Below are 72,089 nucleotides of genomic sequence, written 5' to 3' on the forward strand. Positions count from 1 at the left end.
CAGGTTTTAGAAGGGATCTTTCGTTGTTTATATCATTTTTTGGTTTACTTCCGCTTATTCTTTCTGCTTATCTTTACAATTTGTTACTCTTATTTAGTTTCTGCCCTCAAACCTATTACTTGAAGTTCCGGGTTGACGCGGGTTATAGTAGGTGTCATCATGATCTAAGGAATTGGGTCGTGACAGATGGATCCCTTTTAGTGGGTTGCAAGGAAATATAGAGCTCAAAGTTTGAGCTCCAAGCCCCCATTTCAAGCCTCCATCCCAAGACGTATTAAAATATACGCTTCACGCCAAATTCAATTTTGAGAGTTTTACTCACCCAAATGCAATTTCGCGAAGTTATAAATGTTTTGTATCTCCTTGGCTATCAGCTTATCCAAATAAATTAGATATTCGATCTTTTACCATTTACGTGTCACCCTAGACCTCACTTAACTCATAATTCGTCCAAGTTTGGCTTGGCTAAAATTTTTTCGAAGTTATTATCCAAGTTTTCTAGCCTGAAATCTTTCTCTATTGGCCTATTCCTAATGACGGGGACAGATTATTATTTTAATCAACTATAATAACCCCCAAAGACTAGTTGTCGCATGTACAAACCTCTAATATAACAAAAATAAAAATAAGTACAAGTTTCAATGCCCTTGTTTCTTAAATAGAATAAAGCATAATAAAAAGGGACAAGGGAGATTGCCGACATCGAACAGCTACCTCTCAGTCTCCTCTGATAATGGAAAGAAAGTAGAATTACTGTCCGGGCTCAGAACCTACACAAGTGTAGATAGAAAGGAGTGAGTACCAAATAACACGATACTCAGCAAGCCAACTAACAAAACAAAGTAAATCTAATAGACATTGGAACTCCTTTCATCCAAACTGGACCTCCTTAACTACAACCTGTAAAGAAATCAGCCCAATCTATACTACACAATTCACATAGCACATAGATAATAAATAGCTCATTAGTATCACCGAATAAGTCACATCAGTATTAAATATATCAATCAAAGAAACACAAGGGGCATATACACAACTTCACGATAACATATAAGATGTAATGCAATGCATAGTGATGTCGTTAAGTGATGTATGTCTATCCTAATGATACATAACCGTTGTATAACATACCGAATCCCATGGGGGTAGCACAAGGACCATGTATTCGCCAGAACTATTTTTCATCGGCATAATCATCACTCGCCGAGACTATTTTCCATTGGCATAAACATCACTTTTTTGAAACTATTTCCCACCGTCATAAGTATCAATCGGATCTCATCACAGTGTTCCAGAACCAATTCAAATAAACATGTTCAAACAAACAATGAGAGAATGATAGTATCCACAGTCACAATGCAATTCATATCAATGCAATTCACGCCATACTATCAATAATATATCAACATCAACAAGTACATCATTCACATCATTATAAGTCATCAAATCTCTATTTAATTACCTTTTTTATCATAATTAAGATCAGTCGGTAAGCAAATATGTCCAAGTCAATTCCCATAATCAACAATGAGCGAATGACAATTTCATCAAGTTTCATAATCACATTAAGGCTACCATAGCTTTTCATCAAGTTCAAGTCAAGGAATTCGAGTTTTCAAATACAATAATAGCACACATTGCCTCTTTATCAATCCTGATCTTTCATTAAGCACAATTCATATGATTATCATCCCCAAACCTTGTTCACATCACTCTCCAATACACATACAAAAGCAAGTTCAAGTAATCTATAAGTTTTATTGAGTTTTCGAAGTTCACTTGCCTTAGTCAATAACTGATCAATAAAGTATTTGAGTCTTTCCCTTCCGAATAGCCTCCAAATCACCATAATCTAATCAAATAATGATTCACAATCAAAATCTAACGACACTAAAAACAAGAAATTTGGAAAAAAGGTCACAACGACTCAAAAATTCAATTTCAAAAAGGGGTGTAAATCTGAAAATTTTTATACGAACATATTCTTTGAAGTATTTGGAACTCATTAGCGAAAACCATTTTAAAAACCGGAGTTGAAACTAATTTAAAATCACCATTTCCTCAAATCCAAGTTCTTGAACAAAACCCCAATTTCTTAAATTCAAAAAACACAAATTCGAAGTCAAAATCCATATATAATCAATGGGTAATGAAGGTTTTGCTTAAAAATAGCTTACCTAATCACTTTATCTCAAAATTCCACTTGAAATCGCCCCTTTCCAAGCTCCCAAGGTCCAACAATGGAGAAAATGGCCTATTTCCTAACTTTTGGAAAAGTCTACTGCTCAAGCCAAGTTTACTCTCTGCGAAAGCAGACAACTAACTTCGCGAACGTAGAGACAAGCAGGGAGAACCTCGAAAAATGAGGTACAATCTCCGCAAACACAGAGAAAGGTCAGTGAACCCTCAGCAAACGTGGCCTTGTCCCTGTGAAAGCGTAGAAGGGAATTCTCATCCCTCCGCGATCGTTGCCAAGACTCCGCTAATGTGGAGAAAGATTCCATGCACTAGTTGACAGCATTACATACAGAGCACAAGTTCACGGATTAGACCCTCGAAATTCATTTGGAAACTCGTGCACAAAAACCTTATATGCTATCTTACTAAAATCGACATTCTGGACTAAATAAACCCGTTGGAATTCGAATTCTGGGTCTCTTTGACCTGAAACCCGATAATTCACAATCAAACTAACTTTTAGCCTCAACATACCAAATCAAGTTCGGGACCAAAATTCAACCAAGAACGCTACTACGACTAAAATTATCCCACGAATCCAACAAAGTCGTTGGAATTCCATTCCGAGCACCCGAACTCCGAATGTTGATTAAAGTCAACTCTAAACTCAAAAACTCAACCAATTCAAACTTAGCACCGCAAATCCACGATATTACTCCAAAATTGATACTGTCAATTCTCCTAGACCAAATTCTAAATTTTGGAGCTGATAAAATCGATGAAATTCTATTTCGAGGCTCGAAACTCTGAATTACATTGAATACTACTACTTGAAAACTTAAGCCTTCAAAAATCAAATATTTTCATAAACCTTAACTTTTCAAAGAATTTCTCAAAACCAACTTTGAATACTAATTAAACATGACCTAGGACAACTATTGGGTAGCGCAAAATGGTCATTTTATAAAAAGTACCAAAAATAACCTTCAGGGTCATTATATTTCATATGTGAAATTACAACTCTAAAGCATCGATTGTGGTATAGTGATCTCAATTAAATTCTTCTTATTGATTAAAAATTTTATTTGTGCAATTGTAAAATTTTATTTGTGCAATTACAATTTTGTATTTGTATTGTGTTTAAATATGGTTGAAGAATCTTTAATTTTTTTCTTTCCATTTTTGTTAATTACAATATTTAAATTTGTTGAGTACCAAATACTTACTAGCTTCAATTTTTAATAGGAGCAAGTTCAAATACTTTTGTCCCGTTTAAAAATTCATGATCGTTAGAATAGAGTTGGAAAATGCACCACTTTATTAAAAAAAACTAAACTATTTATGCTCTACTTGGAAAAATTACGATTGTTTTGAATCTAAATTTAGATAGTGTTTGATTATAGATTTTTAAATATTTTTGGTAAGTTATTTTTGAATGAAATTTCAACATTTGTTTGGCCATAATATTTGGGGAAAATATGTGATTTTTTAGGATAAATCTCATAGAATCTGTTCAAATATTTAATTGCCTTAACCTTGAATAGTTTTTAGGGAAGGGAGAAAGGATAAATGGAAAAAGGCCTAAAATGCCCCTGAACTATTAGAAATGGTACAAAAATGCTCCTCACCCATCTATTGGCTAAAATGTCATTGACATCCAGCTTTAGGTCCAAAAAAATGACCTTTTCGTTTAAAAAAAAGGGAATGAAGGGTATTTTTGTGCCATTTCTAATAGTTTGAAGGCATTTTAGGTCGTTTTCCGTAATTAAAATTTTGTTAAATAAATTTGATTTATAATTAATATTAAGTAATTAAATTGTAACCAATAGATGACTACCACGTGTTTAAACAATTATTCAAATTATTTAATTAAAATTCTGTTAAATAAATTTTGATTTATAATTAGTTTTAAATAATTAAATTGTAACCAATAGATAGCAACCACGTATTTTAAAAAATTATTCAAATTATTGAAATAAAATTATGTTAAAGAAATTTTGATTTATAATTAATTTTAAATAATTAAATTATAACCAATAGATGGCCGCCACGTGTTTAAAAAATTATTTAATTAAAATTATGTTAAAGAAAAGGTCATTTTGGAACTAAAGGTGGATGATTATCATATAAAATTCTGAAAATTAATGTCTTTGTCATCCACTTTTAGATCAAAAATGACCCTTTCTTTAACATAATTTTAATTAAATAATTTGAATAATTTTTTTAAACATGTGGCGGCCATCTATTGGTTATAATTTAATTACTTAAAATTAATTATAAATCAAAATTTATTTAATAAAATTTTAATGCCCTCGAACTATTGGAAATGATACAAAAATACCAATCGTACCTTTTTTCCATTAAAGAGAAGGTCATTTTTGGATCTAAAGGTGGATGTTAAAGACATTTTAGGCTCAATAGATGGATGAAGGACATTTTTGCACAATTTCTAATACTTCAAGGACATTTTAAACCTTTTTCCAAAGAATAAATATATCCAAACAATTATAAATGATATATCAATAAAGTCATTCATACCCTAACCATCAATTTTTTAGATTCTATATGGGTCATATGGCAAACAGAGGGACACGTGACAGTATCTAAAAAGCCTATTCAAAATTAATTAAATTTTTATCCATGTTAAAGAAAAGTAAGTGAATGTCATTGTAGTGGGACCCACCACCAAATTGATGAGATGTGGCCCACTAGACAATTTGCACAACTTGCCCTTCTTCTTTGGTTATAAATTGCCATCTTCTGGCAATTTATTTCGACGCACAGAAATATAGCAATACCACGATAATATTTTTCTCTACTCTATTTCTCCTTCTTCTCTCTTATTCTCTCCGCCTTATTTTGCTAAATTTAGTTTATTTTCATAACATGCTATCAGCACGAAGTTTTAATTTTCTTCAGATATATTAACTCCTATATCAGGTATATCTACTGAAAATTTTTATTTTTAGTTGTCTTTATTATTTTTAAATTAATTTCTATCTCAGTTTTATCATGTCAAATTTATCAAAACTTGAATTTGTGGCACTTGACATTTCTGAAAAAAATTATTTATCATGAATCCTTGATACTGAAATTCACCTTGACGCTAAAGGTCTTGGTGATATTATTAAACAAGATAATAATGCATCAAGTCAAGATAAAGTAAAGGCCATGATTTTTGTTCGTCATCATATTCATAAAGGATTAAAAACTGAATATTTAACTGTTAAAGACCCTCTTGAATTATGGACTAATTTGAAGGATCGGTATCACCACCTAAAACTTACGGTGTTACCAAAAGCCCAATATGACTTGATACACCTTCGATTTCAAGATTTTAAAATTGTGACAGAGTATAATTCTGTTATCCACAAGCTAAGTTCCATGTTAAAATTATATGGAGATTCTATCACTGATGATGACTTACTTGAGAAAACTCTTTCCACTTTTCACGCTTCAAATGTGTTGCTACAACAACAATATCGTGAAAAAGGATTTAAAAAGTATTCTGAATTAATAACATGTCTATTTGTGGCTGAGCAAAATAATACTTTGCTGATGAAAAATCATGAAGTCCGTCCCACTGGGTCTGCTCCATTTCCTGAAGCGAATGTTGTAGCAGCACATAATCAATTTGAATCGAGATAAAATAATTGTCACGGCCGTGGCCATGGTCGTGGACGTGGTAGAGGAAGAAATAATTATCGTCATCATGATGAAAATAAATATGAGAACAATAAAGTTCCTCAAAATAATTCTTCCAGAGGTAAATCCAATATTTGCCACCGGTGTGGTATGAAGGATCATTGGGCACGTGAATGTCGTACACTCGATTATTTTGTGAAACTTTATCAAGCCTCTCTCAAAAGAAGAGATAATAATGTGGAGGCACACTTGAATTTTTAAAATGATGGTGAAGCAACCCTCTCAAATAAACATGAAAATATTGAGGCAAATCTTGGTTATAAAGATGATGATTTTGGAGATCTACCAAATATTACTCATTTGAAAGCTGAAGACTTTATGAATATAAATTGAGAAATTAATCATCTAACTGGGATAAATCTTAAAAAATAGTTACTATTTTCTGATTATGTTGATATTATGGTGTACTTCGTAAAAATATTTTTTAAGACAGTACAATTTTTTAAAGTTTTTATGTTGATAGTATTTCGCGTTCTTACAATGTATCTTTTACTTATGAAGAATATAGAAATTTCTCAGTGATCAGTTGGATCCAAAATCAACTATGATGATATATTGATAGTGCCACAACACACACTATTTTAAGAGATAAGAAATATTTCTTTTATTTGATTATAAAATATGCTACTATTAATACAATATCTGATAGTACAAGATTAATTGAAGGATCCGAAAAAAGCTAAAGTTGTACTTATCAGAGGAACAAATTTAACAATTAATGAAGCATTATATTGTAGTAAGTCTCAAAGAAATTTATTAAGTTTCAAAGACATTCATCAAAATGGTTATCATATTGAGACTACAAATGATGAAAAATATGAATATCTTTACATTACTACAATGATGTCGGGCAAAAAATTTATACTTGAAAAGTTATCCGCTTTTTCATCCGACTTATATTTCACAAGTATCAGCATAGTTGAAACACATGCCATAGTAAACTAAAAATTTACTAACTTAAATGATTTTATTATTTGGCATGACCGGTTGGCCATTCCGGTTCTAATATGATGCGCAAAATAATTGAGAGTTCTCATGGACACTCTTTGAAGAATCAAAAGATTCTTCAATTTAAAAAATTCTCTCGTGCTACATGTTCTCAAGGGAAATTGATTACTAGACCATCGGTAATCAAAGTGGGCATTGAATCCCCAACATTTCTGGAATGTATACAGGGTGATATATGTGGACCATTCATCCATTATGTGGACCATTCAAATATTATATGATTTTAATAGATGCATCTACAAGATGGTCACATGTGTGCTTATTATCAACTCGTAATATGACATTTGCGAGATTACTTGCTCAAATAATTAAGTTAAGAGCACAATTTTTAGATTATGCAATAAAAACAATTCGTCTTGATAATGCTGGTGAATTCACATCTCAGGCATTTAATGATTATTGTTTGTCTATTGGGATAACAGTTGAGCATCTGATTGCTCATGTTCATACTCAAAATGAGTTAGCGAAATCATTAATTAAATGTCTCTAATTAATTGTCAGACCAATGCTTATGAGAAAAAAACTTCCCATTTCATTATGGGGTCATGCTATTTTGCATGCAGCAAGTCTTGTGCGGATCAGACCCACAAGTTATCATAAAGTCTCCCTATTACAATTGACTTTTGGTCAGGAGCCGAACATTTCTTATCTTAGAATATTTGGGTGTGCAGTATATGTTTCAATTGCTCCACCACAACGCACAAAGATGGGACCCCAAAGAAGATTGGGGATATATGTTGGGTATGAATCTCCTTCTATCATAAAATATTTGAAACCTATGACTGGAGATTTATTCACTGCAAGATTTTCTGATTATCATTTTGATTTACTCTTTCATTTAGATCCTCGTATAAATAAATGTGAACTAGAAGTTCAAAAGATAATTCATTTGCAAAATATTGCAAATTAACTGCCAGATGTATTCACTGACCTATCAAGAGTTACTAAATCTCATATCTCAACTGCTAATGCTCCAATTCGAGTTGATATCCCAGTAGGATAATTAATTAATGCAAATGAGTCTAAACCACATTTAAAACATGGTAGACCGATCGGTTCCAAAGATAAAAATCCTTGAAAAAGAAAAGAAACAAACAATCAAGATGGTCATGATATGACGAAACCTGCTCAAGAAGAGCGAGGAGACATAACAATTGATAAAACCTTGGAAGAGGTTAAAGCGTCTGAAAATGATAAAGAAATTTCAATAAATTATGTCTCATCGGAAAAAATATGAAACCAAAATAATGTAATTATCGACAATAGTTTTGATTATAATATTGTTATGGAAATAATGCAACAAAATGAGGATCTTGAATCAAAATCTGTCGATGAATGTAGACAAAGAAATGATTGGCTAAAATGGAAAGATTCAATTCAAGTTGAATTAGCTTCACTTGAAAAAAGCAAAGTTTTCGGACCAATAATCCGAATACCTAAAGGTATTAAACCAGTGGGGTACAAATGGGTCTTTGTGCGAAAAAGAAATGAGAAAAATGAAGTCGTAAGATATAAAGCACGACTTGTGGCACAAGAATTTTTGCAAAGACCTGACATTGATTATATGGAAACATATTCTCCTGTGGTGGATGCAATGACTTTCAGATATCTTATAAATCTGGCAGTTCATGAAAAATTTGGCATGTATCTGATGGATGTCGTTATAGCCTATTTATATGGTTCTCTGGATAACAATATCTGTATGAAAATTCTTGAAGGATTTAAAATGCCTGAAATATATAAAGATTCCCGAAAAACTTATTCAATAAAACTTTAATTTTTTTTATATGGGCTGAAACAATCAGGACGAATGTGGTACAATCGTCTTAGCGAATATTTGTTAAAAGAAGGATATAAAAATGGTCCAATTTGCCCTTGTGTGTTTATGAAAAGGTCTGGATCTGAATTTTTCATAATAACAGTATATGTTGATGATTTGAATATTATCGGAACTCTTGAAGAACTTTCAAAGGCAGTAAAATGTCTGAAAAAAGAATTTGAAATGAAAGACCTCGAAAAGATAAAACTTTGTCTTGGTCTATAAATTGAACATTTTGCAAATGAGATATTTGTCCATCAATCAACATATATAGAAAATATTTTAAGGAGATTTTACATGGATAAAGCACACCCATTGAGTACCCCAATGATTATGAGATCTCTTAATATTAATAAAGATCCATTTCGACCTCATGAAAATGATGAATAGCTTGTTGATGCTGAAATACCATACCTTAGTGTAATTGGTGCATTAATGTATCTTGCCAATAATTCTAGACTAGATATAGCTTTCTCAGTAAAATTGTTAGCAAGATTTAGTTCTTCCCCAATGTGAAGACACTGGAATGGAGTTAAGCATATATTCAGATACCTCCGAGGACCACAGATATGAGATTGTTTTACTCAAATGAATCTACGTCACAGTTGATTGGTTACACAAATGAGGGATATTTGTCTGATCTCCATAAAGGTCGATTGCAAATAGGTTATTTATTTACATGTGGTGGTACAACTATATCATAACGTTCAACAAAGCAAACTATGGTTGCCACTTCCTCAAATCATGCAGAGATAATAGGCATCCATAAAGCAAGTCGAGAATGCGTTTGGTTAAGATCAATAATTCAACACATTCAAGAAACATGTGGCCTTTCTTTGACAATAGACGCTCCAACAATATTGTATGAAGACAATGTTACATGTATAGCTCAATTAAATGGAGGATACATCAAAGGAGACCGAACTAAACATATTTTACCAAAATTCTTCTTTACCCATGATCTTCAAAAAAAAGGTGAAATAGATGTTCAACAAATTCGTTCAAGTGATAATTTAGCAGATATGTTTACCAATGCATTGACAACTTCAACCTTTGAGAAATTGAGATACAAGATTGAAATGCGTTATCTTCGAGATGTTAAATGATGTCTTCATCAGAGAGAGTAAAATACGCGCTGCACTCTTTTTTTCTTAACTAAGATTTTATCCCACTGAGTTTTCCTGATAGGATTTTTAATGAGGCAACAATCAAGGCGTATTACCAGATGCGTATATATATTTTTTTTCTTCACTAGGCTTTTTTCCACTGAATTTTTTCTAGTAAAGTTTTTAATGAGACACATTACACATAGACATTCAAGAAGGAGTGTTAAAAAAAGTAGGTGGATGTCATCGTAGTGGGACCCACCACCAAATTGATGAGATGTGGCCCACTAGACAATTTGCACAACTTGCCCTTTTCTTTGGTTATAAATTGCCATCTTCTTGCAATTTATTTGGACGCACAGAAATATAGCAATACATACACGGCAATATTTTTCTCTATTTTGTTTCTCCTTCTTCTCGCTTATTCTCTCCGCCTTATTTTACTAAATTTAGTTTATTTTCGTAACAACCCACGAATTAAAACCCACCCATGACCGGAGAACTTAAACCCTCCATTGTCAGTTCTCCCCCAAATCAATTTTTCAATTCTTCCAGCAACAATACTCAGGTGTCACTCAGCAGTCGTCGTCAATTCGTTTTTTTTTTTTTTTAAAAAGTAGAACACAATAGGTAACAAATAAGATTTCATCGACACTCAGGAGCCCACGCCATCACGAGCTCCTTCGCTGTCATCATCTGTCCCCTCCGTCTTCTCCATCAATTCATCTCCATTGCCGAACCTGACCCGCATTTAGCCCCAATTTTGTATCTACTTCTGGTAAATTTAACGACACAATCTCTCTTCATCTCTATCTGCGGAGAATTCCATCTTTTCCGGTGAAATCGAGTTGTAAGTTTCCCTAAATTCATGAGAACAAATAATAATAATTTTCTTCTCGATCCCGCTTTGACAAAAAAACTATTTTTCTTTTCATGAAATTGATGTTAGGATTTTGACAGTGTTTAGGAGTTATAACACAAATTGTTGATGAAAGTAATTTATGGAATGGTCGCTGAATTGAATTAGTTTATGGACTTACATTTTGCAATAATTAAAAAATGTGAGTAATTGCAGAGCTAAACAGGCTTATCTTTCATGATTCTGTCCTATTTTGTATCCTAGGATTACTATTTCAGGAGTGAAATAGTATTTCGTCTTTGACTATGATTTCTTCAATGATATTTTTTAAATGTTCACAATTGTAAAGATTATGATCTATAATGCTTTTCATGTAGTTCTAAATACACAGCAACAACAACAACTACATACCTAGTGTAATTACCCCTACCTTGAGAGACTGTTTCCGATACACCCTCGACTCAAGGAAAAACATTTCAAAGCAGGTCGAGCAGTTCTAAATGTGCAAAAAGAAAAATAAAAAATAAAAAATATCTATGAATCCATGTCCCAACTCATCCATCAAGTTAGGTTATTGGTGTCATGCTCCAGACTCCGCCATTATTTTTTTTCTCTTTGGTTACAGTGGTCTTCTGAATGATAATTTTGTTCTAAGCATACTTGCACCTTTTGACATAAGACTGTGAATGAAGACTACTAAAGTATGATTGGACAAGTAAGAGATTGCAGTTATACTTAATAAACCATACTCCAACATGTAGAGTTTTTTTTGCAATACTCATGCGCCTGTAGCTCCCTCTCATTAGTTTCAAATTGCAAAACAAGGTCTTCTGCATGTTCAATGGGGTTGTTGATTTATCATCTTGATATTCCTTGTTTTTTGTTTTTGTTTTTTTGATGACGTGGTGTTCGCTCCAGTTTTCACGCGCCTTGATTAATTTCACGGGATACCTATCACCTCTCACATACCAAGTAACTCTGTCCTTTTAAGGCTAGGGTAGATGGAAAGAATCAACTGGTGTTTTTATCTCCGTTGGGATTCAAATCTGAGACTTCATAGCTCCCAACCACTTCATTGGCCACTATACTACTACAAATAAGACATTTAGTGGCAATAGACTAATTGCTGATAATGTATTCACAAAATAAAAAATTTAGCAGCCAGGAGGTCACGGGTTCAAGCCTTGGAAACAGCCTCTGGCAGAAATGCAAGGTAAGGCTGCGTACAACAGACCCTTGTGGTCGGGCCCTTCCCCGGACCCTGCGCATAACAGGAGCTTAAGTGCACCGGGCTGCCCATTGAATATTTGCCGAGAATAGACACATTTTTACTGGCAATTGAAAACCATGGGCACTAAAGGTTATATTTTGGTACATAATTTTATTATCTTACATCAAATCATTTTTAAGCCTGCCAAGTTCCCCCAAAAGAAAATTTTATCCCAGATCAATTTACTTAATTGGTCCTTTCAGCCAAACAAAATTATGCCCTAATAAATCTAGTTAATCCCTTTCAACATATGACCGATGCGAACCAGATCTCTCCTTTCTCATGCTTGCTATTCGGCATCTCTTTCTCCCATAAGCTTTTCGTCATCTCTTCTCTGATGAGCTTCTTGTTTTTTCTCCTGTGTAAATAACTGGTAAATTTTCTTTATTTTCTATTATCTCGATCTCTCCAAGTTGCAAAAGTTGCAGACAATATTCTTGATATGTCATCTTAATTGTCTTATTTACATATTTTTGATGTTTTTTTTATGGCTGAATAGTTATTCTAATTTGCTCATTCTCCTGGTTGCTGATGCGTTGTTGCAACTAACATTCATCTCTTGATCAGTTATCGCCTTGGAGTAAGTAACCACTCTTCTTTTCTTATCTTGTTAAAATTTATAATGATATATTTTCTACTCTTATTAGTATCATAGGACAATGGTTATCACTTTAGTTCTTCTATTTTTTCTACATTGATTGTGATTTGGTTTTATTCTAATTCTTTATTTATAATATATTGCTTTGGTGTTTGCATCTAGAGTATAGATTTAGCAGCCTATTTGGTATTTGATAAAATGTCACAAAGAGATATTTTTACTTGAACTATAATGATTAATGGGCTTGATGTTTCAAGAACTTCTTTAAATCTTTGAAAGATGAGGTATCATGTATCCATGTTTTTAGTTTTATTTATGACCAGCTCTGTATGTCTCAAACTATCTGAACACTCCAAATTTAAAGCTGGATACATAACAAGATTTTAAAAGTATGTAAAGCCATGGCTCAGAACTACAGAGCAGTAAGACTTGTAGCACAAACAGATGGAGTAACGTTTTAGGGAAATTTTGGATGTGAAAATTGGAGAAAATGAGAAGAGAGGAAACTGGTTGGAGCAATGGAAATGCAATTTCTTATGAAGTTTTCTATTTTCTTGGTTGATGAGAGTGACCTTAAACAACTCTATATTTTTCAGGATGAACAAGAGATCATTGCTAGATAAATATAAGTGGTTAGTGTATAAACTAGGTGCAAATCAGCTCTTAATGGTGAAATCTTATCGAGAGTTTGAGTTTCTTTATCTAGTATTTTTCGAGAATTAAAGGGCAAAGACAATGATGGATGAAGATAGTTTATAGGCTAGAAAGTCATCAATCACAAAAAACTATTGTGAAGATATTATATGGTAGCCTCCAGCTATTGATTTAGTTAAGTTAAGCTCAAAAGTGCTTCTCTTAGGAGTCCAGGTGTGCCTAAAAGAGGGATGTTGTTTGATGTGAAAATGAAGAAATTAATCTTAGGTTGTGGGACATATTTTGGTTAATATATTAATATGGAAGCAGCGACTTCAACTTTAATGTATGGAATGGAATGATGTTTGCAAGCTAAGTTGGTTTCTGTGGTGTTCATTGAAACTATGAATCAAATAGTTTGGTTAATATGGTTTGAGTTTTTTCCTTCAATAGTAACTACTTGATGTATATTGAAACTTAAGTGTAGATTTGTTATAAGATTGTAAAAATTCATGTTTATATGACTGATACAAGAAATGACACCACTACGGACAAACATCCTTACAATGATTAAAATTAGATGCATCCCCATTTTTGTTGATATTAACTAGATTTTAGCAAGTTCACCTGTCATAAATGAAACTTTGTTAATTTGGCTGATTGCTAGCGTGCTCCTCCAAGAATCAACAAAGTTTAGCGTTTATAAGTTTTCATAACTGAAGATTGGGAATACTTTGGCCTGACTCAACTTTTATTTGGTTTGCTTATGTCATCTCATCCGTAGAATGGAAAGAAGACACCACGTTTTCTCTGTAGATCTTCTTGAAAGATATGCCACAAAAGGCCGTGGAGCCATTACATGCATGGCGACTGGCAATGATGTCATCGTTCTTGGAACCAATAAAGGCTGGGTGATCAGACATGACTTTGGAGTGGGTGATTCTTACGGTACATCTGCATAAAAGACTCGACTCTAATGGAAATTTGTAACAAAGACACCATGCTCTTACCTTGTATCTTAAAGATTTGTGACGTGCGTATCCGTAATTGGTCTTTTAATGCCCTTTTGAGCTTAAACCTACCTGGAAAAGTACTCCATTACTCGACAACTTTGTCCGTGGTCTCATATCCCTGATGCTTGTATGTCTTTAGCATAATGTTTCTTTCTTTGTTTCATTCTTTCTTTTTCTGGATGAAGGTTTAGCATAATGTTTGTTATGCTATACTTGATTTGCTGGAACAGGGTAGATTGGTAACATCCACAACCAATATTGTTGTCTTATTAAGGAGTTCAAGTAGCAGTCATAGAATAAAACCCATTAAGTAAAATGTGATGAACTTGCTTGGAATTGCGTGCATGTGTGTGTGTGTGTGTGTGGGACATTTATTTATTCTTTTCCTGATAAAGAACATGCATGGAATTGGTTTTAAGAGAATGCTTATGTAGCCGAATGATTCTCAGTTCTCATGCAAATAGTGCCTCAGTGTCACATTCAAACTTCGGTGCTTACATTTGGATGCTGACGGTGTCAAAGCTCATTTTCTACCACTTTCAGAATTTGATGTGACAGTCTGTTTATCTTTTTTCATTCAATTTCATGCCTCTCATTCTATGTCTTTTAGTTCTACTTTTTTTTCTTCCTTTTTACATTATGAAAGTGTTGAAGCCTTTCTCACAAACAAATTTAAAGTGTTGAAGCTTTCAAGTGAGCTTTATGAGGCAGATGATTGTCACAGAGTTTGATGTTGGCTGGGGTGATGGTCGATGTCTTCTGATGGTGTTCATTACGAACTATAATTTTACATAGGAAGGGGGAGAGAGATATAGGGAGACGGTGTTCTTCTCTTCCTATAATTTATAGGCTAGGGAGACCTTCTGACTTGCCCTTTTAGCTCCTATGCCTTTTTCAAAACAACTACTAGTTAGATCTTGTGACAAAAAAGATTGACCGTGTATGAAGCTCTTATGAAAGTGAAAGCCTTCAGTTTTTCTTAGAACACTTAATGATAGTGACTAAAAATAAAGAGTATACTAAGTACTTCCTTGCAGATGTGATGCTTATTTGGTTTTAAGTTGCTTTTGGCAACACAGACCTTTTGCTATTTTCTTATACAACTTCTTTCTCCTTCTTTTGTGGAACATGTGCTCTGTGTTAGGTTGTTGTGTTTAAGGGAGAATTCACTATTTTAACCTATCAAGAAAAAAAGGAGGAAGAATCCACTGTTTTAGCTTTTTTGCATTTGGCAAGAGTTGATGCAAGAAAGTTCAACAAGTAGCTTTGAAGCATTTTTGTGTGGAATGGAGAGTGATTAGAATATAATTGCAGCCTAAGGCTGAAGGAACATTTGAGACCTATTGATGTGACCTAATGATCAAGAAAGTGGGATGAAAATCATGAGAAACAAGACCTTTCTCAAAAAAATAAAATTAAATCATGAGAAACAAGGGTTCAAATCCCCCTCTAGTGGTGGGGCATACACTAGGTGATTTTTCCCCATTTATCTAAGTGTTGATGGACATAGTCACCCGGTACTTGTGATGGTGGATGGTAGCCAGTACCTGGTAAGATAGTGAAGGGACGCACATTGTGGCCCATACACTACCTTTGTGCCCAAGAAAAAAAAGATGAAGAAAAAATAGGCAATACCATCCAAAACCTTGAATATACACTTCAAAGAGCTATTGCCTATTTTTTCTTCAAAAAAAAATAAGATGAAAAAATAGGCAATAGCTCATGTTAACTTTCTCAAAAAATAGGCAATAGCTCTTTGAAGTGTATATTCAAAGGTTTTGGATGGTATGTTTAAAGTTTTCCTATTATGCTTCCTTGTAATTTAAACATCTTGTGTGGTATTGTGTCTTAATCTTTTATTCCTTCGCAAATATGATCTTTCTTTTTTTGAACTTTTCCTTGAACTAAGAAAGATCATTGGGATGCATTGCATAATGTGAACTTGGTTCTACTTTTCTTTTGTGTGGAGAGAAATGAAACTTCCCTTTTCTCGATGTTATTTGCTTATGTAGCAACTTAAAAAGAGCTTCAATTGAAATTTATAATTGTTGTGCTATGTGACCTCTGGGGAATGCTTCCTTGAATCCAGTGTTGACTGTGCTTAAGTTTTAGACCTCTACATAACGAGGCATATCTTGGTGGCGCTTATTTTTCACTACTTGTGTCAGATTTATAAGGGAAATAGGTTAATTTTATTGGATTATTTTTGCAGATATAGATCTTTCTGTTGGCAGGCCTGGGGAACAATCAATTCATAAGGTTTTTGTTGACCCTGGAGGGAGCCACTGTATTGCCACTGTTATTGGCAGTAGTGGTGCCGATACATATTATACTCATGCTAAATGGACAAAGCCTCGTATTTTGAGCAAACTAAAAGGTCTTGTTGTCAATGCTGTTGCCTGGAACAGACAACATATAACAGAAGGTAGGTCAGTGCTTTCTAATTTCTTGTGTTCTAGTACAAGATTTTGACAATTTACGGACAGTCAGAATAGTTATGCTTTCTTTTTCTTCATTTTAATTGTGGATAATGGTTTCAGCTTCAACTAGAGAAATCATTTTGGGTACGGACAATGGTCAACTTTACGAGATGGCTGTAGATGTAAAGGATAAAATGGAGAAGTACATTAAGTTACTATTTGAACTTAAAGAACTACCTGAGGCATTCACTGGTTTGCAGGTTCAGTGCTTTCTAGTTTCTTTCTTCCTTATTTTCCTTCTTTTAACCTCTTTCCCCCAAAAGGAGAAAGCAATCAAATGGCTTACCTGTTTCCTTTCCACTCCCTTCTCAATTTAATCAAGTAGCTCATGTCATTTCATACCGAGATGATGTTAATGAAAGCCTTCCTTTCTTTCATCTTCTTGTAGATGGAAACAGCAAGTGTGCACAATGGTACCAGATTTTATGTGATGGCTGTTACACCTACTCGACTTTATTCTTTCACAGGGATTGGATCACTTGATGTAAGTTTTTATTTAGTAGTCATCATTTCTGCAGTTTGACTGGCTCCTTCCCCTCAATATCTTCGTTCTTTTTCTTATGGATTATTAGGGTTTTCTGATTTCACTTTCATCTTCAGTTTACTAGCACATGGTGCTGCCAAATACTATAAATAGCTTCTTTCTTAATTAGGTTCCGGGTTTGTCTATGTTTTCCTTCGTGCGATTTTCATTGTTATTATGTTGAATATCTTTATATGTGTGATTGGAATTTGACTGGTATGAAATCATCTTTGAAATCTATATCAAGAATTTTTAGCTTTTCATATTGACGAACTGTGCTTCTTTAGTTTGGAAACTTGAAATTGTTGGGTACGTCTTGGTCCACTTTTCTACTCCTGCTGCCTTGACTTCTTTTGGCTTCGTTGAACATTTCAACTTGGTACACTTACTTTCTTGTGGTCTTTCTTTTCCTTATTAACTAAGTACACAGAATCTTGAGTGTTGTTGTTGAAGAGGTTTTGAACAGAGTTAGGACTTAATTTTTATTTGTTCCCAACAGCTCTGCTGGATCAAGTTGTACAAAGCTGTTGATCTATTCATTTGGAAGCTGTTCCTGTAGATTTTATGTGCTGTAATATCTTTGCCTGGCATCTTTCATTCTCTACTTAATTATCTCCATCACTTGCCCATGAATTAAAAAATTGTTAATATTCCTCAAAGTCCTTGTGCCTTAATTCTCCATTGAGATTCTGTTTGTTGGACATCAATTCCTGTTATTATTGTAATAAAGTTTTGCTAGTTCATTGACATATCGTGATCTGATGGTCAATACATTTCATTGAATTGATGCATTTTGGTTTGTGTAGGCGATTTTTGCAAGCTACGTGGACCGCACAGTTCATTTCATGGAGCTTCCTGGTGAAATACCTAACAGGCAAGTTCCTTATTTTTGAGATTGTCAAAACAATTGGAAGGAAGTCAGTCTTTTACTTAAGTTTTTAGATGACCTAGAACCACATAATTCAACATTACAGTAGAAAATATATTAGAAGAAAGATAATAAACACTTCCACGCGCTTGGCTATGTGACGAATCGGTCACCACCTGAGGGGCCTGCCAAAGACATAATATAAATGAATAAATTTAGGGAGCACAAATTGTGAGGAATTATTTTCATTAACTACATGAAAAATGGATAACAATTTCAGACTTCCATGTGTCACAAAGCTCCATCATCTCCTTACTGCAGGATGTGTTACTGTGGCAGAAGCATTCGTATGCTGTTTCAATCCACTATCCTGGAAGATGGATAATGTAATTCATTTTTGTTGTAATGTCCTGCTCTGACAAATCCAAAATCTCTCTAACAGTGATTTTGAAACTACAGCTAGTGTAACTCATATCCTGATAGTGTCCTGATAACCTCCACCACCTGAACAAATTAATATATTAGAATATTGAAGGGAAACTAGCCTTTGGAAGAGAGAGAAAGACTTTCTTTTCTCTAGGTTATCTTCAATGGAATAATCTCCTGCAAAAATTAGAGAAAGCTTGATAATGAACATGATAAATACATTGGTAGGAGATAAACTGAGAAGCTCACTTCCTCCCACACGCTCATACTCACCTCCTCTCAGAAGGGAGATTCACGGGGGGACTCAAGCGTGAGCCATACTTCCAGAAGCTTCCCAAGGAAGAACTAACTATTATAGGAGTTAACTTCTCCCGAATCTCCCCACCCATGTTTCTTCTCATTCTGGTCAACAGAACCATTGCAAACTGATCATTCAAATTTTCGTTCATTTGTGTCCTCCAGTGAGCTTTCCTGAATACTATAATAATCAAATATCAATTAAAATTACTAATTTGAATATCATTATACAATGATGTCGGTATTAATCTAACATGTCAAAGTTACAATAGAGCTTGTAACTCCCAAACTATTTTGTAGAAACAGAAGGTCTGCCTTATCTTTGCCCCCCTGACTATGGAAAATCTTTCTGCCCATCTCACTCATCCTCTCTTTTACTTGTTACCCTTTCACCTCTTTCCTTTCTGATCTTTTCTAGATCATTCTTGATATCCTAGAAATTGCAAATATGGTGAGGAATCTGCTTTTCATCACAGGTCTCAAAACTTTTGAAGTCAGAATGATCCAAACTGAAAAATAACTATTCGTTTGAATGAGTTGATAGAAAACAAAGATTTGTTAGTAGGAGACACATGAGTGTAAAGAGAATGAAAATGCTCAAAGGCTAACTCAATTATTGGAATATCTACAGTTTTGGGCACAAGATTTTGGAGCAGTTGGACAACGTTTGCATATATACCGTCAGATTTTCCATCTCGGTGAATGGTCTGAACCATAAGACTGAATTACCTGGGATGCCTGTGCCCATAGAAATCACGGAGCCACCCATTAATAGTAATAGAACTCCCAAAGGGTGTTCTTCCTTCCAAACATCGATTTAGACAAGGGGATCCCTGTCACGATCCAAATCCCCTTGGTTGTGATGGCACCCGATTATCCCAAGCCAGGCAAACCACGGCATTCCTCGATTCAAATCAAATAAGCGGAAGTAAATCACTTAGGTCTAACAGTCGATACTCGATAATGACTCTTTTCTAGTTCTCTTTCCCTCAGACATCAATCCCTGTGCTGCAGTTGCTGCACGTAAGTCTGATCAGCCCTGGAATATGTTAGTTAGAAGGAATTGCAATTGGCAGGAACTCGAAAGAGTCCTCCAATCACTCCAGCGCTGGAAATTAATGATTGAAAGTTCAGTGTAAAATCATGCTACTCCCTAATAACTTCTCCTCTTAATGTGCCACTGCCGTTGACCACAAAAATTATAAATTCAACTATTATCATATAAAAGTCTTTTAAAGTGTTTTTCTTATCCTTATGTAAGTATTAAGGAGCATAGAGAAAAAGGAAGCCTAGTGCACTAAGCTCCCACTATTCGGGGGGTCCGGGGACCTGCATTTCTGCAAGAGGTTGTTTCCACAGCTTGAACCCATGACCTCCTGGTCACATGACAACAACTTTACCCGTTACGCCAAGGCTCTTTTTCAAAGTAGTAAGGTGCATGACTAACAAAAATTTCATCAAACAACAAAATGGTTGTATATATAGATGCAAGTATGCTTTACATCTCCTGCGAACTCTATGTGAGTTCTGTAATTTGCATGTATATGCATCCAAAAACACATATTTGGAGGTAATAGTGCTTATAACTGTATTTTTGTTTGACAAGGTTAGTAATTTGTTGAAATGATTGAGAAAACTCTTCATACAAGACATATACCCTTGTAGAGAATCTTACTGAAAGATTTGGTTCTCCACAAACAACACTAAGTCATCAGTATTAACATTTTACCGAAATGTCAAAGATGCTCTAAAATGTGCATAAAAAAATCAAACAGAAATATTTCTTCAATATGCTTAAATGAATTTTCCGTCCCTTAAAAAGCCCTCCTATTTGTGCCTCTGTATTTTCCACATGATTGCTAGTGGAACAACTTGTCACTCTTTCCTTTGTCCAATTTTCTTCTAAATTTGCATCCCAGTACTCGTAACTTAATAACTCAAACTTAAAATCAAATGTCATTTCTGATGCGTAAAATTTGGTTTTCTTGTGCTAATTTTCTTGTTAGTCTTGTTGGAATAGCTAATTGTTAGAAGTGATTTCCTGCATTGAAAGTATCTGGACGTTATTTGGCAAAGCACACTGTTTAGGAAGAGACATTTGTGGCTTCTCAACATGTGCAAAGTGTTACATTTTTCCAATCAGTTGAGCAAATTGTGGCGAAGTTTAGGAGGAAAATGAAAAAGAGGCACATTTCAGTCGTGGAATATAGAGCCTTTCAAAAACTTCATTTGCTGTTCATACTAGGACTGACTTATTATGTTTACCAAAGCCACTTTGGTGAACAATCATGTTTTAATGAAATACTTTTCCTTTGCATTCAATTATGCCACTTCAAGGGAATGATAGACTGAACCTTGCAAGTGATTTATGGAGTTTGGATTTGGTTGATCAGACATATGTCAAGAGCTTGGTTATTTATTGTGGCATGTGCACTGACAGACAAATACACCCTCCTGTGTTCCACCTAGCCTTACTCCAGTTCACAGCAAGTGATGTTTTTTTTTCATCATTGGATATAGCTTTCACAACTTTCATCGTCGAAGACACTTTTGAGCTTGCACCATATTAGACTAACTATCATTTTATATAATTGTCAATTTTTTTTGAGAACTGGTAATCGTATTCCTCAGCATTAAGGGTTAGGCGGGCCACCTCCAAAAAGATATCAACAGTGAAATGTTAAAAAACTAAAGAGCAGAAAAAAGTAATTACAGAAATCCTAAAAAATCTACCAACTGGACAACCTCCTCTATGTTTTCTTCTTTACTCAAGAAATGGAGATTAGCAATACAGTTCCCCTTAATTTTCTGTAGAGAGCTAAATCCATCCTCAAAGCACCATCCATTCCTTTCTTTCCACACTGTCCACCAAATACATGCAGGGATCTCTTTTGTGACTTGCTACAATCTCTCCTAATCCAACAACTAAGGAGGTCTGCAGTGTGTTCTGGCATAGTCCACTTGATACCAGAGACTCAAAAAAAGTGACCACTGTGGCCAGTCACCTTGCAGTGCATAGATAAGTGGCTATTTGTCTCTGCATACTCATTACAAAGAAAACATCTTATTCGTCTCTTCTGAAGGGCTTCATGTGTTAGGCAAGCTTTTCTGACTACCAGCCAAGCGAAGCATTTGATTTTACGAGGTGCCAGACAATCCCACACATTTGACCATGGACCTATACTGCCTCCAGGTTGCCCCAAGATTTCCATCTTATACAATATGTTCACGGTGAACACCCCATCAGTAGTATGTCTCCACCTAATAGTATCTGGATCTGGAGAGGTACCTCTGAACTTGTTGATTTCCTTCAACAGACTAACTTGTTAAATTTCCAAGTGCATTCAAAACATACTGTGTTTGTTCATTTGCAAATGATGTTAGGAGTTATTGGATTCTCTTCTTTCAGTGAACTGCACTTCTTTATCCAGCAAAGGAGGGCTGTACACTTCGCATGGCTTTCTGGAGCAGGTATCTACCATGGTGACCTAAAATTTGGAGCACAACACAGGTAGATTTACCACCTGTTGCTTATTTCTTTACTTCTTTGGTTTGTTTCAATTCCGAGTACTTTCATCTCATGGCCTTAATATTCAAATTTTATTTAAACTTTAGAGTTCTATACTTTTTTTTTGATATTTCCTACAATTGTTGAAAACCTCACTGTAGTTCGCCAAATGGGGATGAAAACTTTGTGGAAAACAAAGCTCTTCTGGACTACTCTAAATTCTCTGAAGGAGTTGAAGGTGTCAAACCTAGCTCTCTGGCTATATCCGAGTTTCATTTCCTACTTCTCATCGGGAACAAGGTTAAGGTGTGTTAGTGGTACTTCCATGACTTTGTTTCTGTGTCTACTTATAAATCAATTAGTTGTAGCAGTTTCTAAAGTTGGAATTATTGTTCATGCATGCCTATGTCTATATGCAATATATGGCTTGGGGTTTTGGTATGCTCAAACCTAAGACTGGAATTCTGTGAAATTTTTTGTTTGGTTGTATATTGTATAATTACATACCAAAAAATGAACTTGTAACTTAGATGGTATGGAAGTAATAATTATGAGGTATACATATATTCTTCCATTTTTGAGTTTTTATCACTTTGGAAATTGTTTAGCGTGTCTACCAAATTCCAATCATATATATGTTAGCCATAATGTTCTAACGTAAATTTTAGCTGCTTTTTCACTAAGCTTCATGATTTCATGATATTAAACAAATATTGGTTTGTTGCACATGAAGAAACTAGGATGTAATTTCCATTTTCTCTCAACAGAAAAGGATAGCTGATGCAAATTCTTAGCTTTATACATGATTGTGTGGAAGTCTTAGACCTAATAAGACCAGCTATGATATCCTCAAATTTCTCATCTGCACACCTCTATTTTGTCAGTGCTGATATTGACGACTAAGTTTGCTTTAACTTTTAGGTTCATTTAGTGTACACCAACTTAGTATTTTCGATACCAGTATCTGTATTCTAAAAAAATAAATAGTGTACATCAAACCTAAGTAGACATAAAAGACTCCATTTGCTTTTTTTTTTTTGATGAAGTAAGACAATATCATTGATAAGGCATCAGGAAGATTCCAAAATTACAACAGACAAAAAGTCTGTTAGGTCCAAAACAGAAGACCAAAAACAATGTTAGCCCCAATATATGAGTGCCTATGCTAGAACCAGGGAACTAACTAAGTCCAAAAAATTGTCAACACTATTAACAGGGATAAGAAAACTTCCAATTGAATGAACTAACTAGACATCTAGCCTTCAGTGAGTGTGCTAGAGTTGATATTCCATCAAAACAGAAAAACTCCATTTGTCATATATCTTCTTTCGTCTGCCATTATCCACTTAAATTTTATATATCTTAGGAAATAACATTTCATGGTTGATTTGTTCTGCAAGACCACTGAGTATGTTGTTTTCCTATTGGGTGAAGTTAGTCTATAACAATATTTCTTTGCAGCATTAATCCAATCTCTTGCAATATTAATCTTGTTCTACATTGTTAAATATATGGATGCTAGAGGTCCTCCCTTAACCACATGACAGATCACAGAAGACAGTTAGAAGAACAACAATTTAGGGCAAGGGCAACCTGAACGCCCAATTATTGAGCAAATCACTTGATTCTGAAGAATGGACATTTCACCTTTGAATACCTTGTATAGTTATGCTATAGTTTACGTCTTGTAGGTGGTGAACAGGATAAGTGAACAAATAGTGGAAGAACTTTATTTTGATCAGACACCCGATGCAGTTTCAAGAGGTATTATTGGCTTATGTAGTGATGCCTCAGCTGGGTTGTTTTATGCATATGACCAAAATTCTATCTTCCAGGTGCGGTAACAGTCATTGTCCTAAATCTTATGTGATGTGGTGGTACCATTATATTTCTGCTGCAGTTTCTGAATCTACAATCTGAATTTAGGTGTCTGTAAATGATGAAGGTCGCGATATGTGGAAAGTGTACTTGGACTTAAAAGAATATGCTGCAGCTTTGGCTAGTTGTCGTGATGCCCTGCAGAGAGACCAAGTTTATCTGGTTCAGGTGGTGGCTGATTTGAACTTATTCTTTTCTGCTGGGATATATGATGCTTTTTCTTTTTTGAATATTTGCCTCATTTATAACTGTCCCCTAATCAGAAACAGAAGAAACTCTTATTGCTTGTAAGGCTGAATATTTTCTTTTGAGTTTTTATCATAGACCTCATGTTATGCAGGCTGAAGCTGCTTTTGTTGCCAAAGAGTTCCTCAGAGCTGCATCATTCTATGCAAAAGTATTTAATCAACTTATTCATTTATTTACTTCCATTTCTCTGTTAGTTGTTGTTTCTTTGTACTTTCGTAAACTTGATCCTTGTGAACCAGCCACATGCCCTTCAAAAAATCTGATCCTTGTTTGCTAATTTCAAATTTCATTGCGACCAGCAAAAGGGAAATTTCTGTGAACTTCTGTAGCAATCAATGTCTATGTCTACTCTATTCTACAAAAACCATTAGAATTTTGTTTCCTGATAAATGAAAATACTTTTATCTATCATACCCCAAGGGAAACCCCTGATAAATCCCTTGTTAAAAGGTCAGCTTCAGATCATCCCTCACATTTTCAATAGTATCAAATTGATTACTGTCTTGAATATTTCCTGTAAAAACTACGTCTCTGCATTAAAATTCTGTCCCTTGGGCCTAGATATTGCTTGAGGATGAATTGACATACAAGGTGTAAGTTCAACTTTTCATTCATGTCCCTTTTGTTTTCTTTTATGTTTGACATAGGAGGCCTACCAAGTAATCCATATTTATTCCTGGAACTGGAGACCTTTCTAATGCAAGGAAATGAATATTGCAGATTAACTATGTATTATCTTTTGAAGAGATCTCATTGAAGTTCATTAGCATAGGCGAACAGGTATGACCTTTTCAATTCTAGAACACTGATTTATGATTATGCAAGAAAATATTTCTTTTTTCACTTACTGAAAAAACAAAAAGGTCAAATTCATCTAAGTTCAATCCATCTTGCTGTTAAAAAAAATCCATCTTGCTCATTCGAGGCAATGATCGGTAGTAGTAACTACACTCATATCTAAAAAGGAATACTACTGTTCCCGTTGTTCCGTTTTTAAGAGACAAGGTTTATTATTCTGTAAGAACTAAGAAGCTTGTTAGAATTTAGATATTTCACATTTGGAGTCCGTTGCAGGCGACTCATTATGGGTTATTGTATTTAGTCTTGAGTTACTTATATGAAATTACTGCTTATGAAACCCAGATATATCATACTGAGGATTTATAATACTAAATATCATTGGTAAACATGTTTATTTGGTTGATCCTGACTGCAAATTTTGATAATTTAATATCTCTTCATAGTTACAAAACAAATGTTATTGGATTCCAATTTTCTTTACAGTTTAGTATCTGTTTCCATTTTTAGTACAGAGTCCTCACCAGGGCTTGAGGGATGCTGCTGCTTTTGTTTGCTGATGTAGTATAGATATTCCAGTGTTGTTCTTAGAACTTCATTGTACTGCTGTGCAGTGCCATCTTAGTGCTGGTTATTATTGAAGTTCTTTTATTGCTTATTGATTTAAAAAATTCTAATAGTTCAGAACCACGGGAAGTTTAATTTCTCGTGATTGTCTTCTTGCTTAGTAGTCCTATCATTGTCATAGTCTGAAGCAATTATTCTTCAGGAAGATAATGAACCTATCTTTGCGTAGAGATCCCATCCCTTTTTACAACAGATCTCTAGTGTTATCTTAGTTCTGATCCTTATTGTTGCCTTTGCACATGTTATAATGAGAGGTATTCCTTGGTCTGCTATTGAAAGTTAATTTTGTTAGTCTTCTGACTTGTGACATCTGGAAACTTCAAATAGAAAAACAGCCACAAATAATAGAATTAGTAGAAAAAAAGAATTAGTTGAAAATTTCTTCCTGGATATAACCCCTCTTTGCTTGCAGGATGCATTGAGAACATTTCTCCTGCGGAAGCTTGATAATCTTTCAAAGGATGAAAAGTGTCAAATAACAATGATTTCAACATGGGCAACTGAATTATATCTTGATAAGGTTCATCTCTTTTTGAACTGAGCTTTTTTGATTAAAAGTTTGGTTACTTTTCTTTTTCCCTGGTTTCATAAACTGTAAATTTGTTCTGATGCCATTGTTGGAAATATCTCTGTTTCCAGTTCCTATTATGTATAGGTCGAACTTGAATCATCCGCCTTACCACATGTCTTTGTCACCTGTACTGGTGTCTAGCACAGAGGTTGGGAAAACTACTAAGCAATATTCTATAGGATAGGGGATGGTGAAAAAGTACCATCTCATTAATTGGGAAACAATGACATTCCTAGTAAGGGAGGTGTAGTGGTTAGGAACTTGAGGGTATTTAGTAGAGCCATACTAACAACATGGCTTTAGAAGTTATTTGTGAAGGATCATGGGTTGTGGTCATTATCTAAAAGATAGAGTTCATATTGGGGATAGAAAACCAATCAAATTATGCAACCATATGGAGATCTATGAAGGAGTATGATGAAAGGAAATGGTGTTGGAATCTGCTCCTGGAAGCAGAAATGGTCCTATGCGGCCTTCTCTTCCCCAAACCCCATGTATATTGGAGTTTAGCATACAGTGCTGTCCTTTTTAGCCTTAGTAGGACCCACCACATTCAAGTTCTGGATTTGCCCTTGCTAATCCACTTGCTAGCTTCCGACTCATTTTAATAAGTTGTCACTTTTTTTATGAAGTAACGGATTTCATTAAAGAGCATCAGTGTACAAAGAAAGAGAGCTACTGAGTTAGTTCCCTTACATGAGTACTAAGCCAGGATCAAAGAGCTAACAAAGACCAAAAAACTGTCACCATTATTAACAGGACACAAAAAGTTCCAACTAAACAGATTGACTAGGCATCTAGCTTTTAGTGTATGGCTTGGAGTTGAGATTCCATCAAAGCATCTGTGATTTCTTTGATTCCAGATGTACCAAAAAATTACTGCTGGAATCAGTCTCTAGATCTTCTTGATGCTTTTATCAACTTTCCAAAAAATCCAACTAGAGTAGGCTTCCTCGATGTTCTGGGGAAGACCCAGTGTAGACCAAACATAGTGAGGAAGCAGTTCCAGATGTCTTCTACAAAAGGAAGCCTACTCTAGTTGGATTATCACTTAACCAATCTTTTAGATTGAATAGAGTACAACTAGTTACTAGAGAGTTTTTTTTTGAGAAGAATGATTAAGAATGGAAAAGTAACGGGGGTGATGATGGATCACCATTGACAAAGTCAAAAGAGAATAGGGGGTCGTTTGGTAGGATTTATTAGAAAAAAATAATGCATGCATTAACTTTGTGTATTATTAATACATTATTTGATACATCTTTTCAACCTATGTATGCAAGCATAAGTTATACACTCTATTTGGTATTATGCTATGTATAACTATACATGCCAAATTATGGTATTAGCAATGCAAAGATTTTTAATGCATGCATTAGCATGGTTAAAGACACATTCGCCCCTCAAAACCTTTTCTACATCCTTTCCACTGTATTTTATGGAGGGTATTTTTGTGAATAAATATTTTTTTTAGAAATTATGTAATGCATATTATTGTTAATACATTAAACCAAATAGTGCGTAAGAAATAATCTCAATACAACTAATGCTCATAACTAATACCAACATTACTAATGCCAACATTACTAATGCACCCTATTCAATACTATTCTTATACACCCTACCAAACGATCCCAAAGTGTTCTACACGGCAAACACATGGGATTTGAAGCTTTTAATCTATTTGAATGCTTTGGTTATGGGTGTCAATATGTTGAGTGTTGTGTTAGTGTGTTAGAACTTAGAAATAGAATGTAAAAGTTACAAAGTGTTATTTTGCTAAGTTGGATATCATCCAACTCTTGAAAAATAACAAATGTATTGCATTTGACACTTGTAATTTGGCGTGTCTTGTATTCATTAGGTCACCAAATCATTTTTATATTTCTTTTCTGGTCTTGTTTTCTTACATGATGTCAGAGCCTCTGCGATCTTTGTAGAGATGAAACGAAGTAGGTTTCGCCTATTGCTGCCCGTTTGATAGATGCATTTCATTTTTTCACCCTTCTTATGTCTCTTGGATCCTTAATCCATGGAATTGGGGAGATCGATGATGTCACACATCGTATTGGTGTAGGGTGGATGAAATAGATACTCTTATTCGGATATATGTTTAGTCCAAGATCAATAATTATAAAAGATACAAATATATATGTTTAGTCCAAGACCAATAATTATAAAAAAGAATGACAAATATATGACCAAAGAAATTGAAAAAAAGATATGATAAAGTGAAATATCAATTGTTTAGTGTCACTTCTTCAAAAGAGGCTCATTGGCAAGGAAACGTTTGCCTTAGAACCTTGATGACCACACCGAAGCGCACATAAAGCGAGGCGAAGCACTAAACACATTTTGAGCCTCGCTTCAAGGCTTAAGCGCGCCTTTGACAACACTCTTATTCACCTCCCTCACATTTCAAGACAATTTTTTTCTCTTCGTAAGCTTTTTTGAGATAAGATCCTCCCTCTACCTCTAGGTTCACTGTCTTAAAATTTAATGTCAAAAGCTAGATTCCTGACCTCCTTGGAGACCACCCGTTTGTTACTGTCAGGATTTGGGTTCTCAGCTTTCTGCATCGATAAGTTCCTTTTTTGATCAATCTTCATGAGCAAATCATAAGCAATATGTTCAAACTCTTCAAAAGAAGTCCCATATAATTGATTAAGTTTGATAACATTAGAGTAAACCCATATAGTAGCCCAAGCTTCAATGTCCTCCTTTGTGGGAAATTCATTGACTTGAAGTGGGATTGGGTCACTGTAAAATTCAATCTTCCCGCTTGATCCCCAATGCATATCATTACTTGAATTCTCTGCATGCACAGTCTCTTCCTTTAGTTCCATTGCTATAGGAGTTTGCACCGGGAGAGATTTGCATGTCTTTTCCTAGGTTCTCTCCTTTCCACAGTTCCTGTTGCCATTCTCATATGTCCTTCCAGCTCCTCGCACTCAAGAATTTCTAAAATTGGGTTATCTTCTCCCTAAGAGGTGAAAATAGAGTCTGAAGGTACATGTGTCAAAATTTTCTTGGGCTTCAACAGAAGAGTAGTGATAAGAGTAGGGGCTGTTATAAGAGATAAAGGCCCTAACGAGTTATTTAAATGAAAAGGCCAATATCTTTATGAGAATATGGGTCTGGAGAATCACTGCTGCTGGTCACGTGGCCCTTTAGGGGCCTCACATTGTCTATTTGCGTTAAGGCAAAAGACCGGAGGATAATCCTCTTCTCCCCTCAGTCGGTAACCTTCTCTCTCTATCGATCAAGATGACAAGTCCCTATCCCCCATAAGAAGTTCTAGGAAGGTCGCTTTATCCCCCAAACCTAGGACTAACATCTCGATCATCGGGTAAACCCAATTTTGAATGTCTGTATCTTGTCGGAGCCACACATCAGATCAGAAGTGTGAAAATTAGATCTCAACTGAGGTATCTTCTCTGCTGGCCTCTTAACCCTGAGATGAGCCCAATACAAGTCATTTTTGAGGGAGGTTTCTTACTCAGAGTCTCTAGCCATCCCCCACATTTATCTCCAATTTCTTTCAAAACTTCCACTGACCAAAGATGGAGGGGTAGACCAAGAACACGAACCCAAAACCAGTTGAAATTAGTCCAGGATAAGCTCCAACAGTAGGAGTCCACCATTCAGGCTTCAGTCATTTGCCTTGCTTCTTTCGATCACCTTGCATGATGTGTTCCACATTTCTCTTTGATTGGAATTCAAAGGAATTGAATTCTGTTCATGTCGAAGATGCCCTTCCAAGTAAGTCATTATGAGTGGGAATCTCGTCGCACCCCGGGAAACTGCGGATCAAATATCTGTGAAGGTCTTTTTCATTTGGAGAAGAAGCTTAAAGAAGATTCTGAACTGGCATAACTTTTGTTTCTCGTTGAGTCCATCTGTTTTTGTAGAAAGCACCTATGTAACTCCCACCTTCTTTATTATGTTGGGAAATCTGTTCCCCTGAATCTTGTGCCCCAGAATTACTGTTTTGTAATAAACCCCCTATTAATGAAGCTTTCAATGCGATGTACAATCCCAACTACCCATCATTAAAATTGTTCTCAGGTAATATATGCTTGAACTGTGATGATAGAAATGTATCTTCCCTATTTATTGAACTTGGGAGCAACAAATGTTGCTTGAAATGTCTCTGCCTCTCCAAGACTAATATCTCTCCCCCCTGACATCTGAAGCCTCCTTGAGTCTTCTGTAGAGCCACCATAGTGCCCCTTTAGATAGCACCATTCTCCTGATGTAAAGTCTGCAACTTTCAACCCATTCGAATCAAGTCTCAGAGGGAGACATAGTTTCTGTAAGATCATAAGATTTCCCCCCTAATTTGAAGTAGATACGATTCTCCATAGATAAGAAAAGGTTGAGTAAGAGAAGAGAAGAGAGAGAAGAAGGATTCTGGTGGCCAGAAACCATGGCGGGATGAGACTAAAGGACCACAAGGGTATTTAGAGGAGAGCCTTGGGATATGTGCCTGGCAGCATTTTTTTCATGAGTTAGTTCCATGTTTTCTTCATTGCCGTATTTCCTCGTTCATAACTATTTTGATTTGATGCACTTGAGCCGTGGGTCTTTCAGAAACAACCTCTCTACCTCTACGAGGTAGGGGTAAGGTCTGTGTACACTCTACCTTTCCCAAATCCCACTTATGGAATAACACTCTACAACTTATATCTTTTGGCGTCTTTTCCAATGACACCACTGTTATACCTGGTGATTGTCTGACGGTAATCTTCTACCGATGCTATTTCGGAGCATTGTGCATAATTTAAGTGGTCATTCTAGCTGCACTCCCTGATTCTATGCCTATTTTCATGACTGTTTTGGGAGAGGGACACCTTGAGTTTTTAGTGATGAGATATTTTGACAAAGCCAACTCAATTGGGCAGTAAACCGTGTAATTGATGAGAATGTCATTTAGAACAAAGGGAAGGGTGTATGCTGTTGCATTGGTTGCCTTCAAGAAGTGCCTAGAGAACTGGCCAGATTCAGCACTGCGACAACTAAGGAGTGGATTCTCCATGGAAAGGGTATTAGTCATTTGAGCGGTTACTTTCAAGCACCTTACTTGAATTTTCAACAAAATTTTGGAGAACTGAATATCTATTGTAGAATGTTCAATTTTAATCGAATATCAAAATCTAGAATGCTTAAAATATTAAAAATTTAAGTTTGATATTGTAATACAAGTATAATACTAGTACTGTGTTTGACACCTATATATTGGTCTGTCATGAGTACCTAATGGCTTAATTATCAATATATCTCTTTTCTCTTAAGCTCTCTTAATGCGATACGAGGAAGCTGAATATTAATGGAATGATTCCACTTATCCATCTTCAGACCAAAGTGTATTCTTTAAATGATAACATGGTGGCTGTAATTTGAACATAGATGATTGGCCTTTTTAGGCTTTTGATTTCATACATCTTGCTTGCAGATCAATCGGCTGCTTCTGGAAGATGACGGTGCGTTGGACAGTAATAATACCGAGTACCAATCACTCATTAAAGAGTTTCGTGCTTTCCTAAGTGACTGCAAGGATGTATTGGATGAGGCAACCACCATGAAACTACTAGAAAGGTAGCTTGTCTGGCAACTGATCTCTCACTTGGTTTTAAGTCCAATTCTTGTAAATTTCTTTTTTTGTCAGTCCAATTACTTATCTTTTCTATCTCCGTTTCCTCGAAGAAACGTAGTACTTATTTTCATGTCATACTAATTGCTGACTGTACATATGTACATGTCAGAGACTCACCTGGTAGAACATGTTTGACATTTTAAATGCTGTGACCTGCAATGTTTTTTCAAGCTGAAATCTCATGAAAAAAAAGAAATCTATGGTTATCTAGGGAAAAAATTGAACTCGTCCTTTGTAAAAGTTCACTCATCTTCACTTCATATATTTATTATTTGTTCCTTCCCTAATATGTTCTAATAGTTTGACTCAGGCTTTATTGTCCTCTATGTTGTTATTTTTTCTGTTGCAGCTATGGTAGAGTTGATGAGCTAGTGTTCTTTGCTAGTCTAAAGGAGCAATACGAAATTGTGCTTCACCACTACATTCAGGTTTGTTCTTTTTATGTATATTTGACATGCTGGTTTTTCATTGGCTTGTCTTTTTTCTTTTGTTAATGTCTTATTTCCACTTTCATGCTGTTCTTTATTTTTGTTAGGGGTTACGAGAGGCATCTTTATGATTTTGGATACTTGTCTTGTTTTTCCTTTTGTTTGGAGAAAACTGTTTCCCTCCACAATCGAAGGTGGATTATTGTCTTTCATGTTAGAGTATCTTCTTAGATCTGGTGTATAATACAATTCTCTCATGTATTCCTTTTGAATGTCATTAGATTGCAAAAAACGACAATCTTATTAATGGGGCTCTCCAGCCAGGCAGTCCTTCAAATTTTCTCAGCTTAGACTTTTCTCACCCCATCCCATCCCTTCTCCTACTCTGTTCCTTCTTTCCCTACACCTCCCCATTAGCATTAAACACTTCCGGCTCAAATTCTGGAGTAAGTCATAACCTGTAACAACATTCCCTAGCCTCCACCACTATGGATAGTCTCCTTTTCTTCGCAAAAGCTCACTCTGGACATATCATTCATGCTTCACAGGACATCCACAAACCCTTCACATATAGCCCCCACCCTTCTAAACAAGTCCTCACACCACAAGTGCGCCGAGATGTTGGAAATATTCACCACAATAATATTTTTTGTTTGCCCTTTTGTCTACACAACCTACAGCTTCTGACCATCTCTCCAGCTTCAGGTACTCCCCGTTCATCCATCTTTGGCCTTCTTGAAAAGCACGCTGGCTTCCCTTTCTAATACAAATCTATAAAGGAAAGTCCAGAAAGATCCATTCATAGTCCAAGCATGCCAATTTGAGATTGTTTTTCAATCCAAGAAAATGTAAGGACTTCTTTCCGGATTGCCTGTGAGGTACAATCATGCTCCTCCCATGGTAATGCAAATCAGTGAACCCATCAATTTCCTCTATGGTGGATGTTAACTCAAAATCTCTAAATTTGAAGACCACTCTTTCTGGATCCCAAATTTTAGCAATGCTTTGACCAAATATCGATCAGGAGCGACATAAATAAGGAACGTCAGAAAACCCAATATTATGAATCTCCCTACCATGATCTCGTTTAATATCTTCCCACCATCTTCTAAGTTTGTGGGGTACTCCCACCACCATTTGAGGCTTCCCTTTCTAATACAAATCTAAAAAGGAAGTATATCATGTGGGTATCATAGAGCTCCGTACCTCACATGGGCGTTCTCTTTTATTGATTTAGAGAAACAAGATAGATAAAAAAAAGAACAAAAATAAAGGAGCCAAAAGGTGTGTTGAATTAGATTATGAAAAATACAGGAAATAAGGAAAAAAAGATTTGAGATAAATAAATAAAAGAAATTAGAAAGGAGAATAAAAATGAAAACAAGTATAATATATAAGTTATTGTGGTTACTGGTTTTGAGAAAAAGTAAGACAAAGTTATACTAAAAAAAAAAGAAATGAATGAATATTTACTATATTAGTGATCTTCTTTTATTTTTTATTATATAGAAATTGAAGAACAATAAAGACAGGGAGCAAAAAAAGTGAATGAAATTATATTACAGAGAAAAAAAAGAAAAAGAAAAAAAGAGTCAAATGAAAATAGAAAAGAAAAATAAAATAAAGAAAATGACAAAAAGGAAAAACAATGAAAATAAGGAAAGTTCAAAATGAGTATGAAATCAGATTATGATTAAAAAAAAGAAAAATATGATTGGAAAAAAATGAATAGAAAAGGAGAAAAAAGTAAAAAAATAAAGAATAAGCAAGAAAAAGAAAAGGAAAAGAGAAATAAGAGGAAAAAAAAAGAAAAGAAGTAAAGAAATAAAAAAGAAATGGAGAAAAAGAGGCAATTACCTACAAAGGGTAGGAAGGGTAATTAGTTTGATGGGTAGAAAAATAAATGGGTAGGCAAGGGTAATTGTTTTACTTTTTATGGGCAGTTTTGTATCCTTATTATTTCACACATCGTATTGGGGCAGGGTGGATGAAATGGAGGCTCGCTTCCGGAGTGCTATGCGACAAGAAGGTGCCACCACAACTTAAGGGCAAGTTCTACAAAGTGGTGGTTAGACCGGCTATGTTGTATGGGGCAGAGTGTTGGCCAGTTAAGATCTCTCACATTCAAAAGATGAAAGTTGCCGAGATGAGAATGTTGAGATGGATGTGTGGTCACACCAGGAGCGACAGGATTAGAAATGAGGCTATTCGGGACAAGGTAGGAGTGGCCTCGGTGGAAGACAAGATGCGGGAAATGCGACTGAGATGGTTTGGGCATGTGAAGAGGAGAGACACAGATGACCCAGTGAGGAGGTGTGAGAGGTTGGCCATGGATGGTTACAGAAGAGGTAGGGGTAGGCCGAAGAAGTATTGGGGAGAGGTGATTAGACAGGACATGGCTCAGTTACAGCTTACCGAGGACATGACCTTAGATAGGAGGGTGTGGAGGACCCACATTAGGGTAGAAGGCTAGTACATAGTCTCGTTATTCTTCCCTATTCGTAGGCGCATTAGCACATTACAATTCCTTGTGCTCTCATTTCTGCTATTTCTGTTACTATTTATTACTTTCAGCACTTGTGATTACTCTATTTTATCTGTGATGCCTTCGTTATTTATTTTCCTATAGCGCTTTGAATTTCTTAATCTTATCTGACCCCCTTTTTATGTCTTTTTTGAGCCGAGGGTCTCTCGGAAACAGCCGTCCTACCTTGGTAGGAGTAAGGTCTGCGTACACTTTACCCTCCCCAGACCCCACGTTGTGGGATTTCACTGGGTTGTTGTTGTTGTTGTTGTTGTTGTTGCTTTGATGTTTTCATCTCAGCTTCTTCAAACCTGTTTTGTAAAAGATTTTTCTTGTAAGGTTTGCGTACATCCCACCCTTCCCTGACCCTGCTTGTGGAATCACACTGGTTATGTTGTTGTATTATGGAATGCTTGAGTGGATGCTAAATAAGGTTGTGGATGTTGGTGGTCAAAAAGCATAAGAGTTGGTGCAGATTTAGAATAGTCATGGATATTGTGCATGTTTTTTTTTGATGATATGATGGCATACTGATATGTAGAACATTGAGATATGCGAGTTGTAGTTCTCATTTTTGCGCTGGAGCTTCAGAGCTATTGTTCTTCAAGTAGTGTCTTTACTTCCAGAGAGTGAACCTTGTTGTGCTGTTAGTGGTGCAATCTGCCATGGTGTTCTCTTAGGTTTCCCTTTATGCTCTTAAATATGCAGATGAAATGGAATGATGTTTGCATTTTTCTTGGACATCCAAGTCTACACTCATCTTCAATGGATTCCTCTGGAGAGTGGCTTGATGCATATAACATGTATTTTGTTTACTGATTCCACTACCCTTTCCTTGCATTATCTTTGGAGATCTCTGTCTAACCCCACTTCACCCCCATATAGCCTCTTACATTTCTTTCTTTGAGATTGCACTTGGCATATGCATGAACTTCTGTCAACTTGCATGCTTCTGTTTTTTGGATAGTTATGATTTAGATCTTTTTGCATATGTTCTGCATTTTGTGCTCATAATAATTGGTGCATTAGTTGATTGTTGGTTGAACAGTAATTTGTCTTTATTTTTTCATGCAAATACACAGCAAGGAGAAGCAAAGAAGGCGTTACAAGTTCTTCAGAAGCCTAACGTTCCAACAGAACTTCAGGTATGGGTAAAAACTATTGTTTGGATTGGCTTATTTTAAGTAGCTTTTAACTTTTAAGTTTTTTTTTTTTTTGGAAGTGTTTGGGAAACGCAAAAAGTGCTTTAAGCACTATATTGTAGGCTTAAAAAATACAAAAAGCCAAAAGCCAAAAGTTGGGTGTTCCCAACTTATGACTTTTAGCTTTTAACTTATAAGCTACTTAAAAAAGCCAATCCAAACACCCCCTAAGTAGGGATTGTGTTTTGAATCTACTGTAATCGCACCATGCCCTAAGTAGGGATTGTGTATTGAATCTACTGTAATCGCACCATGCCCTACTTGGTTTCTTTTGTTCTATTGCAGTACAAGTTTGCGCCAGATCTCATTATGCTTGATGCATATGAAGCTGTTGAGTCATGGATGACCACTAAGAGTTTGAACCCAAGAAAGCTCATTCCTGCAATGATGCGTTATTCAAGTGAACCACATGCAAAGTAATGTGCATCTCTACCTTGCATTGAGTTCTGTGATCTTCTTACTGACATGTTCTTCACGACCTTTCACTTTTAATTGCCAATTCTTTTTCATTTAGTTGTATCTTAGTTTTGTGGATAGTAGGGGGTAGTTGAACTGGATTGTTTTCCATGTGTGACCTATTTTAGTCCTTAAAGAGTTGTCATGTAGCAATGGTCATCCAAGCCTATCTTAGTTTACTGATGCTTCACCTTCGGTAATCTTTTCTTTTAGGAGACTTTTTGAGTAAAGGTACCTTTGTATTCACAAAAAACTCATCAACAAAAGGATGATGAGGATCATTTTACAACTCACACACAGTGTGCGCAATTTCCTCAATGAGGAATACACAAAAGACTTTACAAGTTACCTATGAAGTCAATTATATCTACTGTGTCCCCCACCATATCCTGTTTACATCAAAAATAAAGTAAGCTAACGCATTGGATTTTTATCTTCTGGATGTTGATCCCTTTGCCTTCAAAACATCTGGTATTTCTCTCTTTCCACAATGTCCACCAGACAGAAGCTGTGATGGACCTCCACCAGTCTTCCACTGGTTCCTGTTCTTCAAATACCTTTCCAGCTATTGAGTATTTCCATAGTGGACTTAGGTATTACCTAACCGACTCCTAGGATACATAGGAACACGTCCCACATATTTGTAGCTGCTTTGCGATGAAGAAATAGATAGTTGTTTACCTCTGCTTCTTGATTGCACATAAAACACCTTGATAAATCTGGAAACCTCTTGCTTGTAACACTTCATGTGTTAAGACATGCTTTTCTTACTACCAATCAAGTAAATCAAGATACTTTTAATGGGCTTTTAACCTTCCAAATTAGCTTCCAGGGCCGTACTTCTATGTTGACTAGGCTATTATTCTTCCCCCAGTAGCATGACTTCACTGTGCAGAACCCTTTGTTGTGTAGTGAGCTTGTCTGCATTAGTGGCAATACCTGAGAAACTATTTAACACCTGAAGAAGCCTGGCAATCTCTGTCACTTCCCAATCATTTAGTGCTCTTCTGAAGATCAAATTCCAACCATGGGGGCTCCACACCCGTGAGGCTGAGGCATTTCTTTGTGAGCTCAGAATATAAAGTTGGGGGAAGAGACTTCTCACATTTTCTTCCCCTACCCAATACTCACTCCAGAAATCAACTTTCACTCCATTGCCCACTTGGAATGAAATGTTGATGTAAAACTGAAACCACAACCTCCTGATGGTCTTCCAAACACTGCATCCAAAGATGCCTATGACCTCCTCAGTGGCCCACTGACTTAGCATACCATATTTATCTGCAATAAACCTTCTCCACAAAACCGTATCATCTGTGCAAAACCGCCACCCATTTCCTTTGGCTATTCTGAGCATGTGATTTAAACCTTCCATGGCTAGGATAAATAGGAATGGTGACATGGGGTCACCCTGTCTAAGCCCCCTTTGTGACTGAAAAAAATCCTTTAGTGCTGCCATTAATAATGAGGGAGAATTCTACATTAGAGATGCAAAATCTTTTCCAACTAATCCATTTGGTGCCATACCCCATATCTTCTCGGATTTATAATAAACAGGACCAGTTGACACGGTCATAGGCCTTCTTTAATGTCTAGCTTGCACAGGATTCCAGGGCTCTTCTGTCTCACCCTAGAGTCTAAAACTCATTGGCCAAAAAGGCTGCATCCATAATCTTCCAACAATATTATATGAAGACAATGCCGCATGTATAGCTTAACTGAAGGGATGATATATTAAAGGAGACAGAACAAAATATATTTCATCAAAATTCATTTTTACTCATGATCTTCAAAAGAAGGGTGAAACAAATGTTCAACAAGTTCGTTCAAGTGATAATTTAGCAGATATATTTACTCAGGCGTTGCCAACTTCAACCTTTGAGAAACTGAGATGCAAAATTGGAATGCATCGTCTTTGAGATATTAAGAGGTCGTTTGGTTTGAACACAAGTTATGTTGAGATTAGTTATGATGGAATGAGTTATGATGAGATTAGTTATGCTGAGGTTATTTTTTATTGGTTGTTTGGCTTGTCATATTCAAATAATATACATGGCATAATTTCTAAGAATAAAAATACCCTCCATTTTATTTAGTTTTTTACACTTTCTTTACAAGCTTTAGTTATTCATTCTTAAAAATAAAATTTTCATATTATTTAGCTTAAATAATTTTATGTGTGCATTCTCATAATTATGCCATGTGTTTTTAAATATAAAACATATATCTTATTTAGCTTAAAAATAAATCTTTCATTTTAAGTTTGTTAAAGTAAAAAAGATTTTATCGTTGATGTCACCCCTTTAAGCACTTATCACTCATATATTGTACAATATTAAAGTTATCTTCATGTTAATTGATATATAAAATACAATTTTAAAGTGATTACTAGACTATTTAATTAAAAATATGTAATTAAATAGTGGTGTGAATATTTTAAAAGAAATCAAAATATAAATAAACATAAGAATCATTCAAATAAATTCAACGTAAAATATCTTCATAAATAAAAAATATATTTTTATAGTGTAATTTTTTAATGGAAAAATATGTAATCATAAAATAACGAGTAGTGAAGATTGCGAATGTAATAATGATATTAAAAATTATTTTAATGTACATGTATATAAAAGTGATGTATAAAAGAGAGTAAGAGGATACTTTTGTTATTTTATATTTTTGTCCCGGATAAGTTATCCCGAGATTAGTATTCCACCCACAAGTAGAGATAACTTATTTCAGTCATAATTATTAGTCCTGTGATAAGTTATCCCACATTTTGTAACCAAACAAACTATTGAGTGGTACTAAAAATTTGTCCTAGAATTATTTTGCCTTCTCCAGCGCACCAAAAGACTCCTAAGTGATGTTTTCATCAAGGGGAGTAAATTCGTGCTGCACTTTTTTTTTTCTTAACCAAGATTTTTGTTCTACAGTTTTTTCCTTGTAAGATTTTTAATGAGGTAGCAAACAATGTGTATTAGGAATAAATATATACACATTCTTTCACTAGAACCTTTCTTTTACATGAACATCTAAGGAAGAGTGTTGTAAAATAATATTATATGTCTATGGGACCCACCACTATATCAATGGACCCACCACTATAATTTGTCACCAGTATAATTTGTTTCCACTATAATTTGTTTCTTAGGCCTATAAATGGACATTGTTGTAAGTAACGAGATGATCAAGAAAACAGAAGAAAAGAACATATTGTTCTCTTAGAGTGCTGTATTTAGTTTCTAAATATGCAAATTTTGTCATAAAAAATTGAAGATTCTATGTCCAAATTCACACAAAATTGGGTAGTTTGACCCTTATAGTCCGATCTTTTGACGTAAAGAGTGTATGTATGTGTGTGTGTGGGGGGGGGGGGAGTGTATTTAACTATGCAATTACCACTGTACCAACAAACATGATGGTAATTACAATGTAACTATGTTCCTGCAAACAAATAAGTTTTTGAATTTACTAAGTTGTGTAATTATTATAAAGTGTAATTACAATTTAGTAGTTACAAGTGCTTAAACACACCCCAAATATTGTTGTAAAAAGACCTGCTGGAAAGTCATAGTAAATGTCTGATCGTTGGGATCTCATACTAAAAGTTGCCAGAATAATGACTGGAGAGAAGTGTTGGCACTGGATTAACCACCAGAAAAGAGGCGCTGTACTGTAGGAGCAGCATTTGGAATAGAAGCACAGTGTTGCTGGACAATCACCATAAATAGGCAACACGTGGCTGAAAAGGTCACGAGAAACAGGGAAGAATTGTAAAATGAAATAAATGAACTTTTAGGCTGGATAAGATGTGGCCACGTCCACGAGAAGGAAGAAATAATAGTAAATTATGAAAAGAAAGAAAAATTGATCTGACAAGCATAAAGGCTACCTATATGGGCTAGTGAAAGCTATTTAAACCTCTACAAACTTTGTAAATGCTTTGTACCATGTCAGAATAAGAGAAGAGGAGAGACATATTGATGGCTTAATCATGCAAGACACTAATTTGTAGGTGTCAAACAAGATACACATGATATTTATTCAATGTGGGACAATGTCGAACTTAAAATTCAAATGCTAATATTGAACATTCCAATAGTGATTGTAGAATGGCTGATGGTACCCTCTTTATTATCTGGGAGTACTTTTTGGTTGTAATTTTACTATCTCATTTGCAATTTACACAAATTTTCTCTCGAAACCTTAGTAGCACAAAGTCACAAAAATGTTGTGGATTGCTTTAGTCCCCTGCTTCTGAATTTAAAGGTGGACTTGAGAAGGTAAGGCAATGTTTAGTACCTGCTTTTCCAAGTTTTTATAGTGGACACTATGGTATCTTTCGTAGGTGTGAGAAATATTGGAGAAGAATATTATTGAATTTTGTATCTACATTATTTCACCGAGACCTTATTTATAGACACTGATTAGACTTCTTTTCCAACTAGGACACTACATTACAATCCTTTTTCAAGTAGGATTCTATATAAGTAAATAGAATATATTATTCTTGTTCCTATTCCTATTCTAACACTAGGAAAGCTGGAACCCCCTTGAAAATGAAGCTTTATAGGCTGTAAACACCAATAGGCCTTGCATCCTAGGTTTATTTTGTGAAGCAAATGTCTTTTTCTTGGTTTTTGTTAGGATTACATACGGTTAAGTCTTTCAAAGTGTACTGTGTTATAGTGTTTCTGTAGATCAAGTGGCTTGAGCTTTCAACTTCCAGAACTTTAAGCTGATCTAGATATTGTGGTTCTTTACCTATTTCGGAGAAGATCTGTCAGTTTGGTTTCCATTTAACTGATCTTTTGTAAATTGAAAAGCTTTGATCCATTATTGTTTCTTGTTTCTTCTGCAACTTCTCCTTGACTTGTTGCAAAATCATAAATTCATGTTGATTTCCATATATCTTTTAGTTTTTTTGATAAGTACTTAATACTTTGTACTAGACAAAAATTCGATGCACAAATCTCATCTAATCATCTAGGATTCTACAGAAATTGAAGACTTTTGTGTTCTCTAGCAATATACGTGGAATAGTAGTATGTTCTGATGTGCCGCATGAGTTTCTTCCACGTTGAAAGCTCTCTGTTCCAATGTTTTCTGCATTCAGGATATCCTTTATCTGGATAGTCTTTGTATTTTTTGGTTAATATAATTTCTACCATTTCTTATGAGATCATTTCTACCATATGCCCACCTGCAGGAATGAAACTCATGAAGTAATCAAGTACCTGGAGTATTGTGTTCATCGTTTACAGAATGAGGATCCTGGCGTTCACAATCTGTTACTTTCCTTATATGCCAAAAAGGTTCAAGTTATTTAGCTTTTGGAATGCACATCTGGTCTCATATGTGCTATGCGGGATTTCTCCATCTTTCTATTTTCGTTGAGATTTTTTAAATCTGTGAATAGCTACCCATCCATGATATCTTCGAGTACTCAGTCTGCATCTCATTTTACTCATTTACAGAAAATAATCTCACACATCTGTTTCTTGCACTTTTTCCGTTGTAAATGTGCAGAAGCCACGACAATATTTAAGCATTATGTTAATTTCCCTATTGAAAGCTATTAATCTTGATAAATTGTGATTTTATTTTGTTACTGTTGTATAGTTTATTCAAATTCATAGAAGGTAGCTTACATTTTTCCATAACAAGATATACAAATGTTACTTGCACGAACTGGGATAAATCAGGACTGCTTTGTGTATATGCCTACTTTACACTGTGATACTGCTTATTTTTCTGTTCAACACATTTTATAAATTATACTTGCTAGAATTGGGAGAAATCAGTACTTATTGATGTGCCCTTTTTTTTTCAACGCACCCAAGGCTATCGCCTAGTGGTCAATGAAGGGGGAGGAGAACCATGAGGTCTCAAGTTCAAATCCTAGCCGAGGCAAAAGTACTTGGTGATTTTTTCTCATCTTCCCAAGCCTTGGTGAGAAGAGTTACCTGGGCAGCTGTGCTTGTTAGAGGTAGCAAGGTACCCGGTGTAGTAATTGAGGTGCATGCAAGGTGTCCTGGACACCACCATCATAAAAAAAACTACCTTGTGTAATTATTTTATAAATTATTGTTTCTTCATCAGAGGAGTGTTGGATTATGTTAGTCCCCGAAGCAAATTAATTAGCCAAAAGAAGTTGTCCAAGGTAGAATTGACGCTGAGCAATTGCTAGTTAGAATCAGGACTTCTACAGAAGGGGCACAAGGTCTGTTTTGCTTTGTGGAATATTTGGAGTGCAAATTTAGTGTTGCGTTGGATGAAGTGGATGTGGAAGTTAGGCTTGCCACACTGACTATTCCCAAGAGAGTTTTTAGTATCTTGGGTCCATAATCCAGGGTAGTGAGGACATTGACGATGATGTCACACATCGTATTGGGGAGGCATTGATGAAATGGAGGCGGGCCTCTACAGTCTTGTTTGATAAGAAGGTACCACCTTAACTTAAAGGTAAGTTCTATATAGTGGTGGTTAGATCATCTTGTTGTGTGGGGTGGAGTGCTGGCTAGTGAAGAACTCTCATGTTCAGAAGTTGCATGAGGATGTTGAGATGGATATGTAGGCACACTAGGAGCGACAAGATTTAAGATTAGGAATGAGGTTATCCGAGAGAAGGTGAGAGTGACCTCTATGGCGGACAAGATGAGGAAAGCGAGACTGACGGCGTGTGCAGAGGAGGTGTGGTAACGCCTTAGTGAGGAGGTGCGAGAGGTTGGTTGTAGGGGGTATGCGGAGGGGTAGAGGTAGGCCAAAAAAGTATTAGGGAGAGGTGATTAAACAGGACATGGTGCAACTTCAGGTTACCAAGGACATGACTCTAGATATGAAGGAGTGAAAGTCGCGTATTAGGGTAGAAGTTAGTAGGGGTTGAGTGTTGTCTTGCCTTGGGAAGGTTTAGGCTTGTTAGTGCCTGTCGTAGGACTAGTCGTACCCTTGTAGTTCTTGCCATATGTTGTTTATTGTGTTTTGATTATCACACTATTTTGCTATTGTTATTATTGATTCTTTCTTGTAGACTTTACACTGCTTTTTCTTATTAATGGCTATGCTTTCTTCATTGTTTTCTTCTTCCTTTACTTGGGTTTGATGCACTTGTGTCAAGGGTCTTTCGACAACCTCTCTACCTCCATAAGGTAGTGGTAAAATCTGCGTACACTCTACCCTCGATCCCACTTAGTGGGATTTCACTTTGTATGTTGTTGTTGTTGTTGTCATGTAAAGGTGACTTTAAGTCATTTATCATAGCTGCGGGGAGATCTTGGAATGTCTTTGTGAACTCAACAACTTGCTAGATGTTATTTGCATGCTTGTCAAGTATAAATATGCTTAGTTGCGCCTAATCTCTCTCTCTCCTCTTCTTTTTCAAAGTAGGAAGATGAGAGTGCTCTCCTGCGTTTCCTAGAATGCAAGTTTGGTAAAGGGCAACCAGGTGGTCCTGAATTCTTTTATGATCCCAAATATGCGCTACGCCTTTGCCTCAAGGAAAAGAGAATGCGGGCTTGTGTTCATATATACAGCATGATGTCTATGCACGAAGAAGCAGTTGCCCTAGCACTACAGGTTCTGTAATAATACTGATTGCCCTCTGTGTGTTTCCTGGAAGCCTGATGGTTCGCTTAATCTTACTGCTTATATTCTGCATTTTATGACTACATTAACTATCAAGTAGCTGACTTGTCATGTTAACAATTCTCATGCATCATTTATCGTCCTTTCGAATAAGCTGAAATCAAAAGTGCAACTCATGAGGTTGGTCTATTGATTGTTGCTTGTCACGTGTAGGAAAACAAGACTAAGAGCCAGTTGTCAAGCACAAGCTGTTCTTGTTGCTTACACTAAATAAAGAGAAAAAAGAACGTGTAAAATCCAACAAAACTTATCTGAAATACTTCTTCCTTATTTAAAAATCAAGGTCATTGGTGTAGTGTAGCAGCTGCTACTATTTGATAAATAAGGAATTAAAAAGATAAAAGGGAATATTTCATCTCAGATGATTCTCTTGTACACTGCATTCTATTTATACTCATCTGGACAGCTGTCCTACACGGGTAACTCCCTACCAAACTCCATAATAAAAGTAACTCGTGTCACTTAATAGCAGTATTGTCGTTTTGGGACTTAAGTGAAAGACAGAGAAACAAAATGGACTAAAAGTTAAGGAATTAAACACCCAAGGGTGTGGCCTAGTGGTTAATGAAGTGCGTTAAGCACCATGAGGTCTCAGGTTCAAATCCCAGCAGAGACAAAACATTAGGTGATTTCTTCCTATTTGTTCTACCATTGGTGGATAGAGTTACTTGGTATCTGATTCTGGTGGGAGGTGATAGGTATTCCGTGGAATTAGTCAAAATGCATGCAAGCTAACTCGGACACAATGGTTATCAAAAAAATAAATAAGAAAAGACTAAGGAATTAAAAATGGCAATTGACTTCAGCTACTCTCAACCCAACTAATCATATAGTCATCAAATGTCCACACTTTGATTGCTTAGATCACATCTAAACATTGTGTTTACCTCTCTTCTCAAATGAAGATGGGCCATTTCGTCTACCACCATATCTGCTCTCTCTCGTGACTTCTAGCTTAATAGGACTAGGACTAAGTTGATTAAACTTTGTTCACCCCATAAGGACGTATGTTTGCATGGTTCAACTTCTTAAGTGGTTTGTTTACACAGGACATTTTGCTCCTTGTGTTTCTTTATTGATGGAACACTAGTAGACTTGGCAATTGTCTGTTTCAAGGCTTCTCTGTCTTGCACACTCTTGCTTTCTCTTTCTTTTAATTTTTGTTTTAATATTGGTACTATGATTACATGTTGTAATTACTTTTGTGACTGGAGTATGTGCCAAATTTGATTCTTAAAACTAATATTATATGCTCAATTTAATTTCATACTAATTTCTGTTGCTAAAAAATAATTATGGCACTAATAAAGTTTTAACGTCTAATTAGATCGGGAATCATTCAAATTAAGAACAAAAGCTCGTTGTTTTTTCTTTCCCTATAATCTTAATTAACGTTATATGGTGGAGTTAATTTGCGACTGACGTTTTTTGCTTCCTATTCTTTTTTTTTTGATGGACAAGATTATTTGTGATTATTTTGTCAGGCCTATGGAATCAGTTTCGTATAGAACTGTTTTGGATATTGTAATGATTTTTGGCATGTTCTTGTAATTTGTGCTTCACCTATAGATTCTGTTGGGTGTTTGCACTTTCCACATTCAAATATGTTTCCATAAGTTTCTTAAAGAGAATACACCATTCACTACTTCCCTCGTTTCAATAGGTTGATCCAGAGCTTGCGATGGCTGAAGCAGACAAGTTGGAAGATGATGAGGACTTGAGGAAGAAGCTTTGGCTTATGATAGCTAAGCATGTCATTGAGCAGGAAAAAGGAACGAAAAGGGAGAATATACGAAAGGCAATTGCTTTTCTCAAGGAAACTGATGGTCTATTAAAGATCGAGGACATCTTACCCTTCTTCCCAGACTTTGCTTTAATTGATGACTTCAAGGTAAGTTCCACTGGCGTAATACTTAACTGCGTGAAATATTTATTGGTTTAAATCCTTTAAATTTATTCGTTAGAAAGCTGTAATATAGCTTATCAAATAAAGCCTTGCCTTGAATATATCTTTGTTCTGTCAGAGGAAAAAGAACACAAAAAGCTGTTTCTAATCAATGAGTTGAAGTTTATAAGGGTAAAATCAAAGAAAATGATTAGAAAGAAAAGAGATGTGGAATTTAAGAGCAACTGCTAGGTCTCAATAAGAAGTTCAACGGTCCTGCATGTGCCAGTTGACAATACATACTGTGTAAAAAGCAGAAAGAGTTCGAAATTTTGATACTACCTTGCCTACCGTTCTTTGATCTCTCTTTTATAAACTCAATCACGACTTCGTTACTAAATTTATGATTGGTTCAGAAGGATTCTGGAAAATACGTTTTTCTTCCATTTTCTTCAGAGTAATTCGTTTCATCAAACAAATCCTTCTGTTTGGACACACAATTTCAGTTTCATGATTATAACGAAGAACAGCAAGGTGTCTGATTTCCAACTCCTAGTGAAGAGTTGTTTGAGCTTCAGGATTTTCTGGTCTCGTTGCCTGTCACAGTAATTTACCAATCGATGATTTTGTTGTTTTGGTATAAGATCAATTGAGTGATTTCAGCATTAGTTGGTCAACAAACAGTGTACCTTGGGTCACCTTAAAATGTTGATATAACGCTACTTTTAGTGCTTATGTAAACTAAGCTTTTAGTACTATCTGTTAGAATCTCATAGATATTCTAGAATATTCTAGGATCTTGTAAATATAGTATAGCTAGATATACTCGTGTAATTATGTGTTTTGATTCTTTTTCCTTTCTACACTTAGCTATTTAAACCCCAAATAGTTTGAGGGAATAATGTAGCTGTGTTATCTCTCAAATTCTCTTCTTTCTCACATGAAAAGGGTCTTAGTAAGATATCCTTGTTGTGCAGTAATCAGTTAATCTAAGACAGTCACTTTGCCTTCTTTCCGCTGATTTATTTCTCGCTGATTGCATCACTTTTTTCTCCGGTGGGTGTTATGCCAAAACTGATACCACCACGAAGTTGAGGAAGCTCCAACAAGGAAACTCTAGAAAACCACTTCGCAGACTTGCCATCACGCGCCGGCTGATCCTACGGCTCTGGTTCGTCTGACTCACGCTCCAGGCGTTTGAGACCATTTTCAGCTATCTTTTGGAGCAGATCTCTTCCGTGGGAATTGTCCAGCCTTTTTGAGTCGCCCTTGCTATTCTTCTGCAGATTCCGATCAATGGAACCCTAACCCGGCCACCTCAGACTTGTTTCCCAGCCATGTTTGATTTATTCAGCGATTTTCCAGCCAATCTTTGTTAACTAGCACCTCTCCAGTCATTGTCCAGCCTACTTTGCGCAGATTTTTCATCACCTTGAAGGAAGACCAACCAATTTTCGATATTCCGTTTTGTCTGGCTGATCTCTCTTTACTCGATTATAGTGTCACTCGGATCAGATGCTTTTGGTTCCAAATCCGTTGGATCTAATACTTTGAATATATGGATGGTTTCTTTATCGGATTATATGAGTTCCTTCCGTACAAAACATGTAAATAGACATCCTCTGAGATAGCTTTTGTCGTTAAGGCAGGTAATAGCATTACTTGTTTCTCTCAACCTTCTTCTCCCAGTAGTTGGATTATTGATTCAGGAGCGTCTAACCATATTTCTGGTAATACATGTATTTTCACTACTATTTCTTACTCTCAATCTCTTCCAAAAGTCACAAATGGTCAATGAGTCTCAAACTATGGAAACTGGAATAGGTCAATCTAGTCCATTATGTTCCTGGTAGTCGTTTTAATCTCATATCCGTTAGTCGCTTGGCCAAAACACTTAACTGCTCTGTTTCATTGTTCGATGACTGTTTTTATACAAGAACACAATACATCACGGATCATTGGTACCGGGCATGAATCTGATGGACTTCATCACCTTATCCTTCCTAAATCACTCCTAGTTTTAATAGGACTCCAAATTAGAAAATAGAAGTCATAGAACTCTAGATGGAAATTATCTTCAAATCACTCCTTCGGAAAAGAAGAAACAAATGGAAAAAATCATCGGACAGATCTGTCTCGCAAGAAGCCAGGTCGCAATCGTTAGCTGCAACTTGTGGTGGTATTGGATTTTTAAAATACTAACAGAAACATAGTTTTAGTCGCCGACAACTTGATAAAGCAACCCTAATGCAGCGAGGGGTAAAAACTTGCATCAAACGATAACAATGTCTCTGATACAACAATAACATACCCAGTGGATCCCACAGGTGGAGTTTGGGAGGGTGGGTGTACGGCGTACGCAAACCTTACCTCTACCTTTGTGGGGTAGAGAGACTGTTTCCAATAGACCTTCAGCTCAAGGGAAAAAGGATTGTTTTTTAAAATAGTTTCGAAGAATAAAAACAAATGCAAGAGTAAATAAGCTATGATAAAAGTACTGCGGAAAGGAAATACCGACAACACAATTAGTAAAATAACCAAAGTAATAATCAACAACATTAATGATAAAATTGCAGAAATAGATAATGCCATCATAACAATAATAATACCGGTAGGAGAGCAAGTAGGTGCTCCAGCCTAGAATTGTGCTCTACCACGGGGTAAAGATAAGTTGCTCGACTGCCCACTAACTGTCTATTCTAATCTTCAACCTCCATGGTCCCCTATTTAGGTTCTCGGTGAGTTGAAGATGTGTCATCTTATCTAATTACCTTTCCCCAATTCTTTCTCAGTCTATCTCTACTTCTCCTTGGACCTATCCCTGCCAATCTCTCGCACCTCCTCACCAGGGCATTTGTGCTCCTCCTCTACACATGCTCGAACCATCTCAGTCTTGCTTCCCACATCTTGTGCACCACTGAAGCCACTCCCACCTTGCCCGGTATATCTTCGTTCCTAATCTTGTCTCTCTTAGCATGCCGCACATCGACCTAACCTTTCTCACTTCTGCTACCTTCATCTTCAGAAGCTGAGAGTTCTTGATTGGCCAACATCCAACCCTATACAACAGAGTTGTCTAACCATAACTCTATAGAACTTAGCTTTAATTTTTGATGATACGTTCTTATCGCATAAGACACAAGATGCAAGCTTCCATGACTCTGATACCATGTAGAATTTGAGAAATAAGAAATGCTTCTTTGTATTTCTGTATGTATTTACATCCCATGAGAAAGGGTATTTATACTAGTGAATCCTAATTGATTAAGGAAACACAATCTATTGCAATAAAAAGAAATATTCTATGTCTATAGTTGCGCTAGAAAAAAGGAAAAATAAGTTATCCTAAAATCATGCTAATTAATTAACAAAATCAACATACATATCAACCAATGTGGGACACTAAGACTAGTATTATATAAAATAACTATATAACAATATACTCTTAGCTATTTAAACCCCAATGGCTTGAGGGTATAATCAAGCTGAGTTATCTCACAAACTCTCTTCTTTCTTACACTTATGTTATCTTTTCATTCTGTAATGGTCATTTCTATGTTAAACAGCTTCTACATTAATCTTTTTCAATATTTTTTGTAGGAAGCAATTTGCTCATCCTTAGAAGATTACAACGAGCAAATTGAAAAACTAAAGCAGGAGATGAATGATGCAACCCGTGGTGCCGATAACATTAGAAATGACATCAGCGCTCTTGCTCAGCGATATGCTGTGATTGATCGCGATGAGGAATGTGGGGTAATGGTCTCCTGATGTTTGTTCTTTTGCATTTCTTTAGCATTACCTCCATCATATGCTTGTATATATAAGGATGAGGAATGTGGGGTAATGGTCTCCTGATGTTTGTTCTTTTGCATTTCTTTAGCATTACCTCCATCATATGCTTGTATATGTATTGCTTTTGCATATGATCTCATTCTGTCGCAGAATTGAGGATAATATGTCTATCCTGCAACTTTTTTTTATTGTTCATCATATCTGCAATATATTTTGTTTCCAGACTGCTGTACATGCATTGCTGTGGTTATCTTTCTTTTCTTTTTTCTTTTACTAAGCTTCACTCCTATATTTTCATTTGTAGGTTTGCCGGCGGAAAATATTAAATGTGGGTGGTGACTATCGAATGACTACAGGTTATATGGCTGTTGGACCAATGGCTCCTTTCTATGTCTTTCCATGTGGGCATGCATTTCATGCACAATGCCTGATTGCTCATGTGACAAGGTGTACTAATCAAGCTCAAGTAAGTAACAGAAGAGTGTGTCCTTTCCTTCCCAGCTTCTGCTTATCATTTGAATACTGGTTGTACTGCTTTGTCTTCTCGTCTCTTCATATGTCATATATGTGAGAGCACATGTTTATATATATGCTCATCTGTATTTTCAATTTTGCATTATTGATATTGAAAAAACATGTTGAATATGATCTTGTCACTTTTGCTTAGTGCAATTCTGACAACTGGAAGAATTAGTCTTTGCTTGAATATTTGTTTTCACTCTTAAGGAATTGTTAGATTCGACGTTAGGGGTGGGGGTGAAGTTGATATTTGCTTTTACAACCGCATGGCTATGGCCAAAGCCTTTACCACTAAACCAACGCATGTAGATAGTTAATTTGCAGGTTGCCAGGTTTTTGGAGAAAGTGTTTCTGATGTTAGTGTCTTTTTCTTTCCGGTGTTATGCCGGTCTTCTCAATATTTAGCTGTCTAGGAATTTGAAGAGACATTGGTTTAACACGTTTTCATGGATACGACTGGGGGCTTTTAGGCATTGGCTATGAGTTCTGTAATTGGCGTAGTTGGAAAATGTTCTCCGAACCTGGGTGGGTAAACACCCGTTCGATCCCTTGACTTTCATTTATAAATTGCAGTTGTTAGGAAGGTGATGAGAGAATTATGGGTAATTTTCTGTGGAGTGCAGTGGACAATGGGATTATAGTTATATGGTGGAAGTTCTGTTCATTTTTGGTTCTTTCAGGATGGTGTAGGAAATGGTTGGTGTTTTATTTAGGTAATGCAAGTTACAGTTTCAAGGTGGAAATTTCTCCTTTTTATTTTGGTTTTCCAGTGTGCGGTATAATAGGGTTGGTTTAACTTTGTCGCTAGAAAAGGGGAAGTATCACAAATTGTTATTTTAAGAAGCTCAACATTCATGGAACAATTGATAAGTAACTTAATAAACTTAAATACAGCGAATTGCAAGAGTTGACTTCAAGTCTCAAATCTTTATGTCACAGTATGTACTCAGTGTGTTTATCAGACAATTGCATGTTGGAATGGAAATCATCTTCTTGGCATTGCTGTTGCAATTTAATTTTTTTTTGGCCTAGTGGTCAATGAGGTGGATTGATTCCTCGGTCAAACTAATTGAATCCCGAAACAAATCAGAAAAATCCATTTACCTATAATTTATGAGTTCTATTTTATGCTCAAGTTTCAATTTTTTGTTGCCAATTGATGGGTCGAATCTCATTTTCCCCTATTTTCAAGCTTATGTTAAATTTCTACATTTTACACCTCAAATACCATGTTTGAAAGGTGAAAGTATATCCCAATATCACCATTCAAACTTATTAGTGAATATCATATCCAATATATTAATACTCTTGTCCCAAAATAATACTCCCTCCTAACAAGCATACAAATTGAAGTAAATCTGGTACCATAATCGAACAAGAAGCCAAAACAGTGGCACTCAAATAGAACCAATACATTAACTTGTATTTCTAATTGTCTAAAATGATTAATCTAATGAGTTCATAATAATTATTTCTATACTATATCAGTCATCATCATTAATTTCAATCATGCCATGATAATTAGTTTCCATCTTCCATAGTTGACACTTTCCAAGATCAATTTAATAATGATATTTGTCCTAGTAATTTAATAGGGTAATATTATAGCTGAGCACTACTATTGAATGCAAGAACTTTAGACTCTTCTAGCTCTCAATTCCCACCACCAGTGAGTTTAGGAAAAGCCCAATTACTGCCACCACCAACTCCCCCAATACCTCATGTTTCTTTGTTCCTTTCCATGACGAAAACAAAAAATATTCTAACATCCAGCTAAAACGTTAGCAACAATTGGGTCTCTTGGCCCTGTTCCTTACTTCTATATCATTACTCAAAGCCTTTGATTTGGCCCACATTCTAACTCCTTCAACAAGTTGTTTTCTAAGGTTATGTGTAGGGGTGTCAAATGGGTGGGTTGGGTTGAAACTAGAAATATCAAAATGGGTTGAAATAGAAATCGGGTTGGGTCATGACCCGCCCAAATTTTACTTTGGGCTCAAATGGGTTGAAACTTAGGTTGGGTCATGACCCGCCCAATTTGATCCACTTAATCTCAATAATTTTAACATATTATTATTACTTTTTATAACCATAATTTGAATTTCAACTCAAGAAAATTAAAATAAAAAGTTACAAATTAATAGATAAATCCTAGAAGATATAAAATAGATAGTAATTCATACCTCAAATATGAGAACATACATTACATCTATGCAAATAAAGAGCCTTAAAGCGGGTTGAAATTGGAGAATAAATTGGGCTCGATTGAAGATTCTTTTAAAATGAGTTAAGGCTTGAATAGGTTGAGATTGAACCTAATTCAAATTATCTTGAGCCCAATCCATAAAAGTTTGGGCGAGTTACCTATATTTGGGCTCATTTTGACACCCCTAATTATGTGTAATGTTTTTGGCCCAATAGTCCCAAACTAAATTAGTTCTTGTTGAAAATTGCTTTTAACTACTGCAGTAATTTTCTTTTTAGCAAAATAAGTTGCAAATTTTAGGATGATTTAAAATTTAAATTTCTATTAGGTTTTTGTTTAGTTGTTGAGATATTTTAGGGTTTTTTTGAATTTTGAATTATGCAGATTTTTTGTTGTAAGTTGGCTATTTAAAGCCTCCTTCCTATGCATAAGAAAAATATTGTGAGACATTTTCAATCAATACTTTTAACTGTTTGTTGCACCATCTTTTAAAAAACCAACAGTGGTATCACGAGACTCATTGATCTTACGGGATTTGTGAGTTCTTTGAAAGAACTGTTTTCAACTCATTTTTTACTCATCAGGGCTATTTTCTGGGGTTGTTTCAATCCATTTCAACCGTGCTTATTTTCAATGCACAAATTATTTTCAACCTATATCAATTTTTAACCTACTTTTTCAACCAGGGCAAGTAACAGTCTCTTTCATTGCTCCACAAAATTTTCACCAATGAAAACTATCAAATTTGAATAGTGAAAATGCAATCTCATTTTGAAACCTATGTTTTATGAGATATTGTGATGGAAGAGAAATCCTTTCAAGAACTCGCTGCAAATCCTATCATTTTTCAAATGAAAGCATTTTCAAACAAGACAAGATTATTGAGCGTGTTTTTAAGCACAAAACCAAAAGAAGAAAAAGATCAATATATCAAAAACAATGTACAAGTTAAAAAACAATCAAAAAAAACCTTGAGCACAAACAACAGAAGCAGAAATTGAGGATTTTTAAATTGCAGCAATTGAAGCAAAGGAGGATTGTTAAAAATTGCTTTCAGTTACTACAATAATTTTCTTTTTAGCAAAATGAGTTGCAAGTTTTAGGATGATTTGAATTTTAAATTAGGTTTTGTTTATGTGAAACATGGAGAAGAATATTATTGAATTGTGTATCTATATAATTACATTGAGACCCTATTTATAGACACTATATTAGACTCCTTTTCCAACTAGGAGACTATATTACAATCATTTTCCAAGTAGGATTTTATGTATTATTCCTATTCCTATTCTAAGTAGGATTGTATATATTATTCTTGTTCATATTCCTATTGTAACACTCCCCCTTAAGTTGGTACATACAAGTCATATGTACCTAGCTTGTTACAGATGTAACTAATATGATGACCGGTAAGGGGCTTGGTGAAGATATCTATAAGTAGATCACTCGACTTCACAAAATTGACAATCAATCATAATGTGCATAGTCGTCTCAGAAAATACTAGATTTGATGCAAAAGAGTGGTCAACTCCACTGCGAATCATACCAAAATCTTGAATTACTATGCTGAACTTCCCGAACTAAGCTTGAGAAGTTTATTTCAGACCATAAAACAACCTGCACAATCGACATACACTACTAGACTCCCCTTGAACAAAAAAATCAGGTGGTTGCTTCATGTAGACTTCTTCCTCAAGATCAGCATGGAGAAAAACATTCTTAATGTACAACAACAACAACAACAACAACAACCCAGTGAAATCCCACAACATGGGGTCTGGGGAGGGTAGAATGTACGCAGACTTACTCCTACCAAGGTAGGACGGCTGTTTCCTAGAGACCCTCGGCTCAGTAAAAGCATAAATGCATAAATGCATAAGAATAGGAAATTAAAAGCTTTATGAGAAAAACAACAAACAAATAACGAATAGATAACAAATAGATACAAATAAATAAATACAAATAACAAATAACGATTAAATAAATAATGATAGCGTCACAGGTTCAATAGAGTAATCAAAGCATAGAAAGTAATAAATAATAACATAAATAACAGAAATCAGAATTCACAGCGCAAGAGATCGTAATGCACTACTACGCCTATGAATAGAGAAGAAAAACAAGACTATGAACTAGCATTCTACCCTAATGTGGGTCCTCCACACCCTCCTATCTAAGGTCATGTCCTCCGTAAGCTGTAACTGTGCCAGTCCTGTCTAATCACCTCTCCCCAATACTTTTTCGGCCTACCCCTACCTCTTCTGTAACCATCCATGGCCAGCCTCTCACACCTCCGCACTGGGGCATCTGTGTCTCTCCTCTTCACATGTCCATACCATCTCAGTCGCATTTCCCGCATCTTGTCTTCCACCGAGGCCACTCCTACCTTGTCCCGAATAGCCTCATTTCTAATCCTGTCGCTCCTGGTGTGCCCACACATCCATCTCAGCATTCTCATCTCAGCAACTTTCATCTTTTGAATGTGAGAAGTCTTAACTGGCCAACACTCCGCCCCATACAGCATAGCCGGTCTAACCACCACTTTATAGAACTTGCCCTTAAGTAACATTCTTAATGTACAACTGATTAAAAATCTAATGGCGAACAACAACCATAGATAAACCAAGGAGGACATATACTATTTTAGCTACATGAGAGAGAGTATCACTATCATTGAAAAGACACACGAAACTATGCAAATTAGATCTGAGAAGTCACCGAAAGGACGCACGATGCTACGCAAAATCAGATTTTAGAAAGTAGTCACCAGAAAGATGCACGATGTTCGCAAATCGGATATGAGTAAGTAGTCACCTGAAAGATGTACGGTGCTACGCAAATCAAATATGAGGAAGTAGTCACCATAAAGATTCACGGTGCTACACTAATCAAATCTAAGCCATTGGAAAGAAGCACAGTGACTACTTTCTTTGTCCCCGATGCTTCTCATATAAGTCCTTCTTAGCATGATTATTTTTCATGCATATAGTATTGCCCCAACTTTTGCTAACATAATCATTGTGAGACGGATGACTATATGCCTTATAACCGCCCCCTAGCCGCGGAAGCATTTTTTTTTGTTCTCTATCAAGATCGTAGAGGCTCTAATACCATGTGAGAAACGTAGGAGAAGAATATTCTTGAATTGTGTATTTATATTATTATATTGAGACGCTATTTATTGACACTACATTAGACTCCTTTTCCAACTAGGACACTACATTACAATCCTTTTCCAAGTAATGTAGTATATACTATTACTGTTTCTATTGTAAGTAGGATTGTATATACTGTTCTTGTTCTTGTTCTTGTTCCTATTCCTATTCTAACAGTTTAGTTGAGATATTTTAGGTCTTTTTGAATTTTGAATTATGCAATTTTTTGTTGTAAGTTGGCTATTTAAATTCCTTTTATGATTAAGAAAAATATTGAGAGATTTTTAATGAGTACTTTTAATTAGTTTTGGTGCACCATCTTTAAAGAAACCAACAGTTCTCCAATCTCACAATTAATAAGTATATCAATATTGTCCGGTTATTACATGAAATCATATATGTTTGATATTTTTTAAGTTACAACAAATTGTGTGCTTCATTTCAAAGAATCGTGTGCTTCGCTTTTCACTTTTCCTTCAAGGCCAATGTACCTCGTGGATTTTTTGCCCTCTTCGCTTTTAAAAGCACTGCTTGTAAAGATTCCGTCAGGTTTCATTAGTTGATTTGCTAGTTTCCTTCTGTTCTACACTCGGTTGCACAGACAATTCACTTTCGATGCTGCACCCGTGTCGGATTCTCGAAAAATACACTACTTCTGGAGAATTTGACATTCACCCATTGATATTTTTGAAGAGTCCGAACAACTTAGGTTCTACAGATTTGTTGCTGTTCTCATTTCCAGCAATGAGACAATTTCTTTTCTTAATTAATGGGAAAATATCATATATGCCATAAATCTTAGCATTGATAAGTTGTCCATTATGGTGCCAAATATAAGTGCTCAAATGTTATCTATTATTTTTTTAAAAAATATCTTTGTTTCTAATAATTGTTAACGAAATGGAGAGCTATTGCAGCTCTGCTTTTCGGCGCTGGCCAATTAATTCTTCTTTTACTAACAGACTAATATGCTTATGCACAATCTTGCAGTTGATACTTGCAATTATACATATTCCTGATAGTGCCACATCTGTGTCCTCCGATTCCATCTGTTACATCTTTGGAAGAAATGTCTTTGCTTCTGGTAGTTACTTTGGTTGACAGTCTCTTTGACATTTTCCTTAAAATGATATTCCAGGCTGAATACATTCTGGATCTGCAGAAGCAACTTACTTTACTTGGGGCTGAACCTAAGAATGTATCAAATGGAGGCTTGTCTGAAGAACCGTTAGCTAGTGTGACGCCCATGCATAAGGTTTGTCTTATGCTTGTAAAGTATCACTCCCTTTAAGTGGCTAAGTAATTATAAAATAAGGTTTCTTTCAGTTGATTCATATGAGGTCACTCCATGTTGATTCATCTAGAAAATGTAGCCCTAGTTTCTGGCATTCCGTATTTGATAGTTTGCCAAATTGGATTCTCCAGATCCGGTCACAGCTGGATGATGCTGTAGCTAGTGATTGCCCATTTTGTGGTGACCTTATGATCCGAGAGATATCTTTGCCTTTCATCCTGCCAGAAGAAGCAGAAGAATCTGAATCGTGGGAGATAAAGCCACATAATCATCCTAGTCAGAGAAGCCTTTCTTTGGCTGTGTGATTTTATCATCTGTTAGTGCAGGTTTCTCCCTGCAATTCCTTGCTTCAAGTTGTCAGAAAAAAGAAAAAAAGTCTGTTTGAGGTGTCAAAGATTTGCTTGTTTGCTGTGTTAATTTATCAGGTTTGGTAGTTATTATTGCAACATGAAGCTAATGCAAGCAACAGGGGCATGTTGATTGTAGGGGTAAGAAATTGCCCGACGATATTTCACGAATCATTGTGCATGGCAAGCATCAGCTTGGAAAAAGCTGCTTCTTTTTTTCTTTTTCATCCGATGTCCATTGTATCATCTTGTGATAACATATGTTCCTCCAATTGTTGTATTATGGGTGTAATATAAATTTGTCTTGAGAAAAATATGATCACTGCGCTTACACAATCCAGAAGTAGTAAAACGCTCATGTCAAGTTTTCAATGTTGCTGTTAAAATGATGCAAACAGGAATAGGTGTTCTTTTGTCTTCTAATTTCTTGGTATCCTTCTGCTGCTGTTTTGTTCTGAAGTTCACATGATATAGAAATGTCCATTTTGGGTGTGTTCTGTAGGGAAGAAATTATTTTCTAATTTTCCCATCTTCGGTAGATTAAATTTTTATGGAAATTTTTGTGGTACGGAAATAAGCTCCTTAATAATGAGAAAAATGACTTTTCTTGTGACATTTTACATTGATTGTGACCTCCTAATCCTCCAATACACCTCATCTTAATTCCATCCCCTAGCCTAATCTCTCTTTTTATAGTATTTGTCTAGATTATATACAAATGTTGTTAGAATAAAAAGTTTTGTTACTTGCTTACAAGTACAATAAAATAAGTAAAAAATCTACTTTTTCTAAGAAATATTTTCCTTTCTACTGAACACCTTCTACTGTGCTACTTTTCCCGAGCAAAGATTTTCCTTCTTTTTTTCTTTCAGTCTCAAGACCATCTCTAACCACATTTCCTCTCTATTCTTTATTTATAGAGAGGTGAATAGTAGTCCTCCAAATTTGGTGAACTACTATTTATCCTCTATTTCATTTTTTGATTATTTTAATATTATTTTTATTATATAAGACCATTAATTATTTTCTAGTGTAATATAACATCTAAAAGTATAGTATTGACAAGTATACTACTTTCATTCCTAATTAATAATTTTTTTGCTTTATTTTTAATTTTTTTTAAATCACTTTAAATATGTATTTTAAAATTATTTATATTATATAAGACCATTAATTAAGCCTTTAAGATTTGTAATTATTTTCTAATGTAATATAACATCTAAAAAAATATTATTGACAAGTATACTACTTTAATCTGAAAAACAATTTTTCTAATTTAATTTATTTTAATTTTTGTCACTTTAAATATGTAATTTAAATAATTATTTTTCACTATGTGAAGGATGCACAAAAATGTTCATTTTGAACTTTGTAATGCATTAATAGATTATTTATGAGAATAACGTAATAATTTTGAAAGTTGAGTATTTATGTAGTCATTTATAATGAATTTTACGATGATGTAATATTTATTGGGTGAAAATCATTTTCACCTCCAATTTTGCTTTTAAAATCAACCTCTTCCATCAACTTCGAACAATAATCAAAATTTTCCCTTTATCTAATGTATTGTCCATTTTATTCGTGTTATATCACATCTATTTAATATCTCTTTATATTATATATAATTTATTTTTTAACATAGATATTGACAATTTTTTCTTTAAGTTCTTTAACATTATAAGTAGAATAATATTTTAAAGAATTTATCACAGAATTTAATATTTTTTTTATGAGCGTTATGTCAATATAATATGCATTAAATGTGTGTATATGTATGTACACATATATTTTTTCTTTTCTCCACTTTTTTACTCAATGCGCCTTAAAAAAATTAATTAGAACTCTATTTTACTAAACTAACATTATTAATAATATTTTGAAACCTTAAATTTGACTATTACTACTTTATGCAATTATTTAATACTAAGGGTAGAAATAAAACTATATTAATTTTTTTTTAATTTCATAAATTGGATAATTAAATTAAACAACTATTTTTAGAATGAGAGTCAAGTAGTATAAATGGCGGTAGGTATTCTCTTCTATATAAATAAACAAATTTTGATTGACAATGATGAAGTATTACATAAATTATAGTCTAAAATAATTTAAAATCTAAATAATACAATCTTAAAAAAAATTCCTTAATTAAATTAATTATTTGTATTTCCTACATTGAAGTATATTTGTATAGTTATTATTTTCTGCTATTTTCACTTGTATAAATAAATATTAGAGTTTTGATTATTATTAATAAAATTAATTTTTTCATTATGCTAATTTACTTCATTATAGAACATCATTAACTTATATACTTAATTAGCATTTTTCACTTTTTTGATCAAAAAATAATTTTTATGCTTTTATGAAAAAAAATTTACGTTAATTTTTTTTTATCATGACTTCTAAAGAAGTAAAAAAAAATTGATAATGAAAACGTATAATAAACATTTTAAAATTTTAATTAGGATAAAGGGGGGAGTTTGATTATCGTTCAAAGTTGAGGGGAAAGTTTGATTTTAAAAGCAAAGTTGGGGTTGAAAATAATTTTCACCCAATATTTATTATGTCATTGTATTTCATCAATTATTTTCCTTTTATTTGTATTATTCATTAATATGTATAATATATAATATTTGCTTGCAATTTATGTTGTTCAAAATAAAATATAATTTTATATTAATTGAAGAATTTGAAAAGAATAAAAGTTATATTACATGAAGATTATATTGGTTGATTATTTGAAAAAAAGGAGGATTTATATTATGAAATATGAAAATAAAAATGAAATAGAAATAATAATATAATATTGAGGATAGATAATTTTTTTAAAAAGGAATAACATAGAGAATTGGATTGAAGTTGGTTGTCTTCAAATAGTCTCTATTCTCTATATTTGAAGAGTAAAATAGAGAATGGATTGGAACTATGCTCTGTAGGGTGTAACAATAAAGAGCAAATTGCACTTTGGTCCCTTATATTTTCTTCAAATGAGTTCACAATTTTTGATCCTTCGAACTGTCGCAGCTGCCCCATTTTTGACAGATTTCTCCTTTCTTCCCTCATCCTTTATCAACTTCTTGAGCTGATATCTCCTTTCTTTTCGCATGCTACGGGGAGCAAACTTCTCCATGAATACTTGAGTAAACCGCTCCCAAGACAAAGGAGTAGACCCTGTTGGTCTAGTACAAAACAAAGGAGTAGACCCCATTGGTCTAGTTTAGATATACTAGACCAATGGGGTCTACTCCTTTGTCTTGGGAGCGATTTACTCAAGTATTCGTGGAGAAGTTTTCTCCCTGTAGCATGCGAAAAGAAAGGAGATATCAACTCAAGAATTGGGAGCGATTTACTCAAGTATTCGTGGAGAAGTTTTCTCTCTGTAGCATGCGAAAAGAAAGGAGATATCAACTCAAGAAGTTGATAAAGGATGAGGGAAGAAAGGAGAAATCAGTCAAAAATGGGGCAGCTGCGACAGTTCGAAGGATCAAAAATTGTGAACTCATTTGAAGAAAATATAAGGGACCAAAGTGCAATTTGCTCTTTATTGTTACACCCTACAGAGCATAGTTCCAATCCACTTTCTATACCTTTCACCATACTCCTTTCCATGTTGAGAATGGTACGATTTTTTCTTTCCGCGACTCCATTTTGTTGAGGTGTATATCTAACTGTCAACTGATGAATAATTCAATGCTCTTTAAAGAAATCTTCAAATAAATTTGTAGTGTATTCACCTCCTCTATCAGACCTGCGTATCTTTAGATAATACCCACTTTCTTTTTCATCATCACTTTAAACTCTTTGAATATTTCAAGAGTTTCTGATTTTTCTTTCAAAATATATACCCAATTTTTTTACTGTAATTATCAATAAAATTTAGGTAATACATGTTTCTTCCAAGTGATGGTATGTCAAACGGACCAGCTAAATCCGACTGCACAATCTTAAGTGGTCTTCTAGCTCTTCTAGACTCTTCAACTTCAAAACTTTGTCGATGTTGTTTTTCGTTGATGCAGGCTTCACACAGTTGATCAGGTGAATTTATTTTTGACAGACCGTTCACCATCTTTTCTTTTGCTAACAGCTTTAGACTAGAAAATTCAAGATGTCCATATTTCAAGTGCCAAAGCCACGAGTCATCTTTTATAGATGTTTTCATGTACTTCATTTCGCCAGACTCGATATCAATAGTGAATAGGCGATTTTGCAACATATTAACCTTGGAAATAAATTCTTTATTTTTGTTTCTCAAGGTCATTGAGCAATCTTTTATCTGCACTTCCTATCCTATTTCAGAAAGCTGGCCAAGGCTGATGATGTTGCTTTTCAAAGGTGGTACATAGTAGACATCAGAAATAAATTTTTTTCCCTATTTTTTTGAGTAATTCTGATTTGGCCTTTTTCTTTGACAGAAACTTGTGATTCATCGCCAAAGGTTACTATACCATTAACAGATTCATCCAATTCAGAAAATAACTCCTTTTAACCAGACATATGGTTGCTGGCGCAACTATCCAAATACCAAATATTCTTCTTGGATTTTTCATCTGCCTTGTAGGTATGGAATATGCAAGATTTTCTATTATGATTTTCAATAGCTGCTACATGGCTTCTTTCTTCTTGTTTAGGAGCTGATCTACACTCATAGCTATAGTAACCATATTTATTACAATTATATCATTATACCTGAGATTTATATCCCTGCTAAAATCTGCCTCTACCTCGACTTCTGTCTTGAGCTCCTCGTCCACGACTTGTGGCATGATAGTCTTCACCTGATTGTCCTCTGCCATATGATTGATTTTCTCGTTCATGTTGTCCACGTCCACCTCTATTGCTACCTCTATATCCTTCACGGTATCCTTCACTATTGTTTGAACTTTGTCCTGAGTTGTTGCTCGTTCCACCTTCAGTTTCAGATAACTTGCTTTGCAAAGCTTAATCCAGACTTTCAGAATCATCACTTTGTTTCATCTTTTTCTCTAGGCTTGAAGAAAACCCACAAGCTCACAAATGATATTTGTGATAAATCCTTTGATTCTTTGATGGCAGCAACCACGTAATTGAATTTGCGTACCAATGACCATAATTGTTTTTCATGATTTTAACATCATCAAGAACTTCTCCATTCCTTTTAATCTCATTTGACACTGATTTGACTCGGGTGACATAATCATCCATGCTTTATGATGCTTTCATTTTTAACGTCTCAAATTTAGCTCAAAGGGTTTGAAAGCGTACCTTTTTCACTTTTTCTGCTCCTTGAAGAGATTTTTGCAAAATCTCCCATACCTCTTTTGATGTCTTTGCTCCAGAGATTTTTTCAAAAGTTGATTCATCAGTACTTTGATGAATTGCGTTCAACGATTTGCTATCTCTTTCTCGATTTTTTTCAGCACTCATTTTTCTTCGTTTGATAAAGCTGCTTCAGGTGCTGCATCTACTGGCACATCATAACCAGTTTCAACGAGATCCCAATAATCAATTGCACCAAGTATGACTTTCATCCGAATACTCCAATTGCCATAATTTGACTTTGTCAATTTTGGGATTTGAAACTGGAATATATTTGTCATCGTGAAGTGTATAAAACCAACGCTTTGATACCATTTGTTGGAAGCGTAGTGGACCAAAATAATATTTTATTATACAAGGAGAAAAATATTACACACACAAAATAAAAACTCTCACAACTTTCTTACAATAAGTGCTTCGTCACTTCACTTTTTCATAAGAGCTTTACTCTCTATTTTTTCTTTTCTAATGCACTACTTCTTACAACATATCAAGCATATATGAGTACATATATTTGTAGCTAACATAGACTGTCATATGAATATGAAGAAGGTTCCACCGTCATGTAGAAGCTTTATGAAATTTGTTTTCAAATTAGATTTTGCTTCTTCACTTTAGTCGCCATTGTTGACTAAACTTTATGTAATTTGATTTCAAATTTGCTACTTCTTCATCAACTTTAGTGGCGCCATTTTTGACTAAACTTTATGCAATTTGATTCTAAATTTGCTACTTCTTCATCAACTTTAGTGGCACCATTTTTGACTAAACTTTATGCAATTTGATTCTAAATTTGCTACTTCTTCATCAACTTTAGTGCCACCATTTTTGACTAATATTATTTTGGTCCACTAATATTTTGATTTGATTCCTAGTGCGCTGATTCGACAACAAGCTCACTTTCGTTCGCTTTCTGCTGCTCCTGCTCCTGCTATTGCTATCTCCTCCTTTGCTCCTTCGATACGTGCTTGATCGAAATCTTGCTTATTTATATTCTTCCTAAAAAGATCACTTCTTGTATAATAAAAATATTATTTTGGTTCACTATGCTTCCAACACAATATAAGTCACAATTCAACATGTAATCACGAAGTCTTCAAAAGTAAATATCTACTAATCTATGATACTCGCATAAATGTTCAATATCTTATTTATATGAGACTCCATTACACATAATCCCTTATTAATAATTCTAACACTTCATAAAAAGTCAAGAGAAAGTTTGAACTTGCTTTAATTGGACTCAAACGATCAAATTATGGACTTGCTCATTTGCAATGCCTTCGCACGATTTCAATTTGGTCAAATATATAATTTATATGTTAATACAAATTCGTAGACACCCACATTACTATACTTCTATTCCGGGCTCAAAAATCACTTTATAAGTCAATCCGAGACCCAAGGTCAAAATAATAAATTAACACCAAAATGAGTTTATCCATAGAACTCGTTTGGCCATGAAATATTTTCACCTTTGTTTTTTTGAAAAATTATTTTACTTTATTTGAAAATCAACGTTTGAACATGAAAATTTCAAATACAACTTGAAAAACACCTAATCATGTTTTCACTTTCCATTTTTTCATTTTTACTATATATATATGTTTTTCAAAATTCACTCTAATTTTTTTTATTTTAAAATGACTCAATTTAAATTATATTTCATGTTTTTAAGAAAGACATATTAAAACAACCAAATCTTATTTAGAAAAAAACATAACCAAACTCAATTCAATCTTCAATTTCAACTTCAAAAATTTCAATTAAGGTAAAAAAATATTTATAATAGAAAGCAATAACTCGTTTATGAAATCTAATATGTAACATTATGTGACTATATGTTTTGAAACAACTCTTTTAAAATAGATTTGATTATATATTTGAGGTATGCTAGTCAAATTAGATGATTTTGCTACTTTTAGAAATTAAGGGGTATAAATCATATCATCATCATATATTATTAAAAGCAAAAAACTCTATTATTTTACAAGTCTAAGACGCCAAAATTCTAGATGTTATAGGCTATACTTGTGAGGACGAAAAAATCTCTAATGAATTAAATGCTTCTTAGACTACTGTGATAAAATTTATAAATTATATAGCGAAGATTGATTCCAATCCAATCGCTTACATTTTACCTTGTATTTGCACACTCTGTGCACAAGCATAGCACAATTCTGCTATGCATTATTCTTTTTTCATTTTGGGGCTAAATTCAAAATAATGAAAATAATAATATCCACAAGTGTTATTTTATTTTACATCAAGTTGTATAACTTATTGACATTTTATATAAAGTGAAAAGATATAAACTAATAGTTTAAATCCAACTTTATATTTATTTAAATCGAAATAAAATTCTTAATCTAGTTCATCTTCAACAAAACAAATCTGAAAATATGAATAAGTAACACAAAGTTGCTGATGATGAAGATGAATTATTAATGGATCTTCCCATATCTTTTATCACACCTCAAGAATCAAATGTTGATGTTTTTGAGAAAACGGATAAGAACCACAAAGTTGATGGTGGAGATGCAATATTAGAAGTTGCCATATCTTTTAGTGCACCTCAAGCAAGTGTTTAAGAGAATATGGATAAGCAGTACAAAATTTGTGGTGAAGATGCAATATTAATAATGGTTTCCATATCTTTTTTCGCACCTCAATAATGAAAAGCTGATGTTTTTTTAGAAGAGGAATAAGCAACACAAATTTGATGGTGGAGATATAACAATGGCAGTCCTCATATTTATTATCGCACCTAAAGCTGATACGTTATTGATTATGGATTGTAAGCCCCGCAACTTCTAAGCAAAGGTCCGAACCATCCTCCGTATGTATATAGGTCCGAACCCAATTACTTCTAAGTTGTACATATATGTTAAGGTCATTTTTAAGTATTTGAAGTGTATTGGATATGGTTTAGGGTCATAAGGAGCCTCAAACGCCAAGCCAAGTTCAAAGCATTTCTATCGGCTAAGTTTTCGCATGAGTTCATATAAAGGTCAACTTCAAACAACCTTCTTCTTTCAATTGAAATTGAGATTTTTTCTACCATATCTCTCAGAATATAAAGTGTTACGTGGTACATTACCTATCAAATTAAAGGTATATGAGTTTTTTTTCCAACGCCACAAAGTTTGCATATTTGGGATTCGGACTAGAATGTTATGGTTGTTTTACTGGAGCATATCCGGACTGGACAATTCGGCGAGCTCACCTACCAATTTGGCGACACACCGAATGGTTCGGCCACTCGCCGAATTACATCGCTGAATTGATTTGAAAACCTTCAAACTCTGAACATTTTGGCGATCTAAAGCACCCTTTCTGCCACTCGCTGAATGCTTCGGTGAGGAGACCTCCAGATCGCCGATTTGGCCGACGGAATTCATTAAAAGGTCATTTTATTTGATTTTTGTGGTATTCTTACTTTCTACAAGTGTATTTTTGACCTTTTACCCTCAACTAACTTCTATAAGTCTATCTTTTAGCCTAATAACCTCCTCATTCACGCCCAATCCTCAGACAAATCAAATTCACACTTTATAAGTTCTCTCAAGGAAGAAGCTAGGGTTCTTTACCTTTAAGCCTCAGTTCAAGTTCTCAAGTCAGTCTTTTCCTACCAGGTATGTAAAGTTTAAATGAGAGTATCCTTTCATTCTCATGCCTAATGTATTTTGATTCTCAAGAATTCTACAAGATTATTAGGAGAAAAAGTTAGGGCTTTGTATGAAATTATGATCTTTCTTCATATATCCCTACTTTTATTGTTTCACTTTTGTTTTAAAAACCTTATTGCACTGGTTTAGCATGATTTCTATTCTCTCTTATGCATTTATGACTTTTAACCATGAAAGCAAGCATGATATGGTTTACAACCTCAATACGGGTTATTTTAAGGCAAGATTTTTGAGCTTAGTCTCACTTATGATTCAAGATATGACATTTGAGTTTAGTCTCACATATGATTTAGATATATAGACAATTTTTATACCTATGAACATTAATATGTATTTGTGTATTTTGTGAGGACTATTTATCACCGAGTGAGCTTTAGGATGAATGTTTTCATTTAGCGTCCATGGACCTTAAGTAGCAATCCTTAAGTACCTTAACTACGTGCAACCGTAGGACTTGAGTATACCCTTTTGTTGGACAACTCCATATGTCCCTAAGAGACACAAACTAGTGGATCCACATAGATATGATATGGTTCTATACCTGGCAAGGTATAGGGAACCCCTCCCAACTAGGTTAGCTGTTGGACATCATGAGCTCACATGGTGTATGCAATTTATAAGAAACTCCCCATTTTACGCATCTTTTTATGATATGTTCTTATCTTTATATGACTCATTTTAAGTATGCTATTTTATGAATATCAAGCAAGACTACTGATTTAGACTCACCTTGATGTATATGCTTTTGAAAGAAGTTTTATTTTTTAAAACTAATATTTATGCATGTACTCCAACTGTTTCTTTCAGTTCCTTTATTATGATTATGATTTTAGAAATCTTGTTTCACTGTTCTTCCATATGTTATTTAATATGATTATGTTAGTATTCCCTTACATACTCAATACATTTCACGTAGTGATGCATATAATTTCTCTGCGCTGTATCCTTTTATGATGTAGATTCCAACGCTCATTCTCAGACTTGTGGCTAGTTAGATTGTAGCAATTCCCAGTCAGCAGTTGGTGAGTTCTCTTTATTCGAAAACTTCATGGAGTAGTTTAATTTAGTTCTTTACTAAGTTATGATAGCCAGGGGCCATGTCCCAGCAAAGTTATTTCTTTTAATTTAGATGTTAGAGGCTTTTTCAGACATTAGTTTTTAGTCTCCATGGATATGTTATCTTTTTAATAAGACCTTTTATCTATATGTTTCAACTTCCACTTAGTTTTCTTATGATATGCTTTGATGTGTTATGACAAGGGTTAGCTTGGGACCACTCATGGTTTCAATTACCCTATCTTAGTTAGGGTGTAGACTAGGACCGTGACAAACTTGGTATCAAAGTACTAGGTTCAAGTGTCCTAGGATGTCTGAAAATTCGCATCTAGTAGGGCCATTTTTATGGGTGTGAAGCGCGCCACACTTATAAGGGAAAGGCTATGGGATGTTTAGGAATATTCTCTGTTCTTTAATACTCTCGGTCGTGCAACAGACCTATTCCCTAAGAAACATATGCAGATTCGTGCGTTGCTCCAATTCTTTTAACTATTCCTCATATTTGAGGTGATAGAAGTAGTAAAACTTTATTCCTACCTATAAGGTACTCTTAGACAGAACTATTAGCATTTCATAAATATCACAAATATCTTGAGAGGAGCCTATTAATGTGTTTTAGCCCTTCAATTCAAAATCTTATGTACTTATTTATGTGAATTGTGTTGTTTAGCGAAAATATGACATGCATTTAGATTTCTCTATAATCCTTCATTACATAGAATATCCATGAAAGGAGAAAGAACGTTTCCAAATTCTTGGATAGTATTTGCACCCATAAAATAGTGTGATTTGGGATGTTATGATTTATTAGTAGAATGACCCAAATTAGAAATATGAATCTAGAATTGTAGTAGCCAGAAGGTGGAGATAATTAATTAGCAAAGTATAGCATATTTATATATATATAGAGAGAGAGGTTATGTATCCATTAAGTTAGAATTGAGGTGATATATCTTCAGGTTTTAATTAAGGGGTAGTAAGTTGATGTAGATCTCATGGTACAAGGTAGAAAATAAGTTATTGGTTAAGATGGCTTAGATTATGGTTGAAATAGGAAGGGAGATTATGATGTAGGTCACTAGTGAAAGTATAAAGTGGTTAAGGATTGATAGATCTAGACTTTACTTTGTGATTTTGAAAAGAAATCAATTGATGCTTATAGATCTATGAATATAGTTTAGACGTATGGATGGATAAGTAGTAGTGATGAGGGAAAGAAGGGTATGTTAATGTATTGTAATTAGATAGACTGTAAGAGTAAGATCTACTATTATTAATATGAGGTTTTAGTGGACTAGTGTTTATAATTTTTTATTTAGTAGTTTCTAAGCCATGAGTATGTGAAGTTATGTTGTTATGTATGTTTAGACACTAAGTTTGAAATGTAAATGATCACCATGTTCACCCTTATCTTACAAATTTACTCAAGATGAATCGTTGAACCATAACCTTAGTCAATCTCTTCGAAGTGTGGAGTATTTTCAAGTTTGAGCACACATCCTTTCCATATCACTTTTGTGTTAGTACTAAATCTAACTCCAAAATCACACGATGGAATCCCAATTGCACGCACGTGAACCAATCATGAGTCATCACTATACGTCACGACCCAAGTTAGGTCCTAAATGTGATACAATGATTAGAATTATGAAGGACCCCAGCTAAGCCTCTTAGCATACATAGCATACATAAGGTAAATAAGACTTATAAAAAAAATCATAAATGCGGAAAGAAGTCTCAAAGTAGATGTCTCAATAGAAAAGAATAAAAACATAATCTCCCTTTAAATGGGAACTTCATACTCATAACCATCTAGACATGCCTCTACTACTTTAGCCGAGGCATAGGTCAAGTTCCTAGCTCAACAAAATATAAATAAAGAAATAGTCTAAAAGATGAAGAACATTCATAGTGGTTACGCCCTTGAAACATGAGGACTCACTAAACAAGATAAGTAGACAAAACATCAACTAGCCACGAGTGGGAGGATGAGCGTCGGACCCTATATTTTTAGACAATATAGGTAAAAGTATGCATTAGTACATGAAATGTACTAAGTATGTGAGAAATATGCATGAACATGAATAAATGGACATAATCAATATAAACATGTGATGCATGACCAAATATCTTGAAAAGTATGAAGTAAAACTTGAAAACATTTAATGAGGTCAATGCATCATAAAAACATCATAAAGAGCTTATAAGAAGAACATAATATTTTGTGGGATATTAACCTTAACTGATATTTAAGATCATGTGAGCTATAACATGGAATTCGATGTAACACCCCCATTGAGAAGAGAAAGGCTACTTGCCAAGGTAGACTATATATCATAATGATAGCATGTTCTATATGTGGATCCACTATATATCAAAGTCCTCTCGGTGCTAAGTTAATCCCAACAGAATAAGTAAATATTTTATCATTCATATCATTAGAAAAGGCAATATTCAAAACCAATCTACATCATAAAATTATACCATAAGAATAACTCCTTGAAAATCATGATCATACCATAATTCATATAGACACTTATCTTTCTAAGCATCTAAATCATGATTCCTTCATATTGTGAGAAAATCTTTCACAATTGATACTTGAAACATACTTGAAAACATAGTTCATAACTTTTCAAAAATCATTCATAAAAACCTTCATAAGTTCATGATCATAAATTCATAGTTCCTAATTAAAAAATATAGCATAATGCATGGGTCCATGTGAAATCAATTTAAAATTGTGTATCATAGTAAATTCATGCATAATATTGAAGAATAACATTAATTGAAATTAATTGAGAAATACCCATGAATAATTGACATAAAACCCTCATAAAATTGGGTAATTTAAATTTAGATATTTGAGTTCTTTTAGGACCCAATGGATGAAAGGAATCTATTGGTGAATTCCCACATATCTAGAGTAAAAGCTTGGATTAATTCCTTCAATGGAAGCTTAAAGACTTGAACCCTAGTTCTTGCCTCGGAGAAGAATGTGAGAGAAACTTTGAGGGAATAAATTATAAGTTGGGAGAATGAGGGTCTTGGAGGGTTGGGAATCAGTTATAGTCCTTTAATAAAGCTAAACAACGACCAAGTATAGGAGTTAAATAAATGGAAAAAAACCCAATACTCCTAATTTAAAATCTGGCGGGGACACTTCGCGGGCCACTTATATGGTCCATATAAACTACTATGGACTGTATAGGTGTCTGTATAAATGAAAAAGATCAAAGGATAGGAGAGGGGGACTTATACAGATGGGTTTACAGATCACACAGAACTTGACGGGCTATAAAAGGTCCCTTGTGAAAACACCCTTAGGAAAAAACTAAAGTCCCCTCTCCACGATAGGGTCTACGGGTCATGGTGGCTTTTATGGGTCGTAGACCCTGTCGTGAACCCCACCTAGCTTTCCAACTCTCCATCTTACTTTCACGATGTAATAACCCTCTAGGTCATTTTTAAATGAAAAAATTCATTCCATCATTTAGAGCGTTCCTTTAGTGACCCCAAGTCATTTATGACTTGCTGACACTGACTGTTCGATCGTGTGGTTGTTCATTTAGGTTTCAGGCTTGTTTCCCTGTTTGGAGCTTTTATAACTTGAAAAGTTGACTTTGGTCATAACTTCAAGAAAATGACCTTAGAATGGAATTCTGATGGTTCCATCAGCTCCAAAATTACCAAATTAGGCTAGTAGCATGGTCGGCATGAGTACCTAGGAAATCGACACGAGTTTAGGACCATTTGGCGCTTTTGCCTTTGAAATTTATCCTATAGTTGACTTTGGTAAACATTCTTGAAAAATGCATTTGGATAAAAATTCTGATAGCGCGGTTAGTTTCAAAATGTCAAGTTTGGTCTAGAACAACCCTTCATTAGCTTCCCAAGGCTTTCAGTCTAATTTCGAGGCCCATTGTGGAAATAGGCTCAAAATGGTCCTTGGGTGTGGGACCCACTTTTAGTCGAATGGACCTCATATGGAAATTTTGACTAAGCCATTGAGTCTAAAATATCGAATTTGATGGGGTAGAATATCTCATTTGCAAGCACGGAATTCCGAACGAATTTCAAGCAACCCATATGAATATTTGAGCTTGAGAAAACTTAGCTTTCTAGCTGATATCTGGTGCAGAGTGATTTGTTTTCTGCAAACGCGGCCAAGGGAAGTTGCTTTTCGTATTCGCGGAGGCTTAAGTCTTTTGCCTCCGCGTTCGTAGGCCTCTGGTCGCGTTCAAGAAGGCCAATTTTCTTGGCCTCCACGTTCGCGAAGCACTGTGGCCGCCTTCGTGAAGGCCAAATCTTGGTCTTTTAATAAAAGACCAAGTTTGAATTTTCAGCTTCACTTCCAAATTTCCAACGTCGATATCTCCCTCATCACAAGCTCAATTTAGGCGATTCAAAGGTACAAATTAAAGAGAATTTCGTGGGGAATCGAGTGGTAAGCTTGGAAACTTGAGGGAAAGCTTCGTGTGAGGTAAGATTTAGTAATTAGCTACTGATTTGGTT

The 72,089-nt window shown here is 34.9% G+C and overlaps 1 protein-coding gene and 1 long non-coding RNA gene across 4 annotated transcripts in view; both read left to right on the forward strand.

The window, feature by feature from the left end:
• The first annotated feature begins 10,193 nt into the window (after positions 1 to 10,193).
• On the forward strand, positions 10,194 to 57,951 carry LOC129898803 (vacuolar sorting protein 18). 3 transcript variants are annotated; one of them, XM_055973491.1, is made up of 26 exons: positions 12,080 to 12,318; positions 12,445 to 12,525; positions 13,961 to 14,124; positions 16,402 to 16,614; positions 16,730 to 16,869; positions 17,058 to 17,153; positions 17,999 to 18,066; positions 22,193 to 22,294; positions 22,453 to 22,597; positions 23,983 to 24,126; positions 24,218 to 24,337; positions 24,510 to 24,566; positions 25,139 to 25,198; positions 26,256 to 26,363; positions 31,870 to 32,012; positions 32,420 to 32,498; positions 36,105 to 36,167; positions 36,510 to 36,640; positions 41,893 to 41,998; positions 44,070 to 44,258; positions 45,991 to 46,218; positions 49,813 to 49,968; positions 50,312 to 50,473; positions 57,026 to 57,142; positions 57,313 to 57,507; positions 57,607 to 57,951. In XM_055973491.1, the coding sequence occupies exons 3-25, from the start codon at positions 13,962 to 13,964 to the stop codon at positions 57,484 to 57,486; spliced, it is 2,964 nt and encodes a 987-aa protein (XP_055829466.1). In that variant the 5' UTR covers positions 12,080 to 12,318; positions 12,445 to 12,525; position 13,961; the 3' UTR covers positions 57,487 to 57,507; positions 57,607 to 57,951. The 3 variants fall into 3 exon arrangements, with proteins under 3 accessions (XP_055829465.1, XP_055829466.1, XP_055829464.1); XM_055973490.1 differs by lacking the exon at positions 12,080 to 12,318 and adding an exon at positions 10,194 to 10,666 and having other exon boundaries at positions 57,313 to 57,951; XM_055973489.1 differs by having other exon boundaries at positions 57,313 to 57,951.
• An 8,422-nt stretch (positions 57,952 to 66,373) lies between these two features.
• The window catches only part of LOC129899113 (uncharacterized), a 7,659-nt gene continuing 1,943 nt past the window's right edge, over positions 66,374 to 72,089 (forward strand). The window contains exons 1-2 of the long non-coding RNA XR_008769476.1: positions 66,374 to 66,464; positions 67,478 to 67,540. This is a non-coding gene — a long non-coding RNA (uncharacterized LOC129899113). The remainder of the gene's footprint in view (positions 66,465 to 67,477; positions 67,541 to 72,089) is intronic.

The sequence above is a fragment of the Solanum dulcamara genome, chromosome 8 (assembly GCF_947179165.1).
Source record: "Solanum dulcamara chromosome 8, daSolDulc1.2, whole genome shotgun sequence".
NCBI classification, from domain to species: domain Eukaryota; kingdom Viridiplantae; phylum Streptophyta; class Magnoliopsida; order Solanales; family Solanaceae; genus Solanum; species Solanum dulcamara.

Bases quoted from the DNA above. Each gene is read 5' to 3' on its own strand.
- LOC129898803 (XM_055973490.1), top strand. From the start codon at position 13,962: ATGGAAAGAAGACACCACGTTTTCTCTGTAGATCTTCTTGAAAGATAT. The intron at 16,870-17,057 runs GTTCAGTGCTTT...ATCTTCTTGTAG, and splicing joins AGGCATTCACTGGTTTGCAG to ATGGAAACAGCAAGTGTGCA. The intron at 32,499-36,104 runs GTTTGTTCTTTT...GCAAATACACAG, and splicing joins TGCTTCACCACTACATTCAG to CAAGGAGAAGCAAAGAAGGC.